This window comes from Semicossyphus pulcher, unplaced genomic scaffold (assembly GCF_022749685.1).
Source record: "Semicossyphus pulcher isolate SPU_LCO1_2020_fin unplaced genomic scaffold, fSemPul1.0.p SCAF_23, whole genome shotgun sequence".
In the NCBI taxonomy this organism is placed as follows: Eukaryota; Metazoa; Chordata; class Actinopteri; order Labriformes; family Labridae; genus Semicossyphus; species Semicossyphus pulcher.
In genome coordinates this window covers 5,470,722-5,542,810 of record NW_027211697.1, presented here as the reverse complement: position 1 = coordinate 5,542,810, position 72,089 = coordinate 5,470,722, and the positions used below count along the sequence as shown (strand labels likewise).

The following is a 72,089-nucleotide window of genomic DNA, read 5'->3' as shown; positions in this document are numbered from 1 at the left end:
TTACTTTTGTGACCACATGATGGTGCCAGCTACCCACACAGAGCATGGACAAGCAAGATGGAGAGAGAGGAGAAGACAGACGGTTGTTGGAAAAAAACACACACATACGCTGTTGTTAAATGTTTGATGAGTCCTGCCCTGAAGGTGTCAAAACAGAGGAAAGGAGAAACAAAGACATTAAAAAAACAGTAGGGGATATTTCAGGAGAAGAGAAGAGAAGAGAATAATAATGTTTTAAAGATCTTAGCTCATCAATATTACAAAATGGTTAACAGCTGTTTATAACAAGCAGTCTGCCGTATATCCACTTTTACAGCAACATTTTAAAAGATTTGTATAAACAAATCATAAAGGACATTTTTCCAATTCGCTTTTGTGATAATAAGAAGACCAGCAAAGACATGGGCGTCATTATGAGCACCACCACCATGAATTCTATAACCAACTACTGTAGCTGTTTTGCCTGAATGAATCTGGCATTGAGACAGGCTGGTGTTGTGGTTACAATTAGACTAGTCAGTGGCAATAGCCACAGTATGGGGGGTGTCCTGTGGCAAAACATCTTTTTAGAGGTTGTTCCCATATAGGAGCTTGTCTTTTTCAAAACTTTGTCAATGTGCAAAAACCCCTCACACCTGACTGTCATGATACCAAGCTGTCGAACTATATTAAATCTGAAGACTAGCAACATGGCTAAAGGGATTTTCCAATGACAGACAAAGAAGCAAAAAGATCTACATAAACTTAAGTATATAGGTCAAGAAAAGTTCATGTCAATCATCGACCATTGAAGGATATTTTTTCACGCATGGTACCAATAATTAAAAATTTTACTGTTTCTGTTTTAATGAAAGTTTTATTACAATTGTATTTTCTTTTGTTCTGTCTGTATACATCTATCCATCTATGCCTCTAAATCTTACTGTCTTGCCCTAAATTTTTTCATAATTATACTAACGGAATTTTTTATCATCACAGGCTCTACAGGGGTTCATTGTGTGTAGGTGTATGTGATTGTGACTGTACATGGATTTATGTTATCTGTGTATGAGTGTTTGCATGTGCGTAAGATCAAGTCTTGCTTCGGGACCAAATGTGCTTACTTATGTACAATGACGTGCTGGAGTAGGGGTAAGCGTAAAGTGTGTGTGTGTGTGTGTGTGTGTGTGTGTGTGTGTGTCTGTGTAAAGGTGTGTAAACGTGTAGAACATGACGATCCCTTGGCATCTGCATTGCGACTTGTCCCCCACCATCACCAACACATTGGTAAGCAAACACACACACAAACACTTTGTGAGAAATGACTGCACATTTTCCATGACGACAGTTCTGTGGTCATAATGATGATGAATTCTCCAGCCCACTGACGTTGTAAACTTTGTTTCTCCTGGATACAGACTTCCTCAGAGGAGGAAGCTGTTTACACTGGCAGCCAATTCACTCTAAACATGCATTACTCTCATCTCAATAATCTGATTTGTGCTCGTGTGTACTCCAGTCAGAGCGTTCCTTTAGTTGCTTTCTCAAAAGGCATGAAATGCACTATATTTGTTTACAACAGGCAGCAAGGGCAAACTAAAAAAAAGAAAGAAAAGAAAAGTCTATATGCTGTTGGTTTTACCTGTAGAAGGTGGTAGGCATTTCAAGGCCTACTCAATTTATCCCTGTTATTATAATTTTAGTGAATTCTATAATTGATAGTAGCAAGTTTTTGGGCCTCATGTACAGACATTTTTGTATAGTTATCCCAATTATTTGTAGCAGTAATACTACTTTTAAAATGAATATTTGAACTTGTTAAGAAAGTACACAACTTTTAATCTGAAGGAAATCAAACATCGTAAATAATATTTTGATAATAATCAGTCTCATTCTCTGGGTTGCAAGTTCTAAATAAATGTACTGTCTCCACTTAAAAATTAGACACAGAGACCAACTTTGGCGATAAATTAAGCCTTTTAATTTAATATATGATGATTACCGGTGAACAAACTAATGAGGTAGTGAATACGCAGACAATACCAAATGTGTGGTGATTAATGGTAAATCATAATTGGCCCGTTATAGTCCTGAAGGCATTAATTTAGGTTTAGGTACTATTTTTAAGTACAACATCATGTGTAATCACAGCAGCATCGGAGATTTAATACCGACTTGTTGCAACGTTGTCTCACAGAGGAACTTTCTCAGTTGGGGTCCTGACTGGTTCCAATCAACTCCAGCAGGTTGTGGCCAATGACCTAGTTTTTCTTTTCTGAACCTTATTGGTTTTTCTCTTGGAGATTTATGCTTGCCAGCGTTTCCTGGAAAAATTCAGTGTCTTCCTGTTTTGCATTTTTCTTTGTCAATTTAATTCGATACTCTGCTTTTGGGTCCTCTCCTTTTTTGGTAAACCAAACATGACAATTTGATGCAGCAAGAGTCCAAAAAGGTGTCGCCAGATTTACGATGCGACTCTGTTTTTTTAGGGTGAGAAAGAGGGAGGTGTGTGTGTGGGGGGGGGATAAGTACTCTGCTGCTGTAAGTAGTAATAATCCCCCTTTGTGTTGTTTAAAGGTCCATTTAATGGGAGTGGAATGTGGACACTTAGGGATCTTGGAGAAAGATTCTTCCACTGGCAGGGGTTATGGACATGTAGTGCTCAATGTTGCATTCAACATCCTCACCAATTCTCAGAACAGTAAAGATTTGTCTAAAACTCATTGTTTTGGAACTTCTAAATCCATCAGCTCAGAGGCAGGTGACATGATCATTAGCATAACTGATGTAAAATTGAACGTGTTCTGCTCACAGTTAGTATATCCTAAAGACATGATCATTAGCACAGTTGATGCAAGATTGAGTGTGATCTTTAAATGGTGAATGGACATGGACTGAACTTATATAGCGCTTTTCTAGCCTTCTGACCACTCAAAGCTGTTTACACTACATGTCACATTCACCCATTCACACACACACACACACACTGATGGCAAAGGCCTAAGTGCCAATCTCCAATTTTTGTAGATTCCCATTCCCATTCATACCTGATGGCTATGCCACCGGGAGCAATTTGGGGTTCAGTGTCTTACCCAAGGACACTTCGACATGTGACTGTAGCAGTCAGGGATAGAACTGCCAACCTTCCGATTGAGAGACGGCTGACTCTACCACAGCCTCTGTACATCTTTCAAGTCTCACTGTCAGAGGCCCTTAACACACCTGGTATTAACATGTGGTCTTCGTGATCTGATCACAAGGGGACAGCCTTAACTACAGGTCTGAACGCTCTCAGGACAGATTAGGACGCATTCAGACGCAATCACTCAGGCCACATATGGAGGTGGTTTGGGACGCATTAAGCACCGCCCACTCTCTCCGTATCCACAGCAACGATCAGGTGAATACAGGAGATCACTCATCTCTCATTCCTGTATGATTTAACATTTCTCTGCTGTGTCTCTTAAAAATCTTAATTATATTTTTTCCTCATTTCACTCCAGCACGTGTAAACGTAGATTTACACAGTGTGCACGGAAATACAGATAGATCGTGTCTGTGTTTATTCACTAAGGAGACTTCTTTTAAGTTTACAGGATGATCCTGAACCCACAGACGGTGCGGATCAGAGATATGACCAACAAGTATTTTATCACAGGTGAAAAGTCAAGTGATCCACTTCTAGTTATCAGAGTTTAATAATGCAGTGCAGTGAGGACATGGATCTGTGTGTTTCTCATGCTCCGTACCTGACTCAATAACGTCGCGATCTGTCTCGTATTTCTGTGCACAGTTACTATAAAGTATAAACTTCTCCACATGCTGTCATATGTCCATGTGCTGTGTAGATAATATATTTCACTGATAAACACAGAGCTGTTAGAGGAGCATCAGGCTTCATGATCAAAGTTAACGTCATCACTTTAGTCCTCCTGACCCTCTCCCCCTCTCTGTGCTGCGAGTCTGTATCACAGTTTTTTGTATTATATGACGTTTTTAAAGTCTTATGAAGGTGAATGAGGCTCCGTGTTCATTTGCATACAGAGCGTGAAAGTGAGATCCAATCACAAGTGGTCACTGAAGGCGCATTTGGAGATGCATTGAAATGCAAAGTGTGAATGCTAGTACTTAGATCTGACCACTTGTGATCGGATCACCCAGGTCACATGTTAATACCAGGTGTGTTAAGGGCCAAACATAAACTACCCATTTGCTCAGCTAGAAAAGATTGACAGGTGAAGTAACAGTAACTTAGGGGGATGGGGTTTAGCCAAATGCTAATCAATAATTACACGGTAGTCGGTCTCCAGTGGTGAATGTGGTTAGGATGTCTATACAAAATAAAATTATATTAAATAAGACCATACCGTGTAGGAACAGTGGCAGGGTACAATAACCTAGCAGCACACACTACAACACTGCTTGCAGCTGCACCCAACTTGAATAATGCACTAACGTCACAACAGCATCGGTGTATGCAGCGGTGAGCGATTCATCCTGCAGGCTTAATTTTGTGATGCCTTCCTCCCTCCCCAGGTATCACAAGACAGACAAGACAAGCAGGTCATCATTCTAACTCACATCAGTGTGCGTGTTGCTCAGCTACTAACTGTCAAAATCTGATTGATTACTTAAATAAACATCAGTTCAGCTTACATAACCTGCAGGGAAGACTTTGTGGTATGTTCACTGTTAAACAAGACTAATTTTGTACCCGGATCATCAGACAGACATTTATTATTAATCTTTTGACAGATTTAATTTCTCTTGAATGCTATTTTCACAGTGCTGCTCTGCTTAAATACTGCTTTAAATGCTGCAGTTTGTCAGAACACACAGCAAGAGTAATCATTTTAATTTCTATTTGGCCACCCATGCTAAAAGTGGACAGGCTTTTGTCAGCTATGGTGACTCTTTTTGGATCAAGATGCCCACTAAATGGCTCTAGAGCAGGGGTCTATAACCTTTTTTCATCTGAGAGCTAATTTGAAAAAATGAAAGTGGCCAAGAGCTACTTGCATGACGCTGTAATTGCTGGTGGCACCCCATGTTGATTCTTTCGCAGACTGAAACGTTAGTACCACAACCACAGATGTAATAAAAACATTCCCACTCCCCGTGGAAATAGTATGGTTTCTGTTTTTTTCTTGGCATGGCCACCTTCATTGTCCATCATAAATCTGGCAAAACAGGCTTGCTAATAGCACCAAACTCCTCACTTTAGCTAAACTAGCGTACAACGTAACTGACCCGACCTGTCGATGGAGGTTGCTGCAACATTGCTATGAATGGTTAGGTTCAGACATTGACAAACTTGCCAGGAACATCACAGGAGTGTCTGTGAACCTCCTGGTGAGCTACTAAAATCCAGACCAGCTACCGGTAGCTCGCAGGCTACCTGTTGGAGACCTCTGCTTTTTCTTACTTGGTAGTGATAATGTATCAAGAAATGTGGTAATGCAGAATTTGAAGAGAAACATTTAATAGCAATTAACTTTGCAAATGGACTTTTGGGTACAGTCGATGGGGCCTAGCTGGCTGTTGGTGGTCAGTCAGCTAGTTGTTGATTAAAAATAGATTAAAAACAAGTCCCATTTTCTCTTTCTATGTGTGTTAAATACAGATGTGTTGATATTGAGGCTTCAAAATGATAGGAAAACAGTTTTTACATCTGACATTTGCAAAAACACTGGTGGTTTCACATAGGTCATATGTACTGGGGCAAAGAAACACAAGCATTACACTGATTCCTAACTGAGAATAATGTAAAGTAGAGAGCCATTGGACAACTGAAGGTGTCCTTAAACCTGCTCTGTGTGTCAGGGAACAGGCAAAGGGATGAAAAGATTATTTGAAAAACTGCTTACCCATGTTCTATTTCTCAGAAATTTCACGCACTTGCATTCTCATCCTTTGCAGAGGGAGAATTCACAAGCGACAACAAAGACAATCTCATCACCTTCTTGGGCTGTGACATTGCTCCTGTTATATCTGGACAAGTTTTTAACGCGTCATCTGGGACACTCACTCCCTTTATGTTAGGAAGAGATGTCAGAAAAAAAGTGTCAACACTTAAATTGAAGTGAAAGACCCACAATATCTATTCAATTCCATCTAAGCCATGTTGTTACTAACCATTTCAAAATATATATATTTTTTTTATTATTATTATTATATTTAGATGTGGTTCCTTTGTTATCTTTCGGGTGTTGTTGCTCTTTTGTAGGGCTTTGTGAGTATTTCTCCCTCAATTCTCAAAGAGGCTAACAGACGTGTGCGGGATGTGGGAGATTGAGGGTTGAAATGAGCTTTATTGATCTATAGAAGGGCTTCTAAATGATTGTGGCCCTAAGGTTCCTCATCCACTTCTAAACACTTCCTGTCTCTTTTCATTGAGAAATTATTTTCATTTTCACCATTTTTTAAACCTTTTTGTCTTTCTCAATACCATACTCTCTGTCTGTATAGATATTTTTTTCAATATTTCACCCTTCAACTGACAACATCTAGCCTGTTAAGAATCTTGGGACTCCTTAATTTTGACCTGTCTTTTGCAAACACACAAACACCTGGTTTTCCAGCATTAGAGTCAGAGGAGTTACAGAAGGTTGCAGGACATAGGAGCCCTGGGTCTAAACTGATAACTCAGATGAGATGCCTGAATATATCTTTGCCTACTACTGATCTTGATTTCGATGTGAAGGAGCAGTGCTCCGACTCTGAAGTCTTCTGAATGCCTTAGCTGCTCCCCAGCCTGGTTTTGGGAAAAACTCATTTTGGCCTCTTGTTCCTGCTATCTTAATATTTCATTTCCTGCCTTATCGGCTCATATAAATAGATGGGGATTGGACTGTGTAATAATGTGTAAATCAAGAGATTATTTCATCGGTTTAACTCTCTAACCAGGGATTAAGAAGTTGGTGTGGACAAAAAGAATTGTGATCTGTCGAGAATTGTGCTCAGTCATGTGGCCATATGAAGCAGCCTCACCTGGATTACTAGTACTGTGGCCCCCTCCTTGAGCCTGGTTTCGGAAGTGAGCTCCCTAACTAGTGCCTGTTGGCTGAAGCAGTTTCTGATCCAGTTCCTGTCTGGCCAGTCCCTGGTTGAGTCCATGATCCAGTTCCCAATCCAGTTCCTGAAGCTGATAGGGTAGGATGAAAAGGGAATAAGGTGGGGTGAAGGGGGGTGAGGTAGAATAGGATGATAGGGGTTTGAATAGGGTGTGGTTTGCTGGAGCCCTCAGCAACCTGGGGGTCGAGATTCAGAGTAGAGGCATGTCACAGCCCACTTTCTGGTTTAGCATCCACTATTTGTTTCTGTATAGAGTGAAAAGTAAAGATGAGAAAAATGGGATTTGGGGGGAGGCCTTGACAATTGAGACAAACTGAACATAGGAGTTAGACAGACTTACATAGGTATGCCCAAGAAATGGCATTAGGGAGGCACAGATAGAAGAGCGAGTGAGGAACAGGTGATTTGGATGGAAGGGGGGCCAAGGTAGGATGGGATGATAGGGGGTCAAATGGGGTCGAGGTTTGCTGGAGCTGTCAGCAACCAGAGTTACAAGACCCAGTGTGGGGGCAGCATGCTTTCTCTTTCAACCTGCCTCAAGAAAACATCACTGGACTAGTGGTTGCGAATGTATCTGTGGTAAGCTTGTGCAAGTAAGCAAGCAAGCAAGTGTTTTTATTATCTGAAAGCTGTGCTGAGATTGAGGCTGTGTATAAGAGGAAACTGTTTCTGAGGAAAAACTTGTTTTGTTGGTTATTGGTCTAATGAGAACTAAGGCACGAGAACTAAGGCAAACAAGAGAAAGGTTTAGGCAGGCTCATACAGGTAGATACGGGTAATGACATGAGGGAGGCTCCCAAGGAGAGCTATTGAGGCACAGGCAATGAATGATGTAGAGAGAGGCATGCTCCCGTTCCTGTACCTTTGTTATTATAATAAACAGCTGTTCTAATACTATATGATGATCTTATGAGAGTACTTGAATTTGGTAGTTTCTTAAAAATGCTCATCCCAAACATTTGCTATAACAACATTGAGCAGTTGTTTTAAAGATAACAATTTTTTATTGGATGAAAAAATGTAAGAAAAAGAAACAACACAGGATGATACCATCCAGCAGTAAGGTTAAAAGATGTACACTTAGTTATTTGTGTAAGAAAAAAACATCAGGTACTTTGCAATCCAAACTTACTTTCAAGCTCATATTGTCTTGAATACGTATTAAAGTTGAATAAAGAAGTTCTTTTATTAACCCTTCTCTGGTGCCGTACTTATAATTCAGAGGAAGTGTTTCTTAATTTTGGATAGGCTGATATAAAAAAAAAGCTGAGAGACTATGATTGCATTACACTGTTAATTGATAGGAACAGATAATGTAGTTAGCAATGGGATAGAATTTCATTTAGAGCATGTTAGTGAAAAGGAAAACAAAATTTTAATAACATGGCTATGAAATTTGAGAGAATTTATCTCAGCCATTATATTATCTTTACCAACATCAAATTAATGGGTTAGGCGTTTTATTCTGATATATTATTGGTAGTTTGACTCACTGCAATAGGGACAGGGCCATGCAGAGAGGAGACTCAGTGTAAAACAGATGCACACATAAGGCAAATATATGCAAGGAAAAATATACAACAGGTGGAAATCTGACAGTACTCACACACACACACACACACACACATACACACACACACACACACACACACACACACAGCAGGGTCCATTAAAGTGATGTGTTGTTTTGTGGGGCTGATACAGCTGGTTATCAGTGAAGCTGGCTGTCATATTGTCTTGACAGAGCGGAGATACGGATAGAAGAATCACAGACTTAAATAAACACAGAGAGGCTCCTGAACAGCAGCAGGAGATGGGCTTTAAAAGCATGTCTGTTCTGTTTTAGTACCTGATGTGCTACATGTATGTGTGTAGGTGCGTGTGTATCTGTCTGGGGTGGGGTGGGGTGGGCAGGGGTGGTTGAAGCAAAGCTGAGTGATGTGCTTTGACAGCAGCAAAACAGTGTGCTTTATCAGTGCTGGTTAAATGTTTCCTGCCACTCTTCCTCCCCGCTTTCGGTGACTTTCACCTTTACAAGGCTGCCGTTGATACAATCAGACACACTCACTCAGTACACGTGTACACACGTTGATGCAAATGCACTGAAATGCTTTTCAGCTGTTTTTTTCTTATTAAAACATACATTATGATCACATTCACAGCTAGGATAACTTGCAGCTAGCCAACCTGCTGTTTTTCCTATGTCATGATTTGGTTAACCTAATTTTTTTGTGTGCTGCCAAAACATTTCAGGGAATCACTGTTACTGATAATCTTTTAGCAGATTGGCTTTAGGAATGGCAGTGTTGGTTGGCAGATCCATAACTTGGGTCTGGTCTGAAATATCTCAGCAATCTGAAATAACCTTTCATGTAATGTCCAATTTAGGTCAAAATTTAAATTCTGGTTTATAACCGAATCCCAGCAAAACAGGTGACATTGCCAAACGTCCTGAATGACCTTACATTCAGGACTCCAAACTTTTTTTTTAGGTACATTGGGAGTCAACAGCAGCTTGGCAGGTATGAAAAGGGAGGTGGAAGTATAAGCTCCCCCAAGAGGCTAACCAGGGGATTTGTGCCTGTTGTTGCAAATAACTGGAATTTTACACAGTTATCACAGTTGGCACAACAGGGTAGTATTTTGCAGAAATGAGACATGGAGTTGGCAGAAGCATGCTGTCCGAGATGTTATTTGGCCAGGTGGTATTTGTGCCTCTCTTGTTACCCTGGATGACAGTCCATGGTTCCAAAGGAGCGGGTCTGAAAGTTCAGAATCTTTGGCTTAGCACTGAGCCTGTACCAAACCTGGAAGTAGGAGGCTTCTGCGGCTACAGAGTCAATCCTCTTGGATTTCATACAGACTGGAGATTCAGCCCTTAAGATAATTTATTTTTTTTGGTTAGCATCCAATGCAATCTGGTGGGGAGGTGAGGGGAGGAATTGCATACACTTCACTTCCTGTCTCCTGGTCACATGACTGGGGATGCTACACAGGATGGCAACAACAACAAATACCTCACTGTACTTAAGCAAATTTAATTATTCAAACAACATAAACCAACTTATCACAGATAAAAGGCACTTACAGAACTAATAATAGAACTAATAGTGGTGCCACTACTGCTCTGGCAGGTTGTGGCAGGTCACAGTAGTACTGGCAGTTCCTCTGGCAGCTACCGGATGTGCCACGGCAAACTACCGCTTCCACAATTGAGCTTGCCCTCTCTCTTGATCACAGTGTTGGACCAGGAACATAATGAGGATTGTTGATCCCGAAAAATGTCCTACTTGGGTAAATCCCTCCAAGTGTCTGGTAAAGCTTCATAAAGACATGGCTGTAGACTCTTAGTTTGTCTAAATATTTTTTTCCCATTCACTTCCATTGTATATGGCTGGAGGAAGTTCTCCACAAAGAGAACCAAAATTAACATTTGTACCAGGTACCAAGTGCTTTTTCACACTAGTTGAAGCATCATAAGATACTGTGAAACTATTTTTGATTATTCAGTCATCAGTCAATAACTGTCAGTCTGTGATGTTCTTGAAATCAATTTATGTTGCTGTTTGTGTATGAGTGTGTATGCATATGCCTTGGGGGGCCTTGGGACCTGCAGCAGGTGCTGCCACAAAAGACAGAAAACAGCCCAGGGCAGTGAGAGAGAAAGAAAGAGAGAGCGGGAGAGAGAAAGATCCGTCACCTTAAATCTGCATCCAGACGCTCTAAGATCTGCACACTGCTTCATCCTTTGCTGTGAGAAATCACACCTGCACCTAGAATCCCTCTCTACCACTACTTACAACAGTTGAATTCTGGACTGAAATTGGCACAAACAGAGGACTACTTAAGTAAAAAACAGTGTGTTCAAAATCTTTGACTTTTACATTGGTATATGGTTTTATAAACATTGCTAATTTAATTTCAAGTTAGAGCCTAAGAAGTCACCAAGTCTTTAAAATTCCTGCACCACATATTTTGTAAGGACAGCGAAAGATATTTCACTTTGCCACATTAAAACCATTCGAAACTCCAGGTTCTCCAGGTGGTGACTGCTCCCAGTCAAGAAAAAATCCAGCATATAAACCCCTGTGAAACTTGGTTATATAGATTAAAACAAAAAAAATGATATTGGTGGGCTACTGAGGTGCTGGTTGACAGATTTGGATGTTTTGATTTGCTGTTACCCCCTTTCCAGTCTTTTGCTAAGCCATGTTTCCCATTTCTGGCTATAGCCTTATAACTAATGTAGAAATATGGTGTGGATGTTTTTTGTTTAATAACATAAACTTTTGAAGTTCATTTTTTAACTTAGGCTGGGCAGGACCAAGCCCCAACTCGACCTATTATGATCTGACAAGCCTATATATAGCCTTATACCCAATCAAGCCATTCCACTCCGTCTGTCTCCGATTTTTTAAGGACAGACGACCCGGGCCTAAAACTGAAACAGATGATCTAACTACAGAAATGTATGTATGTATGACAATCTTTTTAAAACTGGTTATCCTTCATCCATCTTACAGCACTCAGTCCAAAGATAAGTGCCGTAGCAGAGCTACTTGCACTCAGTGGTTAACATACGGCAGCCCTGTAGCATCTTAATTCAAGTTCTCCTAACAAGAACTCCCACTCCCTGTAGATATCAGACTTCATCTCCCTCTTCAGCAAGAGCCCAAAAATCGTGCCAGACAGAGACATAGCAACTGGCACCAACCTACTCTGGACCACAGTCCCCGGCTATCCAACAAAGTGCAATGGGCCTTCCTCTTCACATTGGCCATCTCCACAATCACAGACATCACAGACTGGGCCTTTGTTCACCTCCCACTGTGCTTGCACCCCATTTGTCTGACTTGTTTCAAACAATCTTAGTTTTCCTTTAGCCCTGTGTTCGCAACTTCTGCCTCAACCCCTTCTCTGAGTGTCACCATTGCAGATCCAGAGCCCTGCTCAGTTAATCTGTGGGCCCCACCACAGGGTGATCAAAATGCCAATCCTCCTCCTTCATTTACAAACTTCATTATATTCTTTTAACCCTCCTTCCCTTCTTCCCATTAAGTCACCTTGGCCTCATTCTTTGTCTATCTGTGACCTCCCTCAATGAAGAAGTCAAAGAAGGGTTTATGTTTTGTGGACATACCTTTTCCAGTTTTCCGAATCAGCGCAAAATAGGCTAATTATAGACGTGTTCCCCACACGGCTCACACATGCCATGCATCAACAGTGTCAATTATTGTTCAAGTTGCAATAAGCAACCATGACCATACCATGTTCCCCATCTATTTGGCCATGGAGCTTGATTTTCTAAAGCAGACATCACCACTGCATTGACAGTTGTACCCATTAATCCATTGTTGTGTAGTTATACTGAAAGCCTAAAACTACTCAGGGTATTAACTGCACATCCAGCAGACACAGAGCAGCATGTTGTTTCTGACCACCAGATGAATATAAATACAATATTTACCATATGTTGAGCTCCACTAACTATGTGGCTAAAACCTTTATTTAGCAGAAATGCTCCGGTTCCGGTGGCTGAAATCAATGTGATTAAAGTATGAGAGCAAACCAAAACAGTCGCGGGACCTAAAGATGTTGAAACACTCCATAGAGCTCAGTGGAAGAGACGAGCTAGTTATAATTCTCTATGGGTTCATCATAATGAATGACCTTTTAATACAAACAGTCATTTGAACCAATGTTAACATAAAACTAATGATTATAATAACTGTAATTATGACTGACAGGCAACCTGCTGACCTTAGCCCTTTACAGTATGATAATACAGCAGCGACAAACACTTGATACTACGTTGTCAAATCAATATCACATTAAGGAAAAGGTCCATTCAGTTTGATCAGCAGGTCCATGCAATGGCCTCTTATTGGCAATATCTTAAATGATGTTTGTATGTGCCTATGCATGCTTTCATCTCAATATAATTTTCCAGGTCATTGCTGTTTTATTCTGTTTAGTGCCATTCAGTTCTTTCCTTTTTACCACCACTGACATCAAATCTCTTTCCATCTTTTTCATTTGCCTCATTTTATAGCCTAAGCTGGATCTTGACAGTCACATGCACATACACACACACGCACGCACGCACGCACGCACGCACACACACACACACACACACACACACACACACACACACACAAACACACACACAGACCATGTGATTGCCCTTTTAGTGAATCGGTTTTTGGTGATAAAAGTATTTGTGGAAGGAACTATGGTATGCTGGCTTCTCAAAACACTTACATCTTTCCCAAGTACAAGCACACGCACACACACACACACACACACACACACACACATACACACACACACACAAACACACACACAGTAGGCAGTTGGCTTATCTCTGACTTGTTTGTACTGCTTTTATTACCCCTGAAATACAGGAGGACAGAGAGAAAATTCTGGATGAATGGTGATTGTTTGGAAAAGACAAGAAAAATATTTAGGATAATCTAACTTTTTCTCTGATTTTCCTACCACATGTTTGCAGTGAGGTCTATAGAGGAAAATATTACTGAGACAGAGAGGAAGAAAATGAGAGGATGAAGAGTATTACATTCAAAATATTTAAGGCTAAGTTACAGTTGGATGTCAAGCTAGTATCTTTCTCCTGTGTGTGTGTGTGTGTGTGTGTGTGTGTGTGTGTGTGTGTGTGTGTGTGTGTGTGTTTGTGTGTGTGTGTGTGTGTTTGTGTGTGTGTGTGTGTGTTTGTGTGTGTGTAGGTGTGTGCGTGTGTGTGTGTGTTTGTATTTTTCTCAGGGAAAAAGAAACAATGAAGGAGTGAGCAGAAGGAGACAAAAAGAATGCTAATTTGTTGAGCTGTGTAATGAAATCTACTCCAATAAGACTTTCACTCTGATTTGGCTCAGTAATATTTAGTTTCACAGTTCAAAACACATTTCTAGAAAGGACCATGCAGAGCTGCAGAGGTTTGGATGTTTAAGCCATCTAGCAACAAACTGCTTTTTCCATCTCCCCCCCTAAAATGAACATTTGCGATTAAATATCACCTTCCAAACACAGCATCCATCACAGTGAGCAAATAATCTGCTGCATTTATTAATCATCAAGCTGTTTCAGAATCCAGTGGCACAATTACATTTATATGATTAGTTTTGACACTTTGCATTGTAAACCGATATCTGATTAATGCTGGAACTGTGCTGAGTTACATATATCAAGTTTTACACATCTGTGCTTATTTGCTTTAATAGCCCAAGGCTTTATGTTATTCCTAAACAGTAATGAGCAAAAGAGAGATGATTGCATGTAACATAATAGATGTGTGGTTGGTTGTGATTAATATCCTTTCTACCTGTTATTTTGCAGATATGTGATGAATTCAAAAATAGCCTCCTGGTGTTCTGAAAATATATACTGTAGAATCTTTTTAAAGCAGGCACAATGAAATGTTTTTACCACTGTGGACCATTGGACAATTTTGTGCTAATCAATCCAATATCTCTGTGTGTCTTTATTTACGCACATGATCTTTTTAAGCATAGGGCATTTGATGTTTGGCACTAAATTTAAAGTACAGCTCAGGCTGGAAGGAATATATTTTGTGGATCAATTAAAATTGGATCCTCTAACTTTTCCTCCTTGGAAAAGGAATTTACAATGCTAATGTTTAATAAACTTTATTTTCGGCTTGTGTGTGAAATCAACCGTTGCCTATTGTTGTAAAATATCAGTGGTTAGAGTTTTTTGAATGTAGTTCACATGATTGGTATTGATTTGATTCACATGACATTAGAAAAGACTTCAATTTACTTTGATCTTCAACTGTGTTAATTTCCTGTTATGATGCTGTTGTTGACAACTAAAACCTGACAATAACTGCTGTTACTTAAACTTTGTTGTCTTGAGTCTTTAGGGCCTATTTTCACATTGTACTTCATCTCTTCGTGTTCTCCTTTGTTCTAAGCAATGTAACCAGTGGCATTAGTAAGGCTCTTTTAGCCATCTTGGTATTGTTCTATCCCACACTCCCACATGCATTGTCTCTATTTTGATTTGGATCAACCTAATTTGTATGAAAATGAGTCCCCTGTGCAGACAGGAGGGTCAGTATGTGTTATTGATCTGGAACACGTATTGTGGAGCTTGGAAATGTCTATTTATTTTTCCTTTTTCATTAGATAATTTAAAGTTTATGTTATATTTATATAAAGGCAGCTGATTAGGCTGTCTACAGATGCAATACTTGTAATATTGTGTTGTGGTATGATGTCATAAAGAAGATAATTGATGGGCTGTGCCAGTATGTACCCTTGCAACTGGTTTGAAAGGACTCTTTTTATCTCAAAAAGCTAAAGCACCGTTTTCTCTGTATCTATGTCGACCTTTTGCCAAGATCCTTTATTTGAAAACCCCCCTCACACTTAGGATAGGGATAAACCTTTAGCTCTGACCATAATTTGGTCAGAACTACAATACAAGACAGTATCTTAACGTTTCTAAAGTGACAACATCAGGTTTCAGAAAGTTTCATCCCTAACCCACTTTGTCACTAAAGCCTTCCCTGCCAACATTAAAAGAAATTGAATTATTTCCTTATGTACCATCAAAGGATCCGGCACACTTCCTAATTGGCATAAAAGTGGGCCAGGAGGCAATAAATTTGATATTTTAAAGTGAAAACGTTTAACTCCTATACCCTGTTAAGGGGGAATTGTTGCTTTCTGATCTAGTATTAACAGTAGTAACACAAATCTAAAGACGGTGGAGCATCATACTCCAAATGTAAGAAAAACTGAGATGGAGTTTGAGCTGCAGGAATATAACAATAAACAATGTTACATATTAAGTAGCATCTGTAGTGGATATAAAATAATACAACACAAAACAGCTACATTGGATGATATAACTCCTTCAAAGAATGTTGTTGTCAGAAAAACTGCCAGGCCCTGTGTCATTGGTTTCACCTTCTTATAAGCTAATAATTATTATTACTATTATTAGTATTAATCTACATTTAAATAATGCATTGACATATGTTATTTAGTATTTATATACATCTGCAGAATTTAAAAAAAGCAAATAAAAGTCTGATAGGTATGTCTCTTGGGTGTGCCTAGATGTTTTTAACAAGAAAAAAAAGGTGAATCATCTTCAGAAAAACTGAGCAAGAGGGTTTTAGGAAGAACTTTCTTGCAAAGAACATCAGGTGAAGGAGGCCCAAAGTCATTTGGAACCCTGTCAGGCCTTGAGCTCTTCAGGAGGGGATGGCGGTCAGAGGATTAACCTCAGCTTATGGTCAAAGCATCCTTATAGGGAACCAGTCTAAATGCACACGGTATAGACATTACATTATGCCATCAACATTTACTTCATAATGATACATTCAAGCAGAAAAGTCTAACATCCCTTTAACTTTACTTTATTTATGCATAATTACTTCTTGACCCCATGATTTTTACATCAAGCCAGTCTCCCAAGCACCTGGAGGTTGAGCCTGATGTTGTGAAGAGTGTATTCTAAAGAGACAGAATTTGTTGTTTAAAATGGATTATTTTAATGCGTGCATTATGTGTCGGCCAGGGGAATATTACAGATTTAGATCTGAAAGGTGACCCTCTAAGACGATGACAGATCTGGGTTCAAGCTGCAGATGCAGGCCAGACTTAAGCTACAACCAGAGAGGGAGCTCAGGGCTGCCACGAACTCCTGCTGAAAGGGGAGAAAAGGGGAGGTCGCTCAGGAGGTAGATGGATACCTGAGGGAGGCTTGATGGAGCAAGGTCATGCATGAATCTATACAGTACACGTGTATTTGCGTCAAGGCTGTGCAGAGCTGAGACACACGTCATCACACTTCCTCAGTGACAATGACACAACTAATCTCCAATTCAAAGCCTCGTCTGTCTGTCTGTTAGCCAGTCTCGATCTTCCCCATTTATAACCAGAGCTCCACCTAGTGGCCAGATTATGCCACCATTCATTATCTAAATAGTTAATTTCATGCAATTTGATATGTGGAGAGAGGCTAAGCCACTTTATTGTTCTAATCCAATTTAATTTTGCTCTTAAACAGACACATTGTGAGATTCATAATATAGACACATAATAATTCTAGTGATTTATTCCAAGTTTGCTGCGCACTGTATCATTGTTGCAGTTACTCCCAAAACACAGTCTCAGCGAGTAGGATGGGTCATTTCACACGTAAGAACAAATGGATGGATAAAGTGATATTTGATAGATTTTCTTTATTCACTTAAATCTAATATGCATTTAGAGGTGTTTGTAATTTTGAGTTCTGGGGAATAGGACAATTAAGCAAGTGTAGATTTAGTCTGTGACCAGTTTGGAGATTTTGTGGAGAAAGCAGATGGAAATCAGTAAACATCCTTTTTTTTTCTCCTACGATGCAGCTTCTGCTTGTCATGGAACAAAATGTCATCTGTCAACTTTATCAGAAACACAGGACTGACGGCGTGACCGTCTCGTTAGTAATGTCTCCATCATCATCACCATCTGACGCATTCGGCCTCTTCACCCATCCTTTCTCTTAGCACACACATACGCACCAAAACATGCACGCACTGTGGTGTAACCCCTCCCTCCTCCGGCAATGCTAAACTATAAAAATCACATCTGTCGGAGTTTGAAACCAGCCAAACTTAGCGACCCACCGAGTAAAAACTGATCCGAGAGGAGAGAAGAAAAAAAAAGAGAACTTGCTGCTGTGAGAAACCACCTGTGGTTCCGACTTCTATCATCCCTGTAACCTCCAAAATCTTCTCAAAGTAAGTCTTTGCACTTATCACTCTTACTATTGAAATATTAACGAACCATTTGAACATTCATGCGCATTTGATTCCAATGAATAATAAGGGTTTTGTCTCATGCAGGTACTGATAATAAGTCCTACAAAGAAGTTAAATGGCACTGTTTTTGCAAAGACACCTTTCAACGTTTTTATTCGGCAAAACTTTCAAACTTTCTTGTCAAGGATAAATGTTTTGATTAGCCACTGCATTTTTTCTTGAACTTTTGCACGTAAAAGAAATTGCAACCCGTCCTATTATGTCATTGACCCAAAACGATTACATGCTGTCTTTCTTAACTTAATGGTTAACTAATGGTTAAGATAATGACTTTTAAACTGTCTGTATGAATTGTTTGGTGCTCTTTAGAACAAACGCGATAGGATAGGGCACCATAACGGTAGCAAACTTAGTAAATCTACCAACTGAAATGTCGTTACGTGTTTGTACTGGCTTTATTGATTGATTCAAGTCCTAGCTCTGAGTTTGTGTTGATGCATTAAGTTTTAGCTAAAGTAAGATCACCTTCATGAGGGGGCTACTGGGAGTGCTTTCAGCACCACGGACAGCGCAGAGATTTTAACCAAATCTGACCCACAGGTTTTGTTATTGGCTTCTTCTTATTTATCACAATTTTGCAGAAATATACAGCAAAACTGACTTGCTTTTATGGTGCTTCCCGGGAAACGGTCAAATGAGCGTGGTTTTGTACTCAAAACACCACAGACAGTTATACATAGATTGCGATTTATCCCAAGAAGCTGTAAAAGCATTGACGCCTTTAGAAGGATGAGGATGATTTGAGAATGAGAATAAGGGAATTACAGCATGAAAGGGTAGTTAAAGAATAACCTGTTACAAGTCAATCTTAACACCCAACGCTGCATTATTACCTGCAGATTTTAGTGATTTTTAAAATAGGTTTTCTATTCAGTTCTTCATGACGCAACTCAAACAGAAAAAAATAAGTTCATAAAGATAGGCCTATATTTTGCGTACAGTAGAAGTAAAAATAATTTCAATAATTACTTCCGTCCACTACTAAAACTACTGGTTCCAACTTGCAAAAAAGCTATAGCCTATTTTGGCAAAATTGTAACACGCGTGTAAATGATAAAGGATCCGACTCACGAACGACTAGCCTAAAATTTCTTCCTCGCAAGCATACCGTTTTTTTGTAACAAGCTGTCATGTTCATTAAGTTTTTCAGTCTCAGAATCGATGTGTTGTATGTACATGCTAACAGAGGTTCTTTACGAATGTTTGCATTTGCAATGTATGCATTTAATAACTGTATAGATCCTTTATGTCAATTTATACACTTTCTGAAATGGTATGACCAACATCCTGTCTGACCTGGACGTCTTCGAGAGTTTTTTTTTTACAACGTGTAAATTTCCAACATCGACTTAGGGCTGACTTTTCAATCCATTTACCTCATCTTCCTTAACATCTAAACAACAGCGAACCATGAAAGCCTGACAATCAGTCAGTCTACAGCCTGAAGAGTTTTTTTTATTACATGATAGTAAGTTGTTTAGCTGCTTCCCACACCTCTATTTCCCCCTCAGCCAACTGAGCCTGAGCAAACATTTCCCAGAACAACAAATGACACATGCAGTTTTCTGAGTTGTTGCTGAATTAATTAAATCAAACATCTGTTACAGGAGATACAATTTTCTTTATTTTATTGATTTGTCAACAAAACATAATTTTATTTAGAGCTTTTTTCTTTTCATTAATCTATTTTTTGACTCATGATGCAATGAAAAAAATAGACCTTAATCCCATAGAATGATAATCAAAATAGTTGGAGATTAACTTGGTATCCTACTCGTTCCTTAACACAAATCCATTCTCCCCTGCCTGGTAAATACAATTAGCACAAGAAACCATTTTTCCCAGCTGGTCATCCGAATGATTGTATTTGGATTCCAATGCTCCCCACTTCTTGCTGCCCTATAACAGATGGCCATGATGCTTAAACCATGGACGGTGCTGGTGGTCGTGGTGCTATGTGTGTTAGTGTGTCTTGGAACACTGGCGGACGCCTACCCCCCGAAACCTGAGAACCCTGGAGAAGATGCTCCACCTGAAGAGCTGGCCAAGTACTACACAGCCCTGAGGCACTACATCAATCTGATCACCAGGCAGAGGTATGTGCACATGTTTCATACAAAACATCTACAGGGAATGACAAAGAGGATTGTGTTATAAAAATAAAAAGACTATACTTATGTATAACAGCCAAATTATCCTGTGAGGATGTTTTATCTCTGTGTAATGGACTACATATAGATTCCCAAAGATTTAAGAAACTATTCCCCAAACTAATTTCAGGTCTTAAGCTAATCAAACTGTAAATTAGTGAGCCTTTCATACATCTTTTTTAATCCCTTTTGTCCAGATTTCATTTTGCTTTATTCAAGTCATTATAGTGACCAAGATCTATGAGATTCCCACTCGTTCTTAAGCCTGGAGCTCTGTCGATGTGTGATGCGCTTCTTCCTCCTCCACCACCCCCTCCAACCCTTTGCCAGCACACGGTAGCTTAACCGATTAGATTACGAGCCACTCTCCAAAACCTCCAGGCCTTCACATCAACAGGATCAGAGCAATAAAGTGGGCACAGATGGACCCAAGGAAGAATCCCAAATCCAGTTAACAGGGCCTGAGCTGTAGCCTGCTGCTGTCAGGTATAGAAATCATCAGTGTCAAAACCAAATGTATTTATTTTTTATTTGAAGCTCATGAGCTATCTCTTCTTATTCATGAAAACCAAATAGGCCATTGATATTTACACACTTGGTTTAAAGAATATACTTATGTGATAAAAAGTCAATTTGTTTTAAGAAAAAACTGTCAACATTTCACAGGGGAGTGACAGATGAAGAAATATGTGATATGATTTATGACTTATTAAGGTTATTTAAAGGTTGTGCTTTATCAAATTAGATAGGGAAGTGGCGGCTGCCGGCTTTTCACTCCATGATTGATGGACTTACTAGTTTATAGCCCTGATCATTGTAAAAAATATTCTCATTATACAACACGTTGATTTTTCAGAGGGAATGTTTTGAAAGAGCTGCTCTACTTAACAAAAAAGGAAGTAAAGGAAATAGCATTAACTATGAAAATACTAATATTTAAAACATTATAGAGACTTTGTTTGACAGCGGTTTGTGCCTCTAATATAAAACATTTTTCAAACAATTTAATTTAGTCTGTTGTATTTGGATATATTGACCTTACCTTATATATACAGGAGATACAGAAAACACTTATCTACCTACCTGGAAAGGAAGTGCAACATTTTCTTAACATCCAAAGGGTAAGGAACATCTGTGTTTTAGAAAAATAATAAGAGCAGTATGTGTTGTTAAAGTACAGCCTTCAGGTTTTACAAAGATGGACGATTTTTGGGGGGAGAATCAGAAGGCTCAGAGGTGATGTTAATTCAGGAAAGGCACAAGGTAAAATTCTATTTTTGAAAGGTAAAGTAAAATACACTGGAGTGAACAAAAACAAGAATAGAGAGAGAAAAGGAAAGACAATCAAACAGGAAGGACAGAAAACATATATTACAAAAGAGATATAAGAGAAGAAAATAAGGAAAAAGCCAGTCAGACAGATATTAAGATAAACCAGAAAGACTCACGGAGATATGTGGGAGCAGACGGGCCATTATCAGAGCAGAAACATTTAACATCCTGATGTGTCACACTGAGTGCCAGCTGAGGCAGAGCATGTGCGTTGCTTGTCTGCTTTTCTACAGGGCAAACCCCCCCCCCCCCCCCCCCCCCCCCCCACACACACACACAGAAACACCTCTGTGTGTGTGTAACGAAGCATAAGATTGGCTGTTAGGGTCATAGGAGGAGGTGAACAGGTGGTTGATGGGAAAACAGAGATATGGCAGGTTGCGCCACAGGGTTTGTGCAAAATGATGCTGTTTCACACTGATACCCAGAAACAAACACACACTCATTACTAACAAAACGTTCTGTTAAACGGCTCTGTGATTTTACATGTGCAGCTCTCTTGGAACCCACGAATTCCTTATCAAAAGAATGATAGGACTCATCATGACTTGGAAAATACACTCTCTTACACACAAAAGCGTCAACACACACAAACATATTGTAGCATGCACAGTCTGAATCTGACTGTGAAATTAAAGCATTAGGAATAAAGGAAGGGGAAGTGAGCAAATATATAAGGCAGACAGGTAAGAGGACACAGACAGAGAGAGGAGACGGCCTTCAGTTTTTCAGAATATATTACATGATATTCATTTCAAAAGACTTGAGATATTAAAGGAAAAATAGTTTCTTTGTTCAAAGAGGAACTCAAGTGATTTTGTAAGTAAAGGTCATCTAATGAGTCGAGAGCTGCTCAGCCTGTGAAAACGGTTGCATAATGTTTAAGTGATGTCATCAGGATTGTCTAGGCTTAGCAACTATCAGTATATAACAAAAAACTTAATAGAAAATGGAGGTGTGGAGTTTGACATATGATGGCATTTTTCAAGCACGGAAGATTAAGATAAAAAAGATGACTCTAATTGCATTATGGGAAACACAAGATCCAATGTTTTAACCCATAGTATTATGTAAACCCAATATGGACCACCGGTTTTATTAGTCTCTGAAGAGTCCCAAATTGTTATTGAAGTGCAATACTCTAACACATTTGCAGCATATGAAATATGATCTTAAGTGAATCCTGTTAGCTGATGGGAATGTGATTAGTTTTGCAATAATTCAGTCAGACACAAAACCACAGGACAAACTATCATTTTTGCCTGATGATGGTGTTGGATGAGAATTGGAGGGCTCACCAGATTTATTAAAATGTACTGTCTGAACCAAATTTCGTTCCAATCTATCAAATAGTTGTCAAGATGCTGCTAGCATGTCTTGGAAGTGCTCTCCTTCTCTCTCTCCCAGGTATGGAAAGCGTTCAGCTCAGGAGGATGTGGTTGCAGAGCTGTTGTTCGGTGGCGACAGCAACAGAGGCCAGAGATCACGGTAAAGGCCCTCACACACATAAGCTAAGGGAGTCATGTGACCCTCAATGAATACATATACATGTTTATTATTAATACAAGCATCCTTTTATTTGTTCTTCCACAGATACGAGGACTCCTACATGTGGTGACTCTGCCATGTTTCTCACTCCTCATCAGGCATTCCCTCTAGGTGCATCCCACAATGCACCTTGAGGGGCCGAAATGTGCCTCTCACCTTTTACCCCTAAACACCCAACCCCAACCAGTGACCTTCACTGACCAGAAATCCAGCTGTCTCATTTGTCACTGTCTCCAATTTATCTCAGTAAAACCCAATTGCACATAATTTACTATTGAAATAAAATATATCTATATAAGATCATAGCTACTAATTAGAATGTGGAACTGTGTCTGTTTGTATGTGAACATTAATGTCCCTCCACTGTCCAACGCTGTTTAGAGGAGGAACTTTTTGTTTTATGTTGCTGCTGTAAAAAGCAACATCAGAATAACTTAATAAAACGTTTCTGTGTGATTAAAATTTGTTGATGAATTACCTTCTTTGGGGACTCGTTAAATGACACTCAAAGGGGCTGGATATCTCATTTTAAACAGTCTGTGTCCCTCTTTGTTCATAATCGAGCCACACTTTAATATAAAATAATTATAAGCACTTTTCAGACTATAATTTACAGTATAATTAAAAACAAAGGGAGAATTGCTAAGGAACTCATACTTTATAAATTATTAATTTTTTTTTTTTATGTATTGTTAACAAATACCTTGAAAATAACAAAATCAACGATGTGTTAGTCCATCTTTACATACTTTCAGACAGACTCTGTCTATCTCTAGCGAATCAAGCCTGTCAAACATCTTGTCACTAAAGTTTCAATTATACATTGCCTACACAAAGCAGTATGGTCAATTTTGGGGGAACTATTTTCAGTGGCAGATTAATTCTTATTTGGTGCTCTTTTGAGTATAAACTAAGTCAGATGGGGCAGGTATGAGGGACGAAGTGAAAATAAGTGTGGGTTTTCATAGTAACCCAGTGAACTCAGTATAATAATGTTGCTTATTGGTGTGGTGTTTTAATAGTGTTTGGACAACAATGAGCTGATGAGAGAAATATGGTATATCAGGCTTTGGATCACAGACTGCATACACAAGAAGAATACATTCAGTATTGATTTTCAGACATTCATAGGTTTTGTTGCAAAGATACATAATTTATTAATTCAGGACACAGAAGGAGTTGGTTGCAACTCCTCAAAAAAGGGGATTGTTATCGTCTTTGTTAAAAAGTGTACTGCCAGATAAAAACATATTGTAGGACTGGCAGCCCCAACAGGCCAACAGGCATCTAACTTGTATTTCACATCATGACCCCTTGGGTTGCATCTATGGAAACAACTAGTGGATCGTTTTACAGCATATTAAAGAAAGGGGCTCCCTTCACAACAGAGCAATTACATGAAAGGCTGTGAGGGGTTTGGGTCAGATCAGAAGGTAAACAGAACAGATGACTGAAAGATCAGTTCCCGAACGTTTAACATCGTCAGGGACCAAGGGCCATTTAAAATAATGAGGAATCAGAAACACTCGCACTAACATTACTTCAGAGACAGAAGCTGAACTTCATATGCCCTCATGGACTATAATACTATTGCCTAACTTTTTTTAATTGGTGACTCTGTTGGACTCCAGACATTGAGGATGTGACAAACTGATGATAATAGTATCATGTTCATTTCCAGACAGGCCTGAGATGTTTTTAACAATATTATCATCATATTTTGCCTCATTACTAGACTAATACAAAATAAACCCCAGGTTATAACCAATAACACAGATATTACCCTGTTTTCACAAACTATTAGTCCTATTACCAGGTTTTTACTAAGTTGTCATATAGATTCCACCATTCACCACGTCAAGGGAAGACAGCTGTGGCAATCCAGGTGTTAAACTCAAATCTCTCCACTGCATGCTGCAATTGCACTGTTTTCACACATATGCCATCTTTTCAACTACAGGGCAACAAGAGGGCTCCTTTTAACAAACTGAAAACATTTAGTTTTTCAGTTGCTATAAATGGAGGAAGTAACAGATATAAGAAACAAAAAGTCACTGGAAACTTCCAACATGACTTTTTTTACCCTCACATAGTATGATTGGTAATCGAACTCGCAGGCTACAGTCACAGGATATTCCCTAAAAACACACTACAGTGTTAGGTATTACCACAAACAGACCGTTGTGTCATCATTTTTTGGAAAATCTGGCCAAACTGTAACCCAAAAAGGTGTTTGGGCTTAAATAAATTACCAACATTTAATTTTGTTTCATATGGAAGGTGAAAAGGGTTTAGTCCTTCTCCAAGAACTGCTACTTCCACACCTGTCCAGACCACACCACACCTGTCTGCTGCTGCCAGTCTCTCCAGTCCAATCCGTCATTATGAGGTAAATTGCCAGAGGTTCATCTCACAGCAAACTGATTCCAGACCAGATCTGCCACAGAGTTGAGTCCACTTGCACAGTGAGTTAGTCCATAACAGGAACAGATCACAGAGTCACTATAAAACTGGCCCTGACACTGCCTGGATGCTCTCTAAACTGCTTATCTGCCCCGTATCCAATTTGGATCTGGTTAATGTTGTGGTTAATTCAGTCAAGAACCGCCCCTTGTCTCTTATTCAGATTTGGTCATCAGGGCCAAAGAGATCCAGGCTTCCGGAACTCGTCGTACCCCGAGTAAGGCAACGGAAAGAGCAGAAGAAAAAGCATGCTGTTTTAGATTTAGCCATTTTGGTGACTTATAGACGAGACACACATACACACATACATCCCCACTACCAGTACTGCCTCATGATCAGAGATGACTTATAACATACTCTAAGTGCATTTTCACATGTCTCCTGTATCATGAAATATCATAAATTAATCTCACAAGTGGTACAATCAGAATAGATTGAGTTGTAGTTTTTCAGCTTAGAACGATCCTCTGTTTCCCAAATAAAAAATAAATGATTTCATTATGAAGTCCCTCTTCAATCCTCAATGCATCTTGGATAAATTAAAAAAGATAAAGCATCATCTGTGTACCTGGGTAGGATGTGCCTCAGCTTGGGTCCCTGATTCGGCACAGTACCCCCCGAGTATATGTCCTTGCCTAGTGGCAGGGAGGACCTCACAGTGGACAGTGTTTAGGCCCATGATGGCCCAGTGTGGAGGGCCTCTACGAACAGGGCAAGAGACAGAACCAAGTTGGAAGGATGTCACATAATGTTTTGCTGACATGCAGTAAAAAAACATGTAGATATAAGATGTATAGATTTGATTGAAATTGTAATTTGAATATTTTTTTAAAATTTTACTTCAGTACCCTGACCAGTACCCTAGTGCTATCGGGATGTTATTGAGCAGGCCAACCAAATTGTATTTTATTTATCCAAAAAACTACAAAGGTCCTAAAAATCCTGCTGTCATTTCATCCAGAATCAACATTTTCAACAGTTTTCACTCCTCCGTTCACAGCATGGCGGATTTTACGGCTCTCCGGGGACCATGTGGTTACTTTTTGTTTATTTAATGCAAGGCAGAGAAAACACAACAATAACATCGCACTGGCCCTTTAATATTCCTTTTATACAGGTCGCGCATCGACAGACATCAAGAGCCAACATGTTAGAAAAATATAACCGGAAGTTTGTTGGATCTGCCTTCAGAATTATGTAACATGATAAATGTGTCATACTCCCACCGAGCCTACATCATAGTTTATGTCATATAGTTAAGGTTGTAAAGCTTCATTCCATTCTATGTCATGATGATATAAATAGTATCACTAAAGTTCTTTATTGAAACGTCATGTACAGGCGCCAAATGGCTTTTATTTTGAAATATTCCCGGAAATCACATACTTTTTCCTGCGTAATTAACAATATTGATGACAATTCAAAAAAACAGACAACAAGGAGCGCACGAGACATCACAGGAGCTTGGGAAGCTTGTTTCATTGTGCAGAAGGTAATGTAAGGTGCATTACTTTTTATTAACATCGCAGACCGTTACTGTTACGCATCTTGTGCGTCTTTTTCTCTTTCTTCTCGAACTGAGGCTGGTTTGCTTAAAAGGAGCAGCGAACGTGACACTGGACTGGCTTGACAAAGGTGCGTGTGCGCGTGTGAATGTTTATAACAGAACGCTCATAAAAAACAAAATGCGTTATCTGGACCATATTAAGCGAGCCAAAAACCTGTTTTGTACCTGCTTTTTGTTTATATGCCTCTGTGTGTGTGTGTCTGTGTGTGCGCGTGCGCCATTATGCTTTGTTATATATGACTCCAGAGGATAATTAGAAGACCCTTCTGCTTTTGTGTGCGTACCGTATTGTGCATATTTGTGTGTAAGGTGATGGTTACACATTAAGTCATGGTAATGATCTTACAATATCAATAAAGTTAACATTTTAAATAACGTTATTAATGATAAGAGCCTATGAAACGCGCGTGCTTATGGGGCTCAGGTGACGTCAAACAAAAAAAAACAAAAAAACGTGACAACGCACTTCACATCCCCCACCCGCTCAGACGTGTACACACACACACACACACACACACACACACACACGCACACACACCCTCTTACTCATGGGATTAGCGATTATGGTTAACATCAATGAAAATTTTTTAAAAACATTTTTACACTGATGCCTTTAAATGTCCCACAAAAGCAAACAGGACCATCAATGAGAAGATGTACTATTCCTGTGTTGTTACTTTTATTTCCTGTTCAGACAAAGCGATTTACAGCACTCAGACCGGAAGTGACATTATTTACATTTTCGTTCGTTCGTTTGAGAGTTTTAAAACCGCATGAGGCTTTTTTTGTTACAGAATACTGCTTAGTACAGGACAAGATCAGCAAACAAATAAGAGGACTGTATTGTCCACAGGGGTCGCCAAGATCAACACAAGCTGACAGATCCTGTCCAGAATAGCTTTAACCATGGAAAATATGGAAGAAAAAAAAGAATGCAGATTGTCATTGTTCAATCCAGACAACTTACTTTAAAAGTCATTTAAAATAAATAGGTTTGTTGCATAAGGTGCAACCAATATATGTAGTTAGAGGACATTAGAACACCTTTTATGTTTGTGTGTGTGAGAGAGAGAGAGAGAGAGAGAGAGGGAGAGTGCACCTGGCAAGTGGAAACATTTGTTTCTTTACATACTGGCGCAGCAGAGCAGATGGATGACGGTGGTAGACAGAAGGAGGAGGGGAGAATAAATAAGGGAGCTGGGGTTGTGTGTGTGTGTGGGGGGGGGGGGGGTCAGAAGAACAAGAGGAGAGGAGGGAACCTGACATGTAAGCAATAGGCAAGGCTCATGGTAGAGATGAGAGTTAGAGAATGGGGCAATGGGGTTAGTTGATGATGTTGAGGATGGCAAAAGTGGGAGAGGAAGTACACAAGTGGTAAAAAGTGAGTGAGCAATAAGTAGGAAGCAATTGATGGAGGGAGAAAGGTATGAGAAGAAAAGAAGCAAGCTGAGGAGGAAGAAAGAGATAGAGGGTAGCAGATGGAGTTCACAGCAGTGTTAGATCAGTAATCACTGTGAGAAGGTTTTGCTATTTTTGTAATCCATGTGAAAAGAGGCTGTGCAAGCTTTAATGAATTCCTCCCACTGTTTTGTATTTTGCTGCACTTGGCTTTCGATTATCTGTTACCAGTGCAACAGCTCCTCTTCCTGGTATCCATAGGTAAAAAATAACAAGATCATTTTATCAAATAAATTAAACTCAAAAGTCGTTTTTTGTACATACTACCATTTTTATGTGTAGCCCATGTACTGTGTGTACAGTACGTACAGTATTTACAGCCCATGTACTGTACACACAATGTACATGCAGTACATTGGCCACACATAAAAAGGGTAATTCAGTAATATAAAACAATGTACCAGGTTGAAGAGTCTCCAATAATGAAGGAAGCCTGAGGAAACCAAAGTGTAAATAAGTCAAACTTAAGAATATAGTTAATTAACGTGTTGTTAAGTTGTCTATTACAAATTTTGTGGCAGTTTTTTTAAGGTAAAAACATTGAATAAAGCAGTTTGACATTAAATATAAATGCTTCTCCGACAATTTCTCCAGCTAACTACCTTTGCTCAGTTTTTACCAGGAGCCAAATTATCTGTAGGGGTCTCCTCATCTCCATTGAAGTGACCTGGATTTAAACTGGTAAAAAACAGATCATTATTCAGATGACGGAAGGCGCACAATCTAAAGAGCATGGCGCTAAGTGATTTAGGGCCTGTCTGACGCACTTATGCTAGTTACAGGGCGCACAATCTGGGTGCAAACCGAGGCGCAGGGCACAAAGAGGTTGCCTTAAATCCCTGGATTATTCATAGGCGTGTTTTCGGCAATCAAACAAATCAGAGTTTCAGCTCTCATTCCCTTTAAGAGCCAGGTGTGCCTGCAGGCAGGCGTATTGCTATTTACACGGCGGATTTCAGTCATTCTTCTTTTATTAACCGGACTCAGACCGACATATTCAACTTATTTCTTTCCACTGTGTCCTTGAACACGCAGATAAAAACACAGGTTACTGTACGACATACAGTATGTTGAAGAACGGATTGATGTTAAAGCCACTGAAGCGATCCCACTGCCCAGCAGATACGAAAATGAAAAGAGGCACGCTGTGTACATTTATACACGAGGCACAGCAATAATTATTTAAATCCGCAGACAGACTGGATCTAATGTGTATTAAACTTCTGTGCTGACCAAAGAAAGGTAGGCTTAAAATGTTTATTTACTTATTGTTGCTGCTGGATCACATGGCTGTATTGTCTCCTGCGTGCGTAATTGGCACTGGACAGTGTTTTAATATCTGTGGGCATGATTGTTGGTGCCACAGGGAGTTATGTTTAAGTATGGTTATTAATTTACCTCCTAGTTGCGTGTGTGTGAGTATGTCTCTGAGTAGGTTTCTGCTGCACTGCAGGATATTAGTCAAGATGTCTTTGCAGATAAGTGTCACCCTTTAACAACAAATTTCCTTCCAACTAGAGCTGCATGATACATTGTTTTAACATCAACATTAATATCCGAGTATATGCAAATTGTCACATTGCAGGATGTGAAATTCAAGGCAAAATGTGATCTGCTGTGCCTACATAATTTAGAGAAATGGTATAAACAAAAAAATGAGCTACTTTTGATCCAGTTATATTAATAGATATGAGGGTTTATTTTCACTCAGATTTTTAGTAATGCTTTATGAGACTCCCAACTTTGATATCATCCATTGTTACTATTTGAAGCCAAACTGGGACAATTGTGAGTTTTATAGTGTGTTATTAAATCTTGGTGCTCAGCAAAACAACAAAAAGATTTGTTCCCTAATATATATATGTGGGACTTTGGGCAATAGCCAATTACTTTAGGCAATGACTATAGACTGGTTTCATAAGGATGTGATATAGGGTGGAAGGTTGTTTGTAGCGGCTTAATAAATAAAATGAAACCAAAGCCTGTCAAGTCTTACCATTAGAGATGTCCAACCAACTTCATGCAAAATGCAATGATTGAGTGTATGCAATGAATGAGTATAACATCTGTCACTGGTAATATATGTTAGGATGGAATGCTGAGCAGAATCTAGTGATTTATAGAGTGGAGGCTGAGGCATGTCTATAGATAACATCTTCGTAATCCAGGACAGACATCTTAAAGTATCTGCGTTAAAGTGTGTCAATGTGAAATATATATTTATGACTCAGCCTAATACCAAGCCATATGTATTCTGAGACCAAGTGACTGTGAATTCATATTGGTATTATATTAACTATAGTCACAATGTTTCAGGTGAAAAGCATGTATTTAATGTTGTTTGCATTCTGTGCTAATTTTAAAATTAAAGGTGCATTTTTAGTTTAAAAAAGGGTTTATGTAGAATTTTAGTGGCTGTCCGGTTTCACCAAAGCAATACAGAACTGTACCATAAAGATGAGCATTACAGTTTGTTAATAAGGTTGTAAAAGTATTAATATGAAGTGTGAACAAGACAGGAACCAGGACTGAACCTTCCTGACCCCTTTCCACAGTGGTACAAATACAATTCCCAAAATCACTGATCTGAATCCATTTGCAGTACTTGTCAAAAACATCACATAGCTTCTGTAGGAGTATAGCATAACTAACGGTGTGGAATGCTTTTGTTAAATCAACATAGAGGGCAGTATTTCCTATGGTTGAAAGACAGAGGACGTCTTACTGGGAATCAAACAAACTGGCACATGGGCCTCATGCCAGTTTCCTGTATGCATTAGGTTGCTGTGGTTTCTTTCTGGTCAAGCAGTGTTTTGTGGAAGAACGTAAAACAGTGGTTATAGTCTGTGGTTATCTTTTAGTATGTTAAGACATGGAGCTAAAAACACCTAGATCAAAAAGTGTATATTTGAAAAGTGAATAAAAATTGGATAAGAGGTCAGTTTCCAAAGAGCTTCTGATAGAGCTCCTGAACAGGAAACACAAAGCAGATGCAGGAGCAGTCGTTTGTTGTTTGAGGTTGACAATTTTACCATCATCATTTGTGCCTGGAGGCCAGATTATCTTTCCCCACGCAGATTGTGCATTATTCAATGTTTGAAACAGTAAAATGGCTCATTAAGAACTTCAACCTTGAGACTAGATCAACATATTTTGTCATCATGGGTTTTCCCTAAGTGTTTATTTTCAGTAGCCTGCTCTGTAAGATTCCTGTGACTCGCGAGCAGCAGTTTATATTTTATGTGCATGTCTTGAAATAGAAATGTCATACTCTTTTACTTTGAGACATTCATAGCCCTGACTTATAATTTGAATATACAAATTACTGAAAGGATCTGAGGCACTCAGAGGGGGAATTCTTTAGGGCTACAGACTCATTTTAAAAACGTGCCTATGCGTTTTAGCCATTGAGGCCTTCATCAGGGCAAGTACAGATTTTAGCTTTTCACAGATACATTGTTGTTATGTATGCTGCCAGCATGCAGCAATAAATTGCAGTGTACAGTAATTACAATTCTAGGGATATGTTTTAAGTAGTTTGTTGCAGCTATCTCCTCCTGTCCTGTGTCAGGCTGCATCACTTTAAAACTTTATGGTTTTCTTGGTCCAGAAAAATAAATTAAACTTTTTTCACATCTGTCTATTTGACTTGTTTGCCGAGTAATGCATACTGTCATCAAATAATGTATTGTGGGTATATACATGTTTTTCAGATAACACTTAAATCCAGTCAGCCCTCCACTGTTTTCTCCTCGTCACGTTAATACGCCTTTACAGCTATCACCTGCTCACGCTCAGTGTTTATGTGTGTGTGTGTGTGTGTTTGTCTTTCTTCTCCGCTGTCTCACCAAATTACCATTCTATTGTCTTGGCAATGTGTAGATTAGTTACGCCCACACACACCCCGCCCTCTCTCTCCTCACTCTTTATTCTTTAATTTCTCTCGTGCGCGCATTTGCGTTGTGGATGCTCAATTCCAGAACTATCGCTGGAGCTCTGCCCCCCTTGTTGCATCACTGCATGATGTGTATGTGTTTGTTGTGCTGTGTGTTGGTGGGACACATGTAGCTTAGAACTTACTGTAGAGACATAAATGGCATCGCTTTTCTTTTCTAACTCTCAGCATAGGTGTATTGTTGCAACTGCTTACTTTAGTCATTAACAGCTGCAGTGGAGCAGTGCTGAGGTTAAGTGCCGTGTTTTAGGGAACCTCTTCCTGTATCTTTTCTTTCTTTCTCCGCAGTATGTCAAACAAGTACTTTAATTTGAACAAAGAGACTCTAGATTTTCTCTTCCCTCAGTAAATATTACTCAAGAACTGCAAGTGTATCTAAGGAGGAGGAGACATATTGTACACTTAAAACATAACATAATGTCACCTTTTAGCTAATGAACTTAAAAACATTACCCACTGTAAGAATGGACTCTTTACTCAACTCAAATCTTGCTCTTTTTTTCCCTCTTCTGTTCTCTCTCTCCCAGATTAACTGAAGCTCTACCATGCCTGTGGCCTCCACCAAAACAGAGCCTGGTGAGACCAGATATCTTCCTCCACATTAAAGCTTTATTCATCCCCTCTTTCATATCCAATTTTTAAAAGGGCTCTTTACTGGGTTATAAAAGGAATACTAAAACAATAATACCTAGTTTCACTTGTTTCAGTAGTGTTTCAACTACAAAATACTAAAGTAGAATGGGGTTTGTGTCTCTTGTTTGTGTGTTAGGTGTTTGCAGATGACTGGAAAGAAGGTTTAAAGTAAAGTTAATACAATTTTCCAAAACAGTTGCTGAAAGTATCTAGATCTAACACACTTCAAAATGTGCATGGGCATGGAAAACCTGTAAACAACTTATGTAAGATTTACTTTCTTTCTTAACTTTGTCCAAAACAATGTTAAGTATTGTTTACAAAAAAAGTTAATTAGTTAAAGCCACATGCACAGGAACACATGTTCGAACATATCTGACTTATTATCCTGTTTCACATTTTAAGACATATAATGTTACAATGTTGGATGTCCATACTAAACATGGGTGAAGTTTCAAATCTATAGATACAAGTATGTTGGAGTAATCCCCAGGCTTCTCAGCTCAGTCTGCAGGCTGCTGTGAACACCAGGTTTCACACAGTTTCTTCTACATGCTGCACTTTGTATCCTCAGCAGACTTCAGAGAGCTGGCCAATCAGAAGAAAGTGGGCTTGTAGGGGCGGGGTTTCTTACAGGGACAGAGCTGACTAAGTCATTTCAGGCAGAGGCTGTATGAGGGCCTGCACAGAGCACCAGAGTGAGAAAAATAATGAGTTATGCTATAGCTAATAATATATATAATATAGCTATTCTATGCTAAGCTACTCCACAGGTATCACAGAGTGAAATGTGAAGCTTTAAATTATATACCCCATAATACCCCCCTTTAAGGATTTCCCTGTGGTGTCAGTAAAAGAGACAGTAGGGCAGACAGTCATGCACACTAATGCACATTATATCCTTCTCCTATAATTCAAACCACTGCAGGGAAAATGAAAATGACTTTCAAGTTTTAAGTCTTTTATTTGTCATATGCACACAAATTACAGAGAAGCAGTCACTGGCAATGCTTTTCTCAATTTTGAGGCTCCTCAAACAATGCTCAAATAGTAAATCAAATCAAACTAGTATAAGAGAATTGCAATAAATAATAAGCATTTACATAGTGCATTAGATTTGTGAGATATAGGAATAAAATATATACTTTATATTCAAAATTAATAAAGTAAGGTAAAATGTAATATTGGTGTAGGTGGGACATTATACTGTGGTAGTCTAAATAAACATTTTGGGGAGGGCTGAAACCAAAACATTGGCGGTTTGATTTTACACCCCTTGTGGAACTAGAGCCCACAGCTATATTAAAGAGCATAGAAAAATCCAAAAAGAAAGCATTGGACATTTTAAATACACAGTTAAAGCCTGATTACTTTTATTTTCATTGTTTCTACATCTTATTGGCAATCTGTGTGTGTGCCTGTGTCTGTGTTATAGTGCCCCAGGTCTTGGACGTTATGAGCGACAGCACTACCAGCTCCACCACGGCCAACGACCTGGACCTCATTTATCTGAAAGGCATAATGGAGAGCCCTCTGGTGTGGCACACATATTCACACACAATTTTGCATACTATTACATTGATCATCTGTTCATGTGGACATAGTTGTAAAGACACGTTTATCATGATGTCATGTCTGTGTATATGTGTTTAAGGAACAAGAGGAGAGCCTGAAAGAGCCACGACTGTCACCAGTGAGGGAGAACAACGTAGAGCTCCTGCAGGAGATCCTCAGAGACCTTGACCCTTTCACAAACCGCTCGGACACTGCAGCTGAGCTAGCCCGCATACTTACACAGCCTCACTTCCAGGTACAGAACACACAGAAATACACGTAAAAAAATATAGTCCACCATCAAAAGTCTTAAATATGGATTGTATTTAAAGCCATAAATTAATGATCCGTTTGTGCTCCATTAAGTTGTGTTCAACTTGTTTGATAAAGTTGATTTAGGTTTCTGTTTCATGTAAAATAAATGCATGTTTATTTCGATTGACATTACCTGCTATTATTGCATCTCTACAAAAAACATTGTCACGGGCAAGAAACATCCTACATGTAGGATTGTAATAAGCTTTTCTGTTTGGGTGATGTTTTAAATTATTTTATTTTATTATCATTATTATTTTTATTTAAGATTTTAAATATACACAAAGAAATGTGTTTATCCTGTTGTCAGCAAGTTGAACACACCTTGGCACAGAGGGTATATGGACCATTACTGCTGGTTGTTTTGTTAACCTGACAATAAAACGTGTTTTAATTCTTTTCACACATACATAGTTAAAAACAGAATTTGACAACAAAGCAAATATTGACGCTTCAGATTTTTTATGTCTAACGTGGATTTTTCCCCCTTTTTTTATCAGTCTCTACTTGAGACTCATGATTCAGTGGCATCCCAGGCATGTGATAGCCCACCCCCCAGCCCATGTGATTGTGTAGATCATGAGCTGGAGGACGGCCACAAACACAGCCTGCACCCACCCCCTGATGCAGTACGCATGGTGGGCATACGCAAAGTTGCGGGGGAGCATCTGGTGGGTGACATTAAAGCATATACACAATTGACACAAAATATATTCCTTATTTTTTAGTTTTGAGTGTGTGTAGTGTAGTGTGTGGTATAGTTTGGTTACTTACTATAGATTGCTGATTGTATTTTTTAATAATACTGTTGATAATGGAAACAATAAACTGCAAATTATTTTGTTTCAGGGTGTGACGTTTAAGGTGGAGGGTGGTGAGCTTATTATAGCCCGCATCCTCCATGGAGGGATGATAGACCAGCAAGGACTGCTGCATGTTGGAGATATTATCAAAGAGGTAAGGAAGACAGTACTGCTGTCAGTCTAAATTTAATCAAGCTATTAATCTAATTGAAGAGCTGCAGGTGAACCACCTATTGGGGAAGCTTCCTGTTAATGAGATAGCATTTCAGAAAATATGCATGCAATAACATCTGCACCACTTATAAAATAACAGGTTTCTGTATGTATTTCTATGTCAAAAGGACTCCTCAATCAATGCATTTATCAGAAGTATGTACCAGAAGACATCTCTCCCTTTCTCTCTTTGTATGTTTCTGCTCTCCAGAACATGTGTGTGCAGACCCTTCTCACGACAGGTACTTGGTGGGTAGAGAATGAGAAGAGATTTTCCACTAATTGATTGATCGTAGATGTTTTATTCTCCTACAAATAAAACATCAAAGATCAACATGAATCCTAAAACTCTGGCTGTGGCTATGGGGTTAGCCTGGTGCCCTTCATTAGCTTCCTCTAGAGAGCATAAACTGAGATGGAGCTATCAACAGATGCATCAGTGTCAGGTGTGTCACAAGGGGGTGATTTCTTCTGATTAGCTTGGCAAGCATAAGCAGCTTCTTGGTGTTTTGGCTGTTACACAGCTCTTTGGTTGATAAAACAGAAAAAGTAAGATATCCTTGTCTGATATTTTGCTGTGGAGGGGCCTACGCATACCAAGCAATTGTTATGTTTGTGAAGTCCTTGAAAACCAGTCATTATCCATTAAAGGATGATCATTCGTTAATGTGTTTGTGTGAGGAGTTTTTCGTTGGTTATGAAACAGACTGAAATTAATTCTGATTACTCTATATGACCTGCAAAAGTAAACCAGACCATCAGCGACAATAGTGATTATTTCTATATAGTTATTTTTAATGCCTGAAACTGCTGGCGGGGGGTAGGTGTCAGACGAAGTGATTAACTGCACGCTGCCTTTGTTTACATTTTACAGGGCAAAAATTTAAAGACAGTTTTTAAAGACAGCAGGATGTGATTTTTTGTTAAAAACAACTTAAGCATGTCAGGACAAAATCAGCAAAGAGATAAGAGGTACAGCTTTGTCCGCAGGGAAAAATCAACACAAACCCAACGTTTCTCACTGTAGCTTTAAATTTGTCAATTAAAAAACATTACTTGAATGTGTTGGCAGGTTAATGGACGAGAGGTGGGCCGGGACCCCAGGGTGTTGCAGGAGGAGCTGCAAGCAGCCAGTGGAAGTGTAGTATTGAAGATACTACCCAGCTACCATGAAGCCATACCGCCAAGACAGGTGAAAGATGCAAACACAATACGCAGAGAAGACATTCATGGCCATACAACCAGTCATACGTGTAGCAGGTTAAAGTCTATTATGAAATGGTCAGATATAATGTTATATAAATAGCACACTCGTCAAATAAATCATTGGGAACCAAAAATAGACAAGATGGTATTGAGATAAAGACTTGTGTATATTTCTGCATTTCTCCAGGTATTCTTCAAGTGTCACTATGACTATGACCCAGCCAATGACAACCTGATTCCCTGTAAGGAGGCGGGCTTAAGGTTTGAGACAGGAGACATCCTGCAGATAGTCAACCAGGATGATGTCAACTGGTGGCAGGTGGAGTACATAATGTGTTAATGTGTTCACTACTTTTTAATTCTTTACGCTCTCTGTGTTCTACAGAGCTGTTCAAATTTAGACTTTTAATGTGTTGGTGTGTGTGCATGTGCGTGTGTGTGTGTGTGTGTGTAATACAGGCTCGTCATGTAGAGGGTGGCAGCACAGGGCTGATTCCCAGTCAGATGCTAGAGGAGAAGAGGAAAGCCTTTGTCAAGACAAATGTTGAACTTGCGCCAGCAGGTAACCATAATAAAGACAAATAAGAGGAACAATAAAAATGTGTAAAGGAAGTGTCAAAGAATATTTATGAAAGCAGGGGTAGGCAACTTTGGACAAACCAGCAAGAGTTAGCTTTGATAAATTGTTCAGCATGGGCTTTGCGTGTGCAATCACATGTTCAAATTGCAGGACGTGCCACTTCAACAAGGACTTAAAACAAATGCTGCAACTTTTCTTCTGCTCTATACAAAATAAAAAAACCCAGATCTCATTTGCAATCACCAATTTACAAGAAATCTCTGTATAAAGTCACAGTACCTGTACACTCAATAACCATAGTTCATAGTAAACTGATTATTGTGCATGCAGGGATTGCATCTCCTGGCTGTAAACATGCACACAACGCAGCTACAGTCACAGTCGCCTGGATGCCAGAGGTGTTTAAGCAGGTGTGGCTGCTTTGAGTGCTTGTATTAATGATCAGCTGCAATTTGTCCCACTGCTACTAACGTTGTACACTGAACAAAAATACGAACGCAACACAAAATGGGGAAAGGGAGAAGTGCTCACTAACACAGATTTAGACAAATTTGTGAACAATATTTGAGAGAAATGGGCCTTTTGTGTACATAGAAAAAATCTTAGATCTTTCAGTTTAGCTCACGAAAAATGGGAGCAAAAACAAAAGTGTTGCGTTTTTATTTTTGTTCAGGGTAGCTATGTTGAACACTCTGGGGGCGTTCTGTTGATGCGCTGTGCTATGCATCTTTACAAAGGAAGAGTTGTGTGAGTCAGATGGTCCACTTTCATTTTAAGTTACTGTCACATGGCTGGTCTGGGCTAATATAAGAAAAGCTTAACACACAAAGCATTCTTACAAAATTTGTAGTGTCCAGATTTGTCTTATCTCTTGCCAGCATACAGATAAATGCTTTTGGCTCGAGTTGACAGATTAGACAGATTTACTATCCTCAGCCATGCCAGGAAGACTTTTTAATCTTCCTGAAACATGTGTGGTAGAAAGAGGATGGGGGGCTTGTTAAGTTGGACAAAAATATACACAAAATATCGATCCTGCAGTGGCTTAGCCTGTAATTGGGAAGCAGGACTGATGACTAATCCATCGAACGTCAGTGCCTAAACTAGTGCTATGTGTCAGGTTTTAGGATTTAAACCAAAAGGGGAGAGGACCCAGGCGCAGACTTTAAGAAGAGCATTTAATGAACACAAAAAGGAAAACCAAAAGGCAGTGCAAAAATCTATATTCCAACAAAAAGATAAAAAGGCAAAATCCAAAAGGCAAAACAAAGGCTTACTTTGAAATCCAGGTAGCAAATAGTCTAAGGAAAAGTAAAACAGCAGGTCTAAAAACACGGAGAGCCACAAGGAAACTTAGGGTTGACCAAAGTTACACAAAAGGTCTCGCAGGAATAGACAGAAGTTTCACTAAGACAGACAAAATGACAAACTGATACTGAGACTAAATAAACTTGGGAGGCGAGGCTAATTAGACACAGATGAGATAATCAAGAGGCAGGTGAAAACAATAAGGGCAGGGCACATAATCAAACACGCAGGAAACACAAAGGCAGGAAGTAGAAGATCACGGGAGACAAAGTGACCAAGTAAAACAGGAAATGATATAAACAATGAAACACAAATGAAATACTTAACTAAACAAGACTAAATCAAGACAAGAGCACAGAATAAATTAAATACAAAACTAAAAATGACAAGTCATGACACTATTCTGCATTTATGTCACAGGAAATCTTTGTACTGGAGTTGGAGGGAAGAAGAAGAAGAAAATGATGTATGTGACCACCAAAAATGCAGGTAAAAATGCCTTATGTTATCATTTGTTGGGCCTTGTGGATAAATTATGTCTATATATAGATATAGTTCTTATTATGTTACTATTGTTTTCTTTTGTGAAACAGTTACTGTTTCCTCTTCTTTTTTCTTTTTTTCTTTTGCATTTCTCTTTCCATCCTCCCCATAACCTTTCCTTTATTCGTTTCTCTCTGTCATCCTCTTTTAGAGTTTGACAGACATGAAATATTGCTCTACGAGGAGGTGGCCAAGGTCCCGCCTTTCAAGAGGAAAACTCTGATTTTGATCGGTGCCCAGGGTGTGGGGCGACGGAGACTGAAGAACAAGCTTCTACTGAGGGATCCTTTACTCTTTGGCACCACCATTCCATGTATGAAATCTGATACGTTTCAGTAGGTCATTGTTGGGTACATGGAAGTTGTATAAAGATTTCTGTGTAAATGGGAGTAGGGACAGGTTAATGGAAATAATACAGTATGATTCTGGTGAATCCTTGTTTATTGCCAAGTATGTTTACACATACAAGGAATTTGTTTTGGTGATTTTGGTGCAGAACAATTAACACAGAACTAGAATAAAAATAAGTAAAATACTTAATAGAATAAGATAAAAAACTGGCAATAAGAATAAAAATATAAAAAGCAATACGTATAATACAAAATATGTACATGTGTAATTAAAAACTGTACAGGTGTGCAGGATATTGGTGAGTGCAAAAAAGCTTACAGTATAAAGTTAAAGTTAAAAATAGTGCAGTGTACAATATAAGAGTCCAGTGTGCGTTAATGTAACGCATAGTCTGAGTCTTAAACATTCATGAAATGTTGAGTGACTGAGGGGCTGGATGGCAGTTCATGTAAAGTGAGGGGCTCGGGGCCTTGTTGACGAGGTCGGGGCCTTGTTGACGAGGCTGGCAGCAGAGGGGAAGAAACTGTTCTTGTGTCAAAATTAATACAATGATTCAATTTTTAATTAAAAAAATGTATCGATAAACTAAAAGCTTTAACCCGAATGGATGGAGCAAATGAATTTAGGGGTTTGACACGATCTAAGGTCTGAATGCATGACTCCAAAAAGCAAGTGGCCCCCTTCAACTTCGGAATTCATACGTACTCCAACAGACACCTCATCATATGCTGTTAAAATGTAAAACCAGTGTAAAACCAGTGTTTTAATACAGACATGATTTACATAGGAACAATACTGGATTTGATGGAGGTAGTTAGATTGAGCATGTATAAAGCAGAGGTATGAATCCCTGCATCTGCCTGCATAAATGATTTGAGGTTTTTTTTTGCTGACCGTCCAGACACCTCCAGAAAGCCCAAAAAGGGAGATCGTGAGAGTAGGATGTACGCCTTCACCAGCCGCAGCAAGATGGAGGCAGATATCAAGAATGGAGGCTATCTTGAACATGGAGAGTATGATGGCAACCTATATGGAATCAAGATCGACTCCATACATGAGGTGGTGGAGGCAGGACGCGTCTGCATACTAGATGCAAACCCTCAGGTACACACATACACATCAGTGCGAAAAGATCCAAAAGCAAATTAAAATGTATGAACACTGATTGGTCTACCCTATTGCATGTTCGTGAGGATGTACTTTGTGGTGTTGTTGAAGATTGCATTATGCTTTTTAGCCTTCATGTACAATGACAAAAAATATTCATCCACACTCCTGTCACTGGAACACTATCCACTAAAAGTTCGCCACCAAGAACTGTCTCAGAATGTGGTTTAGCTTGATTAAGCCTGATGAGTGTCATGTGCCCTGCTCAAGGGCATCTTTCATCAGCTGACGCAGTAGGAAAGTACAAAGTAAGAACTTTAATGTGAAAAGCCAGGAAGCCCCAGCCAGTTGTTGTTGTTGTTTTAATCATATTTTTTTTTACTTTCTTGAAACACTCTTTGTATTAAAAAGTATTTATGTGGTCATGCTATGTTCCAGTCTCTCAAAGTGCTGAGGACCTCTGAGTTTTTGCCCTACGTAGTGTTCCTTCAGTCTCCAGACTTCGAGGTGCTCAAGGCGATGAACCAGTCGGCTGCAGAGGCAGGCGTGGTTACTAAAACCCTGACAGTAAGAAATACTCATGATAAGTTCATGTACATGTAGAGAAAGTTAGTAATTTTCAGCTCAGGAATAAGTATAGAAGTTAGTATTGACTTGAAAAATTTTAAAGGAAAGGGATTAACAAAGAACATGTTTAATCAAATAAAAACACATCAAACAAAGTCACTTGTTTACTGTTACAGGATGGGGAGCTGCAAAGGACGTGTGATGAGAGCGCTAAACTCCAGGCAGCCTACGGTCACTACTTTGACCTCAGCATCATCAATGACAACCTGGATGAGACCTACCGCACAGTCAAGGCCGCATTGGAAACAGTTTCTAAAAACCCCCAGTGGGTCCCCGTCACCTGGGTTTTCTAGAGGGCACTTGTGGAGGACAGAGAAGGGAGGGGCCCGAAGAGGAAAGGCACTGAAAATATAATATAGTGTAAATAGTGGATGTGTTTCTGAGATTTTCAGTCTCCACCAACATTAAATCTGATCTGACCCTAGCAATAGCTTAGCATCAGAAGACTACTTTTGGTTAAAGTAGCATTTTTAGAGGAGATTATTGGATCTTATTTGTGTAAATAAGACATCCATTATTTAAACAGTAATACAATTTCAGGGAGGGAGGACAGGAAGGAGGGAATAGTGAGAAACAAGAATGGGAGAAAATAGGAAAAAGAAAGGTGGGTAAGATGAATGAAGGTCAGTGTGTGTGTGTGTGTGTGTGTGTGTGTGTGTGTGTGTGTGTGTGTGTGTGTGTGTGTGTTTGCGTGTGTGTGTGTGCATGAATTTTACAACAAACCCTTTTGTATGTTTTTAACTTATTTGTGCCATTACTGATGATCATCAGCAGATTTTGTCTCTGTTTACATTTCATGATCAGTGAAAGCAGCACTGACAGTTACACCTTATCTGCAAGATATAAGTGCTAGGTAAATTAAATAGCAAACCTGATTATTAAATTCACCAAAACTTTGAGTTAAGATGTTGAAAAATATTGACAAATGCCTTTTACAACCTCCAAATACAATTCTTAAAGCTCTTTGTTTATTAACATGGCAGTCTCAAAGGTCTTTAATTTACAATAACGTAAATGAAAAAAAAGAGTTACTGGCATTATTCCATCTTTTCATTAACTTTTATTTGACTTACACATGCAATGACTCAGTTGCTGTTTAAAGCACAACAAGCCAAATATTTCCTGATGTCAAATTTTATTTTTTCAAAAATGTAACTAACTTACAAATTTAATGTGTTCAAGTGCCAACAATGACAAGCAAACTTTATTGTCCATCTGTTCAGTGTTATAAGCATAGACTATGCTATTTTCCCTTCAATAGCCTTTTCAAATAATATTGTGTTCATTATGAACAGAATACCAGGAGGAGTAAATAGAATGGTAGAAAGAATATCAACAAAGAGAGCTCTTGTGACTGAGTTAGTGTGAGCTCGCCAGCTACAGCAGTTCACCAACTAGCCATGAAAGTCTACACCTAGCTTTTAGAAGTACATATTTTGCCAAGATAACATGAGTAATCTTCCTGTACCACTAAATGGTGTGACTAGGTCCTTATAGGTCAACGCTTAACCTCAACAACCACATAGTGGTTTAAAAACTCATGTAATACAGTTTGCACCTACAGTTTAGAGGGCCCTTGCCCCCCACCAGTGTCAGTGTTGTTGGGTTGGTGCTACAGCAAGGAGCAAATAATAGTACCAATTGGTTACCATAAAGCATTCAAACAACAATGTATTGGGACAAAACTGCCTAGCAGGTGCAGGTTGGTGCTGATGCAATGTAACAAGTATAGAATATCTTAATACAGAATCATTCAAATACATTAGCCAAGATCTAAACACCCCTAAGAGGGGGCAACACACACACATAAAAAAATTGTATTTCAAAAGAATGGATAATTCTGTTCAACACTCATACTGTCATTGCTAATTTGCACTTATTTTGTTGTATTTATTTTATTTAAAATAGATCCTTGTTGTTTGTTGTTTTTCCTGACTCAGCTGTACACAGTATGTAGATAGCATGTAGATATACTATGATATAATAGATATGGTTATGAGAGTCTTGCCTAGTATTAACATGTGACACTTTTGAGTGATCATAATATCATCAGTATAGACATGTATACAGTCACTTGGGAGTGAACAACACAACAACAAATAAGTGTAGACAAAATTGAAGCACTTTAAAACGAAAGTGTAAAATTCTGTAGAGAATCAACATTTTTAAAAATGGGTGTACTTCCTTTTTAGTTCAGATGTTGTGTTGAGCACATTTAGGCCACTGTACATGTGACACTGTCCATAGTGCCAACTGCAGCCTGATCCTTGAGCAGCTTGTTTGTACTCAGATATTTTATTGTGGCAGCTACTGAATACTTTTGATGCACAATGAATTGTTTAGGGGTAAGGAGAACAATAGTTGAATTAGCAGAGACCTTTTCAGTGGCTCATTCTTTGTAAAATTTCTATTTATGCTCTAGTTTTTAAAAGTGGCTTGAACATTGCAGATATTTGACAGATATATTAAGATGTCTGGAGTGTTGTAACACACCACATTTGTTGGTCTCTCGAGGACATTCCAAACCTCACTGTGTCTTTTTTTCTATGAAATGTCATGAATGCAATAAAAACATTTTTTCCCTGTATCTTTATTTAATGATGTACAATTATATACAGCCATAATTTTGAATTAATTTGGCTTCCGGCCAGTTCCTATGAAAAAAGGTTTTTCACTATTTTGTTTAAGTTAATGAAACAGGAAGTTGCTCTAATTTTAGGTTTACTGTACATGTGTACTCTGTATATGTGCTATATACTGTTTGTAGTGTTGAAGGGTTTTATTTAAAAATGCTGCAGTTCAAGAGGGTACAATTTGAGAATACATTTTTTTAATTTAATTAGTCAAGCTCAAACCCCCTGAAAGTTTCTGTTATCAAATTTTGTCCCCTGCCCCAAACCAAGATAATCTGATGACATCAGATGTTTTTACAGGCTGAGTTGGATAGTGCTCCTTTAAGTTCAGTCTGCATTTCAAATATAACCCTTCAACAAAAGCTGTACAGTCAAACATGGCTCAGAAAATAGAATCAAGCTTGAACCGTGTAATTTAGTTGTAGGACTTATGATTGTAGAATCATTGCTCATGTTTCTGTCTATACTGAATAAATAATTCTTTTGATTCAAATCACTTGTGATATCTTTATATTGCCAGCTTTCTTTTCTGTGGAGAGATTTCTTCTCTCAGTCAACAGTTACCCTTTTTGGTGATTTAGTTAAACTATTACAACACAAACAACAACAACAAGCGAGCATGGCTTTAGGTTTAACTATGGGTTTTCAGAACTATGAAGTAAGTTCACATATTACGGGGGCACATTCTGCTAGGTGTTATGCTGGACACCACCCTCTACTGAGCATTTTTTGTTTGGGATAATGTATAAAAGCACCTTCTTTCGACCTTATTCCTAGGCGCGCTGTTGTAGATAAAATTGTGGGTGCAACTTCCGGTGTGATAGGAGGTAGTATTAAGCTAGTTACTGCCGGTGTCCAGTTTAACTGGTGTTGAATTAACTGGTGGCGGTCACAGATGTGTGTGGGCGTGGCCGTTGTACACACACGAGGAAATAAACGACTCGATTGTACTTCGCTGCTTACTTCTCTCAATCAATCGGTGGCTTTTGAGACATTGTAAGACACACAGTTTGCTGGAACATTAATTTTTCTGTGGACAACATTACATAACAATAAGGAACCGTACACTCGCCACCGCCGATCGCTACAAACGTGTCGTCTCTGCTTCTGTTTTCTGAAAATAACGTAATGCCACGGAAACATCGAGTAAATAGAGAGGAAAGTCAAATCGGTAAAAGCTTCACAATAACTAAAACTCAATACATCTAAAGCATGGGTCATCTGTGGTGTAAAAGAACACATGAACTGGTCAACTGAAGTTTGAATTAACTTGTGATGTTCCGCTGTGGGAGGCTGTGGTTGCAAAGGCGATCTCAGAGCTCGTTTTTGTGATGCCAGAGCACTGACGTGCACAGATGACAAAACCTTATTCACAAGTAACTGTCAAAAACGGTTGAATTCAGTTTCTACGTTACCTTGCTGCACAGTTTAAGGGAACTCCAACCTGCAAATCAGTTTTAAACGATGTGTTATGCAAGTGACTGTGACGATACCTGTTTAATGCTACAATAAACATTGTTCATGTTTTTTTTTTTATAATACTTTCATACAGAATATACGTAGCACACTGAGTGTGAAGTATAAATGTATGCCCAGCTTAAAGCGTAGTGGAGATTGTTAAAGGTGCGTCAAACTGTGGTGATACGCCCCGGTTTTGTTGAAAAAATACTGTGGTAAAGTAAAAGTACTAATTCATTGTCTTTACTCAGTTACAAAAGTACAAGCTCTGAAATGAACTCAAAATATACAAGTAAAACGTTTTCACTCTCTTCTCCCTGTTATAGACATCACACTCAATAGATGCCCTTTGTCTTCGTCTTGTTACATCTGTTCTGTGTGACATGAATTGATAGATACAGCAAGGAATTGTCTTTTTTTATAGGCCCTTTCCCACTGGTCCAAAAACTCGCTAACACCGGCTGTTTTGCTTTGTTGGAAAGGTTACAATGTGCATTCAGACCCGGGTCATATGACTCTGCAGTAGATCCGGGTAATTATCGCCGAGAAGGGCGGAATTTGCGCCGGGTAAGGGGTAAAGATTAGCGTGTGAACTCGGGTTTTGTGTTCCCATCGTTGCTGATCGGAGCCGAAGCGATGATTACCCGGGTCTACTGCAGAGTCATTTGACCCGGGTTTGAATGCCAATTGTAACCTTTCCCACTAAACAAAACAGCCGGTGTTAGCGAGTTTTTGTCCAGTGGGAAAGCAGCTTTATTGTCTATTTAGATTTAAATCTGTTTTGCGATGTCGGGTAGGTGGCAGTGATGCACAATAAAAGTAATCACTAACTCCACTCAAATGCTTAAGTAACTAACTTGTTTTTAAAAATTTGAGGAAAGTATGAATATTTGTGTTGAAATGTAGGAGGTGAACATGAATAGTTGTCAGCAAAATACACTGAACAAAAATATAAACGCAACACTTTTGTTTTTGCTCCCATTTTTCATGAGCTGAACTCAAAGATCTAAGACTTTTTCTATGTACACAAAAGGCCTATTTCTCTCAAATATTGTTCACAAATTTGTTTAAATCTGTGTTAGTGAGCACTTCTCCTTTGCCGAGATAATCCATCCACCTCACAGGTGTGGCATATCAAGATGCTGATTAGACAGCATGATTATTGCACAGGTGTGCCTTAGGCTGGCCACAATAAAAGGCCACTCAAAAATGTGCAGTGTTACTGTATTGGGGGGGTCTGGGGGGGTCAGAAAACCAGTTAGTATCTGGTGTGACCACCATTTGCCTCACGCAGTGCAACACATCTCCTTTGCAGAGAATTGATCAGGTTGTTGATTGTGGCCTGTGGAATGTTGGTCCACTCCTCTTCAGCATCCCAAACATGCTCAATGGGTGACATGTCCGGTGAGTATGCTGGCCATGCAAGAACTTGGATGTATTCAGCTTCCAGGAATTGTGTACAGATCCTTGCAACATGGGGCCTTGCATTATCATGCTGCAACATGAGGTGATGGTCGTGGATGAATGGCGCAACAATGGGCCTCAGGATCTCGTCACGGTATCTCTGTGCATTCAAGATGCCATCAATAAAATGCACCTGTGTTCGTTGTCCATAACATACGCCTGCCCATACCATAACCCCTCCGCCACCATGGGCCACTTGATTCACAACGTTGACATCAGCAAACTGCTCACCCACACGACGCCATACACACTGTCTGCCAGCTGCCCTGTACAGTGAAAACCGGGATTCATCCGTGAAGAGAACACCTCTCCAAAGTGCCAGACGCCATCGCATTTGCCCACTCAAGTGGGTTACGACGACGAACTGCAGTCAGGTCGAGACCCCGATGAGGACGATGAGCATGCAGATGAGCTTCCCTGAGACGGTTTCTGACAGTTTGTGCAGAAATTCTTTGGTTATGCAAACCGATTGTTGCAGCAGCTGTCTGGGTGGCTGGTCTCAGACGATCTTGGAGGTGAAGATGCTGGATGTGGAGGTCCTGGGCTGGTGTGGTTACACGTGGTCTGCGATTGTGAGGCCGGTTGGATGTACTGCCAAATTCTCTGAAACGCCTTTGGAGACGGCTTATGGTAGAGAAATGAACATTCAATTCACGGGCAACAGCTCTGGTGGACATTCCTGCAGTCAGCATGCCAATTGCACGCTTCCTCAAAACTTGCGACATCTGTGGCATTGTGCTGTGTGATAAAACTGCACATTTTAGAGTGGCCTTTTATTATGGCCGGCCTAAGGCACACCTGAGCAATAATGATGCTGTCTAATCAGCATCTTGATATGCCACGACTGAGAGGTGGATGGATTATTTCGGCAAAGGAGAAGTGCTCACTAACGCAGATTTAGACAAATTTGTGAACAATATTTGAGAGAAATAGGCCTTTTGTGTACATAGAAAAAGTCTTAGATCTTTGAGTTCAGCTCATGAAAAATGGGAGCAAAAACAAAAGTGTTACCTTTATATTTTTGTTCAGTGTAGATACTTACGTAAATATAGCAAAAACTGTACTTATAAACTGCAAGAAAGTATTTGTTCTTACCATTGCTGTTTCTGTGAAAAACTATTTAAAATCAGTTATTGAACACTGGAACTAGTGCACTTGAAAACAAGACAAATGAAATGTGTTTAAGGTACAAGTTTAAAATGTTTTAGTGTAAAAATGTGTTAGATTTTGTATTGACACTAAAAACCAAAAAAAAACAAAAACGGTTTGTGGTACACTTGTTTCCTTTCATACAGCACTCTTGGTGATTGTTATGTGTAAGGTTACTACAGTTAAAGGGAATGTTCAGGTATTTGGATGTGGGGCTGTACGAGGTACTTATCCCTAGTAAATGTGTTACCTGCAGTAAATGATGGTCAGCTAGCCGCCTGTCTGGAGGAAAATATAGCATACATTTAGACTTTCAGGTGGCTAAAATACTGTGTCTTGCTGCTGGTACTATCTACAACAGCAGAATACTCTGCTCCCAACGCTGGTACTACATGCTTTTTCACCACACAGGAGGCTAGCTGACCTATTCATACACATCATCTACAGCAGGTAATCCACTGACTAGGGACGAGTTCCTCATATAACCCCAGATCAAAAGACCTGAACTAGCCCTTTAACATCTGTTATCTGCTAACTACTGTATTTTCAAAATATTTAGGTATTTGGGGCAGAGCTTAATCTTCTTTGCAACAAAATAATCCACTAGTCTTCAGAGCATGTGTGAAAAATAAAAATCCTGTAGGTGTTTTATCTGTGCATCTGCATAGTCTTTGTCAAATGGCCTGTCCAACTCCAGGTGCTCAGTCGGTGTCCAGATGACAAGCTTGCAGCTCTGCAGCCCCAGGCACATCATTGTCAGCTGGGTCTGGAAAAATAAATGTTAAATTAAATGGGTTACAATTTATTTTATTGAATGCTCACACGTATGAGTATTAGTCCACACATAAGTAAAAATATTTTTCACCAACCTGGAGGTAGTATCCACGTTGCCCATTAGGAAGAATGAGATAATTCCCATCACTTAAGCATCTGATGTCACCATTTGGCTGACCAAGGAACTCTACAAGCGACATGGCACCCTTTAAGGGACACTTGATTTCAAGGAGCTATGTTGAGTCCAAAATTCCATCTGGACTGGCTCCAAACCAGGGATGATCAGGACACAGAACCAGGCCTTTCCTCTCCACAGTGTGCCCTTGTGCCTCCATCAGCTGAATGGCTTTCTCCTCATTCTTTTTGCCACACTTTGTGGCTGTGTTGCCAGTGAACGTGGGATGCAAGTGCTCATTCAGGAATTTTTGTGGGTTAGTAGTGCTCCGTTTTGGGACTCTCTTTGCTGTGCTGGCAGTAATGCGCAGCTTCCTTGCATCATGCCACAGTTGGGATGCACTCTGTACCTTGGTCTCTTCAGTCAACTTCTCCACCTGGGCTGGGCTCAGTTGAACATAGGTCTCATAAAAAGTGAGACACTTTTTACAGACCAGCGCTATGCCATGCTCTGTATGGGGTATCTGAAGATCACACTGGCTCTGAGGGGACGCATTACTCTCTACATCTAACCTGTAACATAAATGGAGGAGACCGTCTGTCTGCAGCTGAAAAAGTGGGCCCATCACAGAGGAACTGGCATGGATTTTAAATTCTGTGTGATTCTTGAAAAGTTTGGGAGGGGCCTCTGCAGATGAAACAACTATGGGATCTGGTGCTGATGCTGATGACCCTGGATGAATGTGATGAATGACGTTTGAAATGAATGTGCCTCACCTTTTTCAGATCTACATTCTTCCTTGTGCCTGTATTCCACTTTTTCTGCACATCAGTACAGGATATCCCTGTCTTTCCCTGTCTGACTGCATTCTCAACCAACACGGGTAAAATGTCCATTATAAAATACACTCAGCAATTAAATCAAAGAAAAAGGCATTTTAAAATTGTCATTACAAAAGGCATTACAATAATACATCAGGAGACATACCTTCCACAGTATTGCAGCTGCGTGGCTACAAGATCGGCCTGGTCCTGCAACACACGAGCACCCAGCTGTTTGAATTTCACCTGATGTTGAAACTAGAACCCAGGCCCGGTGATGTGGGACTTTAAGGCCCTGGCTGGGCTCTATGTCTGCCTTTAAAAACATGAGGTCGTGTCCCACCTCCTTTAATAAAACGCGACCGACCTTGTTGCTGTGGAGCTACTGGTACGCCTCAGAGCTTTTTAGATTTTTCATAGCGTCACCGTCCGTAGCAACGGAGATAATAAAGTAGCTAAATATTGAAGTGTACGTTAACTGAGGCCACTTCTTAAGGTCGCCCTCCCTCGATAGTAGAGGGCAGCGGTATGATGACATTTTCCCGTTTTAGGTGTGTTAGATAGTGTTCCCACGTGTTTTATTTCTCGATCGCTCAGAAAAAGAGGATTAGCTTTAGCCGTTACCACGGAAACCGCCGGTTCCGGTTCAGTGACTGACACGGCGGCGGAAGTCGCACCCATAATTTACGCAAAGGATCATGGGGGGTAGGAATAAGGTGGCTACTGACCCATCAATTCTCTAGTGTCTGAGTTCAGGGAGCAGATCGTAAGAGGGAAAGGAGCAGTTTTCAGTGAGTAGAAAAACACTAGTTTATTCATGAAACATATTAAATTTGCTTTACTGTGTACATGTTGTGGGCATGGAGTGAGCTCAGTGGATAGAGCCCCGCCCCAGAGAGCACATTCGCACACGACGCTGAAGTTAGCTTCCGATTCGGCAATTGAGGGGAAAGTTGAGGGGAAATGAACTTAATGTGTAGTGCGACTGTTTGTCCACTGATTGTCTGTCTTTTTGTGACACTTCTTGATGTGAAAACATTTTGGACACTTTAGGTAAGACATTAACTTTGCCTGACACCCACTATTGTATTTGTGAAACTTTTATTTTATTTGTGAAAATGCTATAGGGGAGATTTCAGCGTTTTTGTTTTATACCTAGACCTCATTAGACCAGGTCCAGATCAAAAACCACTGTACCTAGACTTCTCAAATCTGGACTGGATTAATCTACAGACCCTGGAGATTCATAAAAACACATGATTTGTGAAACCTTTATTCTATTTGTGAAAATGCAATAAAGGCACCTTTCACCGTTTTTTCAGCATGTAGGCCACTAAAAGTCAGTAATCAGTAATGTAAGCAAGTGTGTGAGTGTGTGTCAAACAAACAAAGCAAACAGAACAAAAGCAGTGGCTGCAGCGGCAGGAGCAAGAGAGAGATCTGCAGTATGGAGAGCCTTATCTAGACACCACACCAGTCCAGGTGCCTCATCAAGAGGATGACCCTCCCACGACCTGGAACCTGCAAAGGAAAGCAAAGCAGCAGAAAACACAGAGGCACCTAGTGGAGTGGTGGGGTCACACATTGTTGAGACATATTATGACTATTTTGTTGGTGATTAGTCATATGTAATGATCAATAGAAAGACACAACCTTACAAAAACAGAGTTGAGACCATAAAAACTTAAAAGAACGAAAACTGCAGAATTTTTGACAGACTCTGTGCCTTTTGAACAACTTCTCAGTGTAAAAATATTTGAGAAGTCTAGGTACAGTGGTTTTTGATCTGGACCTGGTCTAATGTGGTCTATATGCTGAAAAAACGGTAAAATGTGCCTTTATTGCATTTTCACAAATAGAATAAAGGTTTCACAAATCATAGACTGTGTTTTTATGAATGTTTAGCCTCTGTAGGATAATCCAGTCCAGATTTGAGAAGTCTAGGTACAGTGGTTTTGGATCTGGACCTGGTCTAATGTGGTCTACATGCTGAAAAAACGGTGAAATGTGCCTTTATTGCATTTTCACAAATAGAATAAAGGTTTCACAAATCAGAGACAGTGTCTTTATGAATCTTCGGGGTCTGTAGATTAATCCAGTCCAGATTTGAGAAGTCTAGGTACAGTGGTTTTTGATCTGGACCTGGTCTAATGAGGTCAAGGTATAAAACAAAAACGGTGAAATCTCCCCTATAGCATTTTCACAAATACAATAGTGGGTGTCAGGCAAAGTTAATGTCTTACCTAAAGTGTCTAAAATGTTTTCACATCAAGAAGTGTCACAAAAAGACAGACAATCGGTGGACAAACAGTCGCACTGCACATTAAGTTAATTTCCCCTTAACTTTCCCCTTAAGTGCCGAATCGAAAGCTGGCGAATCGGATACTAACTTCAGCGTTGTCATTCGCACGCTGTTTCAATTTCCACCTCTGCCAGACCATCATTCATTACCTCGCCTCTTAGCCAGTGACAGCTGGGTGTACATAAAGTATACTGTATGCTAGATGATCAAACTAAAAGACACAAACAGCGGAGGACATTCTTAAAACTTTGGTTCATTCTTAAAACCATGCTCCACCCTCAGCCTCATCCTTTTTCAGACCAAGAAAGAACTCATCGTCGAGGTAACTCAAAAGCAAAGAAAAAACAGTTAAATCACGTGATCAAAGCAAATGGCAATATTTAAAAAATGAAATGTGAAAAAATTTGTTCTTAATTTAGAAAACTGTGTAGTGTCAAAGGTGCCAATAAAGACATTCTAATTCTATTTTTATGTAGTTTTTACTGGGAGAAAATCACTGAAGCTGAACTTTTGATTATGTATGGCAGAGATTCCCAAAGTGTGCGCCGCTGCACCCTGGTGGACTGTGAAGGTACTGCAGGTGGGCAGAGACAAGTGTTCTATGTTTAGCAATTTGCTATTTGTGCCTATTTTCTTGCTTTACAAATTACGTGAGTATAGATGGATTATTTGCACTGCATTACAGAAGGCCAACCTTTTTCTGATTATGAAATAAAACTGTTTCTCACACATCCACTATACCTGTCTGCCAGGTATATTTACGGCTACCTGAGAATATTTAACAACAGATTTTACAATTTTTTTCTTTTTCCAGCTTTTTGAAGTTCAAGCCAGCGCCCCCTGGAACACTGCGCCCTAGGAAAAGCCTATTGCCTTTGCCTTAAGCCAGCCCTATAACTTCTCCCCTCAGCATGATGCTGTCATGCCACAAAGCATTTCACTGTAGTTGAGATATAAAGAGTTTTAAGAGAATGTTAATGTTAATCTTCCCAGTTAAAAAGCCTGAAATTTAAATGACAAATGGATGCAGCTCAGCTCATCGACCATAATTATCCCAAGTGCCCCAAAACTAACCCAGTAAGAGCATCTCGGCTCTGAAAGCATCTTTGTGCACAACTACGCAGACGAACTATGATGATGTCAGTACCATTTCTATAAAAAATAATCATCCTGAGGCAGTAAAGTAACAAGCAGCAAATCTGTGCTTTATGTGAACACCAGTCTGAATGGAGCCTGGTGAAGTGATGAACAGCCAGCTCTCTCTTCTCTGCCAGTCTCATGTCCTTAGCGTGGAAAATGTGTTATCTGCGCTTTGTGAAGTCGGAATTACCAAAATGTCATGTGTTAAATTTCCTTTTCTTTTTTTTTTTCACTTTAATAACCATCTTTCCTCCTTCTCCTTCTCTCCACCCCTTACTTTTATCATCTCCCCCTTTGCAGTTTAGTGCTCTTTTTAAAAGGAAAGTCCTGTCAGGAGATATCTTTTTATCTTTCCTCTCAGTCCATTTTCCATATCATCTTTCAGTTCTACCTTCTCCCCCTCTTCTCTCTTTTTGGATCACTCTCTCAATCTACCTCCAAGGTTACAGGTTTCCCCTGTATTTGCTTTTTTTCTTTCTTGTCTTATATTATTTTCTCTTCCCTTCATCCTGCTGTCAGTGCTGTATATTGGGTAGACGATGTGGTGGTGGTTGCTAGGTGTACTGAGCTGCGCGCTGCTGGCAGGGGTCATCGCCTTCTTCCTGATAACCGGGCAACGCTACAAGGTGTTCAATGAAAAGTGCGTGAGGCCACCAGGGCCCTTGGTCACCGACAGCAGAGAGAGGGATGAAAGGCTGAAGAGAGGTAAGAAAAGTTTCTGATGCACAAGTGTAACATTGAAAATATTGTTGGTGGCTGGTGAGAAAGAAATCTTTTTGAAGTGTTGGGAAACAAGGAACAGAAAGTGAGTCTCACATTAGTCAAAAACTAAAATATTTCTATTCCTCTTTCCTATGAAACAAATTCATAATTCATAGAGGATGAAACTTACTGACTTTTGGTGATCCGCCTGACCTGAGGGTGACATCACTGGTTAAAGATGAAATATTCTGACAACTATTCAATAGATTGTCTTCAGGTTTACTACATTTTCACAATCCTTGAAGGATGAATTGTAATGATCTTGATTATCTTCTGACTTATTTAAGCTTTAGTCTAAGATTTAGAATTAGTCGGATTCATGCTCTGGGAACCATAAATGTCTATACAACATTTCAAGGCTATCGATCTGATAGCCCGTTCTCATTTACAACATCATATCAATTCTTTTTCACCTCGGCATCCTTGGAATTCTCATACAGACAAACAAGGAACCTTTTATTGTCTGCATGACACAAACTGAGCTTTATCTTATTCCAATCTGAACAATCTGCAGCAAAACTAAAAGTCAAAGCAACTGCTCATCCATTTATATCCATGAGGAGCGGCCATCAGGGGCAATGAATGGGGCAAACGATGCAGGACTTTTACCCAGGGAACCGGGGTTTGAACACCCATCAAATATTCACCTGAAAAAATCTGAAGGGCCTAGGACAAGGGCACAAGTGGTGGTTGTGGAGTGAACAATATCCATTCTCAAGTAAAGGTACAAGTTATTGTTAAAAAAGCTATGCTTTAATTCTCAGAATCATTTAAATATATTAAACTAATGTATGTGATCTTAAATTTCTTTGAAATGTTTCTACGTCCATATTAAGTATTTTACTTAGATAAATGTTGCTGAGTAAAAAGTACAATATTTACTTGACAGCTTTAGTTACATCCAGATTACAATTTCTCATTCTCCTCCTGTCCAGGGAAAACCATGTATCTTGTGTTTAAGCTGAATTTGAGTTGAGACAATTTTTCTCTGAACTTAAACTAAGAAAAAACAAAAAAAACAAAAGCTCTTGGATTAGCTGAATAATGCATTGTTCAACACATTTGGTTGTTAGAAGTGGACATTTTAGACATGAATTGTTCTTTCAGGAAAGTGATGCTGCAAACATAATGATCTTTTAGGACAAGATACATTGCTGTAGGATTACCAAACTTGCACTAGTTAAAATTGTTTACCATCTGCAGCAGTTAATGCAACATTCACAGACATTCAGCAGTTATATACAATATATAAATGCAGTAACCATTTTAGTGCATAGTGACTGTATTTATTAATTCAGTAACATCAGTAAAGATTTAAACAACAGACTTTGACTAGTAATGGGGTAACTAGTAAGTTCTTTAACTTGAGTAAAGCAACTGAGTACTTCCTCCACCACTGTACATACTTCCTGGTTACTCCCTGGCACAGCTGCCTGCTCCTTCTTGCCTGGCCATGCCAGCCACCTCTCCTTTCTACACCTGTTGCTGCATCATGGTGGGTACTGCTGTCAAAGACAATATTGAAGCTACAGCTCCCCCTGCTGCCCAAACAAATCAGTAATATAAGAATACTTTGCAGTATCCATATTTAGATATATAAATCTTTTAGCCTGTTACTTCTCCCAACCCTCTTGTTTATTTTTTTCGACTATCCATCTCATCTCTTGACGTTAATGCCCTCCTTAATTGGTATTTTGCCATGCTTTGGGCAGGAGAGTGGACACAGGGGGATGGACAGCCGAGGGTTGTTATCGGGCCAGGCGACAGTTAGCATAGAAAATAAACTAATTGGCTGCTGTCTCTGCTTTATGGGTCACTTGTTAGCAGTATAGGACTTTCTTCAATTTAAAAATAAAACAAAATTGTCCCCAAGGTGCATCCGTACACAAAGAAAATGTTTGGAATGCCCAAATATTAGTCCAGCCCTGCAGATATTTCAGTCCGGAAAAAAGCTGTGAGCTGACTACACAACCGACACGCTGCTATCTAAATATAAAGTGAAGTGTAAATTTAATAAGCCTGCATTTACATAAGTAATTAGTCTAGCCTATAGTACCCTTTAGTGTTGTGTAGAACATGCTGATCTACATCAGCTAAAAGACTCTGTAGGTTCTTCTTCTCCTGCGTTAATACCCAGGTTCAGTATTTTTCATTTGAGCAGTAACAGCTCTTTAGTATTCTGGTTTTGCATAGGTTTCTGAAAATACCTGCGAAAATGATGAAATATCAACTGTCTTGTCATTCCTCCTTCACTTATTGTACATCCATAACTATATTGTACATTTACATGTTGTTAACAGGTTCATATGGCCTGGACTCACGGCATTTGTACTTTCAGCCAGTACTCTGTTGGATCTTTTTGATTGCAATTACAGTTTGTCTATTATCAGCGTGTAAAGAAAGTATTCCAGAGATAAGCCTCCCAACCTTCCACTGAATACATGTAACAGTGCATTGTGTGTTCTTCTGCAGGGTTCCGCATAGACAGTGTTCCCCATGGTTTGGATGCAGTGGTGATCGGAAGTGGTGTGGGAGGTTTGACAGCAGCAGCACTTTTGGCCAAAGCTGGGAAAAGGGTCGTTGTTCTGGAGCAACATGATCAGGCTGGAGGCTGCACACACACCTTCGAGAATAAGGGATTTGAGTTTGATGTGGGTAAGAAGACAGCACACATAAACAAATTCTTTCCTTGCAGCTGCAGTGTACCTTTCCATTCGCTTCAAGCATCCGATTTTCTTCGTGGATGATAATGATATTGGGCCTCATTCACTAATATCTGTGCAGAAATGTTCTTACTCTCCGCAAAAAATAAGTACTTGCGCAAAATCACCGTTGGATTTATGACACGGGCTTACCGGCCAATTTTGTTCTCACCACCGTGCGTATGTTAGTAAATCAGAACCATTCTAAATTGACAGGCGCGTGTCCGCGATCTGCAATCAGCATACTGCCACGCCTCTATTTCTCTATATAAGGACATCTGTTTGGGGCCACATGAAGAGAGCGGTGTTACGGAGAAGCTGAAAGAACGTGAAAGATGGCCACAAAAGGTAAAAAGAAAAATTTTACATCAGCAGAAATAGAAACAATTGTAAAAAAAGTTACATTTCAATATGAACATTTTCATATGGTCTACTCTATTGTAAGCTTAATAAACTAACTCAACTGCTATAATTTAAGATTTTAATTATATGACAATAAATTATGAGGATGACAGCATTTACGTTTGGTCCATACATTAGTAAATTCAATTATTGTTCAATAAATGAAGTTTTAATATAGTATGCATTTAGTTAAAAGGGTGTGTGTTAACATTTCCTAGGACATTTCTTTCACCATTTGTGCGTACGCATGGTCTGAGGGAGTTCTAAATTTGTTCGCAGAGTACGAAGAAATTTAGGTAAGAACAAATTGATGAATCCCAGATTTGTGCGTCAAACGTGCGTACGCACAGTTCAAGGACAGATTCGTGCGTACGCACTGTTCGTAAATGAAGCCCATTGTGCTCAAATAGAGTTTCATAATTGGAATATTTAACCTTCGCTCTGTTTTGAACAGGGACATGATGCAGTTGAATTAAATCAGTTCATTCTGGGCATTTAGTCTACGACCTTAAAGCACGATTACTCAGAAACTGAACATGAATGGAGTTATAAGCGAGAATAATGAAGCATCAATGTAATGACTGTTTTTGAAGACACTGGAACAGTTTTTAATACAAAGATCATACCACAGATTTGTGCGCCTAACATCATCAGGTTTTCAAACAAAGCAGCCCTGTCTCTTTCTGAACACTGTAACAGTGTCACAGAGTTATGTTTCAGTCAGGAGTTGTGTGGTTGTAGATATGAGTACAATTACATGATGTACAGTAATTCTGCTCACGCATTTTTTGTTCACAAAATATAACAACATAATGGTAAAGGATATTTTTCATTTGATACACATTTAATTTAGTTAAGTACGCAATTAAATATTAACATTAAACATTATCATGTGTACCTTGGCATTTGTATTTTGCATTGGATTGATAATAGGTTTCACAGTTGTATACCAGTATGTGCTATCAGCCATAACATTATAACCACCTGCCAAACAGCAGCTCTCTGAAAGTGAAGCCAAAACATTTTGAGCGCCCTCTGCTGACTGACTGCAGTATAGGTCATAAAGCCCGCTTCCTCCATGTTAACAGATGGGACATGAGTCAAACTATAATTTCAAAATACAAATACATTTTTCGCACACATGGTTTCTGTCATTATAGCTAGTTATTATCATGCTGATTTAAGGCCAAATGTTCATTTTTCTGACAAGTTCAGCTTCAATTAGTTCTTTGATGCTGTAAAAATGATGATTGACAGCTCTGTTGACAAATACGGCTCCTGCAGCTGATCTGTTCTGGATTAGCGGAGTAGAGGAGGACAAGACTAGGTCAAAACCTAGTATGTGGCTGACCGCATCAGGTCAATTTGCGCTTTTGTGGGCAACACTGGAAGCGTGACATGTGTGTGACGGCTGCTGGACGTGTTTCATTTTAAATGCATGAAAACAGATGAGTCTTCACAATGCTGGCGTGACACGTGCCCAAAATGTTATGAGTAGGAGGTTTGCCTATTTTTACCACGAGCCTCGCAGTTTCTCAGTCAAAATACACAGTGAAAATGAATTGTGATGAGTCCTACTGATCTCAGACAGCAATATTAACATCTCTTCCTGTAGTAAAAGTCAGGTATGGAGAGTAAAGTAGGTCTACACTTCCCGGTGTGCTTTTTCAAAGTAAAAGCCCAATCTGGAATTCTGACTCCCCTGGTACTATGTGTCTGCAGAGCCGGAGGCTGCAGATTCAGGACTGCAATTCTGGGACCCTTGTGTTTTTGCGACAGTGCCACCTATTGGATGACTGTAAAAAGCAACTAATGCCGTTTTCCGCCCAAATACCTCTTTTTTTTTGTCAAACAACTTATAGTTTCAAAGGTTTATTACACCCAAATACTAATTATAACAATAGTTTAAAGTTTTGACACCCAAATATATATTTTTTGTATAAATGTAAATATAACATTCACAGATTCTTGAGATATTTATTAAAATACAAAAACAGAACAAACAATGAAAACCATTTTTTTTATTTTTCTGAACAGAAAAATAAAACATGAAATACACACTGGCATGACAGGTGGTCAGTGAAGACATCAGGCGTTCTTCTGTCACCCCAACAAACAGGCAGAGAGACAAAGACGCAGAGACTGAAAGGAAGGAATGGAAAGAACATGTTATTGATGTCTGACTTTTCCAGAACCATTAATATTCAAAGTTCAAATTGTGAAGTAGGTAACAGCACTGCCTACCTAATGGTTTCCCTTCCTTCCTTAATTGTCTGTCAATCCCTCTACAAAATTCCTCCATTTAACTAGAAAAGGTAAACAGACAACATAATCAATGCTGGGATAACAGAAATATCAGTAACACTTGAAATGATATTGATAGATAGCTTATGAAGATTGTATTGTTAATTTGTGTCCACAAAATCACTTCATAAAGGCTAAACTATACAGTAAATTACATAATCTAACAAGGTGTAGACCTGCAGAAAATGCCGACATAAATCCCATCAACCAACATTAGACTATTGCTTTTATCATCACAAATAATTTGATTAACATTCAATACTCACAGCGTAGTGTGAGTATTGAATGTTAATGTTGTCAGCCATGTTGTTGATAAAATGTGGTCTTTAGCTATCCAATGCACTAGGTGGTGCTGTCACAAACAACAAGGGTCCTAGAAATGCAGTCCCAGAATTGCGGCCCTGAATCTGCAGCCTCCGGCTCTGCAGACACATGCTACTCCTGGTTTGTGCACAATGCTTTTATTTTGAAGTCTTGTTATTTTTACTTTATTTGTAACTTTTCCAGGAAGTGATTTGATCGATAAAGTCACTCATAGGCTCACTACTGCGGTTCCTGCTTAATTTTCTTTGAAATAAAAACGTAGTCATAAGTCTCCTGCAGGCCATAAGTATATAGTAAAAATAAATAAATAACATCATGTTACAGACGTAATTTGGGAACAGTCTCTCCTTCTCCCCCTCGCTTGTCTCCGACCAACCCACTGAAACCTTTAAAACAAAGACCCAAACTACTCCTGGATATGCATACTACGGACATGGTGAGTCAGTGGAGGTCCAATATGCTCCATGATCCGCCATTGCGATGTCACAACTCTCTCTCTCTATGGCTCTGAAAGTACCGTCACTCACTCACTCACTCACTTAGTCACATACCAATCTTGGATCCCATCAGCTATAGTCTGAGACGATATAGCCTCTGGGGACACCGTGAACGTGGTGTGCGGAAAGAAATAATCGACTTCCCCTCAAGACATCCTTTTCCCCATGCTGCATTGTTACAGAAAGAGAAACTGTTTTCTTTTGATTTACATGTTATAAATGGGTCTTAACTTGAACATCATGAAGCAGATTTGTAAGAAGGAAAAATTCAAGCTTGGTCAAGAAAACTTTTAAAATGCTCGTTTGTTGAACGGAGGTCAGATCCATCTGATGCATCCGAAGAAATCGGGAAATCTGAATGCGTGGGCGCTTTATCCTACGCTGCAGCCTGCCTTTCCAGAAATCCACGTTCCTGAGAGATTAGTCACATACAGACCCATGTGTAGGGTCAGCCAACAATCACTACAGTCATTTAAGTTCCCATACCTGTGAACGTTAACCTCAGACCAACACAAAAAAGTTGTTCTGCTGTTAAATACGCCGACGTGCATGATCTTTGCTGTTTTTTCCAGTAATTTAAGTGTGTGTTTTGGTTAGCGGAAGCTACGGCTGCTCCACAGGGCAATCTCTACTGCGCTGTCTCTGGCTCCAAATGACGTCACCATCAGAAAATGGCAGCGCCTCTTGCGGCGGCTATTTTGGCATCAATTTCGTACAATGAGAGCAGATGGAGACGCGTCATCCATTTATATATGCAGTCATTGCTTTAAACATACGCTGGCCCAAAGAATGACTAATAGCATTTTTTCTGATACAGAAAAATTACAATTTAGCATTACAAAACTTAAGTTAATTGAACTGCTCTCCTGCCTTTACCAGGTATCCATTACCTAGGCCAGCTTCATGAGAATAGTCTGCTGAGGGTGGCCCTGGATCAGATCACAGAGGGACAGCTGCAGTTCACACGGCTGGAGCAACACTTTGACACACTGATTCTGGGCCAGCAAGACCAACGTAGGTAAGGCCTGTCGTACAGTCAATTATTGCTCTATTCAATCACTTCTTTCTTTTACCATTTTTTTTCTCTTTCTATTTGCTGTGCATAATGGCACATGGCCCATTACTTCTCAACTAATATATTATAATATATATGACAAAATATAATAATATAATATAATATTGATGACAAAAGTAAAAAAAACTACTGCAAACAAAACCTGACAATGAACTACATTGTTTATATTACACAAGGCTCCTAAAGGCTTCTAGGAGACAGGCTTATGGATCTGACAAATCCAAACATTTTTATAATTCTCCACCCTGACTTACTTCTCTCATTCGCAGAGAGTTTCACATCCATGCAGGGAAGACTGAGATGGCAGCTAGCCTGAAGAAGCAGTTCCCAGGAGAAGAGGACGCCATTGATGAGTTCATGAGATTGATGAAGGTAGAGGGGGGGAGGGAGGTAATGATAATCATGACAGAATGTGAGACGAGAAGGGGAACAAGGGAACCCAGTTAGTAGATAGAGTTGAATAAACAAATAAGGTAGTAAGTAGTGAGTAAGTTAAAAGATCTCTTCCACTAAAAAACATTTATTCTATTTATGTCCCCTGCTGTATTTACATATCTATACAAAGTTTGTTACTTGAGAGGCTTTTACAGATAACTCTAGTCTACGAAAAGGTGTCTTCGCATGCTTTTAAAATCTCAAATTTAAGAGCCAATGGCTGTCTAATTGTGGCAAGAAAATCTGAAACCAACAATGCAGACAGAGTGGATCTATTAATTTAAAGAGCATGGTGGAAGATTTGACAGAAAACAAGGTAGTACAGGATTGATAAACCTGATCCTGGAGTTTACTTTCATTATCTAACAAAAATACAACCAAACACTGTCAAACTGTAGCAGACATGTTCTAAAGCTAGCCATCTTGAATCCCGCTGCTCTTTCACTGGTCATCCTCGCACAAACTGTGGAGTGGGCAAGGCAGTGGCCTAATCCTGAAAAATTCCTCAAAAAAGAAAGATAAGTTGTTCTTCCAACTCCAGATGTTTTTTTATATGGGAACCAAGTTAAACAATATGAATCATTGAAGAGGTTTTTTTTAATACTATAAAAGTTGTCTGATGTGAACTCAAAATCTCTTGTAAACTTTCCTCAGAGAAAATGATCATTCAGCATTCCACAGAGCTCGAGCCTGAGTCCCCTACTTTTATGTTCTTTCATGCTACCAAATTATTTGGAAACAAAGTATTGGTTATTACTGTTACACAGCTGCAATTCTATGTGGCAGTTGATCTTAAAATGTACTGACTTGAATAAAGTGCTTCTCCGTCAAGGGAAAAAGAAACTTCTTTTTTACTTACTCATAAATGTATTATGTATTTCTCTTTTGGTTTATTTTGATTTTGCTTAAGGCACTTTCAGACAGCAGTCTGTTGCAGTCTAGCAGTAGTGACTCAGCAGCTTTGATGTTGTCAAGCCTGTGTATCCATGTATCATTCAGGGATCTCAGACACAGTTAAAAGCAGTTCCTGAAGGGTTTTACTAGCAGGGTTCTGTGGTTGCCTGTGTGGCTAGTCATAAGAGTACACAACCCCAGTTTAAGTATTACCTAATTAATTATTGGATGTGCTGTATGTCCTTTTCTTGCAGCTAGCCGCACGGCGGACACCCCTTATCGCCGTCTTGAAAATGATACCATTTTGGCTGGTTAACTTCCTGGTCCGGACAGGCCTATTGCATCGTATATCATCAGTGTTCCGCCTAGCAGCAACCAACCATTCAGAAATAATGGCCCGTCTCACACAGAACAAGGACCTTCAGGCCCTGTCTGCCTATCTGTTCTACGGTGATTACAATACACACTCACATACATCCTTTGCCACAAACACACGCTCAGTATTTCTTTTTCAATTCTCTGTATTATTTCATATTTAGGTGTTCCACCTAAAGAGTCCAGCTTTCTCATCAATGCTCTCCTTCTTCACCACTACAAGCGTGGTGCGTACTACCCACGGGGGGGCGCCAGTGAATTTGCGTTCCACATCATCCCTGTCATTCAGCAGACAGGCGGAACTGTGCTGGTCAGGGCCCCTGTACAACGCATCCTGCTCAACCAGCAAGGGAAGGTCTATGGTGAGAAACGGAAAGACAGATATTGTGATTTTGTGGAATTTTTAACAAGACCCTATATCAAGCCCAAATAAGGAATCACTCTACCATTCCCTAAAAAACAGTACATACAAGGAACATTTGAAGATATCCTCTTTTGTGCGCTTTAATATCAAAATGTGATTTTCTTGGAATTTTCATGTTTTTAAGGTGTGACAGTGCGCAAGGGACAAGAAGAGATTGAGATCCGTGCCCCCGTTGTCATTTCCAATGCTGGAATCTTCAACACCTTCCAGAAATTTCTGCCTCAGCACATACAGGACAAACCAGGTAACATAGTATGTTCTAAGTGGTATATAATGTCATTATCTATAACTGTATTAGTATCTTATCAATAGGGATGGGCAGATCGATATGTCAGGATTGCTACTTAGATACTTACAAGAAACTCATTTCATATCTATCCCTTTATATATCTATTGATGGATGACTATCATCTTCAAACCTTTTCCGTACTTTTGTATTATGATTAAGCTGAGACAGCCCTGATATAAATAGTCTCTTTTCAACTCCACGCCCATCTCACCCACAACAACCTCTACGAGCCTTTTCAATCTGGTTTCCGTCCCCGTCACAGCACCGAAACCGCCCTCATCAAAATCACCAACGATCTTCTCACTGCAGCTGACACCGGTTCACTCTCCATCCTCATCCTCCTTGACCTGAGTGTGGCCTTCAACACTATCTCTCACCCCATCCTCCTCAGCAGACTCTCCTCCATTGGCATCACTCACACCCCCCTTCACTGGTTCCGCTCCTACCTCACAGGCCGCACTCAGTTCATTCAGCTCAAGTCCTTCACATCCGTCCCCTCTGCAGTCACTACAGGTGTGCCCCAGGGCTCTGTCCTGGGGCCCCTCCTCTTCATCACTTACCTCCTCCCCCTCGGCCATATCCTCCGCAAATTTAGCATCCATTTCCACTGCTTCGCGGATGACACCCAGCTCTACCTCTCCTGCAAACCAAATTCCACACTCCCACCCCCTTCCCTCTCCTCCTGCCTTTCTGAAATAAAATCCTGGTTCACCTCAAACTTTCTAAAATTAAACAGCAATAAAACTGAAATCCTTCTCATCGGCACCAAATCCACCCTATCTAAAGTTGACAGTTTCTCACTCTCCATAGACAGCACCTCAGTTTCTCCCTCCCCTCAGGTTAAGAGTCTGGGTGTCATCCTCGACAGTACTCTATCTTTCCAATCCCACATCAATAACGTCACCCGGTCCGCTTACTTCCACTTACGTAATATCAACCTTCTCCGCTCTTTGTTTTACTCTTGTTGGTGTTTATACTCTTGTTTGTGTTTTTGTTTGTACAGCGACCTTGAGTGTCCTGAAAGGCGCTTCTAAATAAAATGTATTATTATTATTATTATTATTATTATTATTATATAGCTTGCTTGTGTCACGTTTTTGTTAAGATCTATTACAGCGGATGGTGGATTGGTCATTGTAGTGAAAGGAAAGGCTGCCCTAATATCACACAAATGTATTTATATTATATTTTCCACTTTACATTAATCAGCGATGCAGTTGTTGTGCTTTTAAAGAATTGAATAGAGTTTTCAATTGCATAGAGAAATTATAAAATACATTTCCACATCCAAATTATTTGGATTTTGGGTACATCTCTAGCATGTGGACTTTGACTGCAGCCATCAAATAGAACATTGTTCTATTTTCTCATTTGCTGTTTTTTTGTCCCTGCATATTCCTGTTGTGTGTGTGTGTGTGTATAGAGATCCAATCACTTCTGGGTATGGTGCGTCATGGCATGGGTTCTTTCCTGGTCTTTATTGGTCTGGATGGAACCAAAGAGGAGCTGGGGATTGTCTCCACTAACTTCTGGATGTATAAAGACAATGACTTGGATCCACTGTAGGTTTTTATACTTTTTATATTTCTGTAGGTTTCTTATTATATTTTCTTTTATTCCCTCCTCTCCTTGTATTATTGTACTTTTACTTAGTTTCATCAATCCACAGAGGGGGTTTAATTATTCTGTAAGCTAAATGTACAGTTCAATTCAACATGTTTCTCTCTTGATTTTATTGTATTTTGTTTTATATTGGTTTAGCACCTGTTCCACCTGCTAAACTTGTTTTGTGTATGTTTGTTAACACACATTTGTGTGTGAAGTATGGAGCGATACTCATCACTGAGCAGAGAGGAGGTATTGGGCAACATTCCCATGATGTTCATCACATTCCCATCAGCTAAAGATCCAACATCCAACATCAGACATCCAGGTAACTCAAATTATTTTTTGCAACTGTGTTACTGTTAGTTGGCCTTGAAATCTGGTACCATCTGTGGCCTATTTGCTTACATGATATAACACCAAAAGTTTAAGGAAACTTTTGATGTCCTCGAGAAAAAGTCAGCATAGTCAACAGCTGATGATCAGTGCAGACTGCAACATAAAAAGCGGCCTTGATTTTGCAAAGTGGCTCTACTGCTAGTCGCCAAAGGCCATTTTAAGTGTCTCACATGCCTGGGTATTATACACCTGAAGGAGGTCCTGTCTGAAAATCAATGCAAGAATTTCACTGTTATGCCACCGGAGCTGAAGCCAGCCCAGCTGGCTGAGTTGAATGGACCCTACGCAAAGTGGGCGTTGATGCCCCACCGCAGGGTGCCCTACAGTGAGAAGGCTTAGAAAGTTAGTTGTTTGGTGGCTTAAGGGGAGGAAGAATTTACTGGGAAGGGGAAATTTGTATTTAAAGCTTAAAGCTACTTTTCCCTGAAATGCAAGCTCAACAACTATACAACAAAAGTTTAAGTTCACATAAGATGATCAAAAGTTTAATAAACTGACACATTTGTGTCATCCTCTCTTCCTTCCCATTTTTGTCTCTTTGTAGGTAAGTCCTGTATGACATTGCTAACCATGGCTCGGTACGAGTGGTTTGAGGAATGGGAGGGGACAAAGCTTGGCAAGCGGGGACAAGACTACACGGATCTAAAAAACAGCATGGCCCAGGAGCTGCTGGACTGGGCACTTACAATCTTCCCTCAATTGAGAGACAAGGTATTTGTCAATGTCTGTACATGGATAAATGTGTGCTTGTTGTTTATACAGTTAGATTGTAGCAAATGTGTGATTCCTCTATAAACGCTTACTTACATATTTACCTAGACTAGGGTAGCAGCAGACCCCAAAAGTTCCCCTTATGTAATATCTCACAGGTGCTTTATTTTACCTGTCTGATCCTAATTTTGTAAATTCCATTTGTTCCTTATAATTTCTGTATGAATTAGCGATTTTTGTAAATTACCAACAGTAATTTATATTGTCACACACTATCAGAGGGGTGGGGGCACTTTTTCAGTCATTTTGAATCAATCAATCAATCAATCAATCATGACCTTACCTGGCAAATAGAACTGGCTATGGTGTCAGTGTTCAACTGTAGAAGGCCAAAGGTTATATTAAATTGGTTGAGAAAAAAAACAATTATTTTTATATTAACATATTACTATATATTGTATGTAATTATTTTATTTATTTTTTCTTCCGTCTGACTCCAACATTATATGGGGGGAGTGATTTTCTGTATTCGCTCTGTATAAATATTGCTTCTTGACCTCAATTTATTAACCAACATTTTTACATATGCAGCAATAGTTGAAGTCACTACAATTCTATGTAAATCCTCTTCTTTTGGTGATGTACCTTTGTCTCCAAAAACAATGTATGTGTATATGTGTCTGTTCAGGTGGTGATGGTGGATGCAGCCACTCCTCTAACTAATGTCCACTATTTGGGTGCTCCAAGAGGTGAGATGTACGGCGCTGAACACAACTTGGAGCGCTTCAACCCAGAAACAGTTGCCAGGACACGCCCACAGACACCAGTCGATGGACTTTACCTAACAGGTGACCTGACTGACGCTCACAAGTCGTCTGGATTCTACAGATACTGACAATGACACACCTGGTTAATGTTTCTGTGTGTGTGTGTGTTTGTTTGTGTGCAGGTCAGGACGTATTCTGTAATGGCATGGCTGGGGCTCTGCATGGCGGAATGCTCTGCGCCTCTGCCGTCCTAAATCAGATCCTCTACATTGACCTCCTGGCCCTGAAGATGCGCCTCAAACACAAACAGAACAATTCCAAGCTCATCTGATCTGAACAATTGGAATTTTCTTTGCAACAATTTGTGGTGGAAATGTTTTTATTTATGTGACAAAGAAAAAAATGAATTCACCAACAAAAATAATAAACAACTGGTATAAAGTTTTAAACTGCCATTATTTATACGTTCACTCCTGGAGTAGTTTAATGTGACTTTAAAACAAAATGCAAACATTAAATGACAGTTTTCTGTTACTGCCCAACAAATAACTACAATCAAGTAGGTGCTGTTTCATGACTGATTGCAGTCGGACTGATTTCAATAAATGCTCTCCATTTGTGGACCTAACCCACACACACACCCACCTTGTCTGATAATGTTTTCTAATCAGAAATTCAACCACAATAGGGGGATTCGTTTTGTGTTTTATGTTTGCAAGAAAGCCATTGTACTTGAAAATTATTGAGTTGATTTATAGATATGTATACCTTTTTAAATACACTCCCATGGCCTGGAAATCACTTTTCTTTTTTAAATGTCAAGATGTTTACATTTCCATGTAAATTCTTACTTGGTAAATAAACTGTTTGAACTACCTGTTTGTCTGCCTCTCCTTCTCACTGACTGGAATTTGTAATGATTTTACCTTGTCATTTTTGTCAATTATCAAAATGTGTTAATTTATACAATGATCAGCAAGTGATGCGTCTTGCGGAAGGTCTGAGCTTTCCTATGCTTGAATTTTTATCTCATAATTGTTTTACTGGGGGTGTCAAGGATTTAACGGTGTGGCAAATAGACCAATCAGAAGTTAGGAACCATACTGGTCTGTCCTATTATTTTCCATTGGCTTATTTTATCAGAACTGATTGGGTGGGCTGAGCCAACCCCTGACAATAGCTGTCGAGGTTACAGTTTCAGATGCCACAAGTTGTGGTCGAGTCACCATTTAATCAACACCTTGACCCTGTGTTTAAACTACAAGAGTGAACCCCAAATGGTTAGTGGTAAATGGACTGCACTTATATCCTATCTTGTGTTGCAACCATTCAAGGCACTTACATTTACACTACACGTCAGCACTCAGCCTTTCAACCACTTATTCATACACTATTTAAGTGGCACTAATCAGCACATTTACACATCATAGGTGATGTCCTCAGGAACAAATTGTGGTTCAATGTCTTGCCCAAGGATACTTGTAGTCGGGGGAGAAGGGTGACCCTCCACATCTTTGAGGCAACTTTGGTGGAGAGAAACAGAGGACAATCTGCTCCAGTCTCCTCATCTTCATCTTTGTTGTTCTCTTTTTTTTATATACAACAACCTACACATATATGCCTGCACTACTGATTTATAATGACTCATAATGTGAGTCTCTCTATTTGAATTTAAGTAAAATAAATGTATAGTTCGTTTGCTGAAACTCCTTGTGTTTCCTCCTGTTATTGTCTTTGGTTTTGAGCATACCATGACATGCAAAGGGTAATAATGAAACTAAATACAAAGAAAAAACATAATGAACAAAATGATTGACAGATCTTTTAATGCAGGTACTAACACTAAACAACCATATTTAACTGCACTGCAGTCCTGGTCAGCAGTGTCATTTCTACCTCAAAGAAAGAAGAAAAAAAATGTATTACTGACAAATATAACAATACCACCACTGTCTATTGTAAGCATTGTAACTGCTAAACATCAATAAATCAATTCATATTTATATAGCGCCAAATCATTACAAAAGTTAACATCTTCATGTTACTATCGACAGGCTAGCATGTTAGCAAAATGTTTGTTTTTTTAATTAAACAATATTTTATTGACAAGAGCCAAAACATTCACCCTAGCAATCTTTGATCCTGCAATACATTATGTACACACATGATATCTCGTAAGGTCTCTCGTGTCATCTCTGACCTCTCGCATCAAGCAACATTCAAGATGAGATGGCTGTTTTGATGTGTGTACAAATTATAATTAGGTGAGATTCAGCTAACAGTCTGCTGACATTATACAAAATGAAAGCTGTCTGTCTGTTGGTTTTATGCTGTACATGCCCCATATTCTGTCAGCTTTCATGGTGCAAATATTTATTGAATAAATAGTTGGGGGTATTTTCAGCCAAAAGGGCCTCTCTTTTTAAAGGCCCTCGGGCTACAGTAGACAAGTTCTTTTTATAGTATTGTAAAATTATCTTTACTGTTTGACAAATAAATAACACAGTCTGTAAAATCTGTCGTGATCGAAGTCCATCACAAAACTTGTAGGGATGTCCTGGTGTTCTAAACTTAATTAAAACAAATTATAAAATAAAAAAAACCCCAAAAAGTACAGTCCATTCCTAGAAAAACAGACTCATAGGTAAGTAAAATGCTTTAACGTCCCAAAGATCTAATCAAAGGAAATTAAAAGGAGCTGGGTTACATGGCAATATAAAAGTCTGTGATTTCAGGGAAATTATTGGAGACTCTTTAATCTGCCATTTTCTGGTTACTGTATTTTTAATACCTGATAACAGTCATTTTACTAAATATCTATCCTGTTTTTTAGCCCACTTGGCACATTACATTACCTTAAAATCAAGCTGAACTTGATTTAAATTCCTAATTCTCAGATCACTGTCACCACATCTACCCAAAACATTTGGACAGCAAGTACAGTATATAACCACACATTTGTCAGCACTGATGAACATTCTTCATCCTACTTGACTTCTTAATTTTTAAAGCTATAAAGAATGTTTTTAAATGTGTTTCCTGGTAAATCTTCATAAAATTAAGTTTACTGGCTCTGCAGCTCTCATTGATCAAATTCATTTTCTGACCTTAATTCAAACACTGCACTCAATTTACAACACATTTTCAATTTAACCTACAAGCAGACATTCACCCTCCCCTCTCAATAAGGTTAAATCAGGTTAGCACTACAATACTTTACCTTTGACCTTTGCCCTCAGCTGCCTGTGGGTTCAGCCTGGAGAGACTCTGGTGACAGGTATGTCGTGTGTCCTGACCTGTGACCTCCTGGAATCAAACGACTGCCACCTGAAAAGACATTGAAACACATCAATATCTAGTCATTGACACACACATAAACAGAGTGACACACATACCAACTACTAGGGCGTTTATCCTTTTGACATGGCATATGATCTCAGCTGATACTATAGCAAATCTTCCATTAGCTTCAGCATCTTGCTTATAGTTAGTACAGTGACACAGGCACTTTTCAAACAACATGACAGCCCCTTGGAAAGTACGGTATATTGTCTATATGTGTGTATTAGGAAAAGGGCAAGCGCAACTCTGAACCTACGAAGACCTGATCTCCTGGGGCCCAACCATAATGATAGGTCTGTATGGACATATAGACAGTAGAAATTGTTTACAGCAAAAAAAATGAGAAAAAGAAATAGAAGAAAAGGGCAAGCAATTTAAATAACTACCCAAATTAATATTTAAGCCTTCATAGAAAAGGAAACACAGGCATCTGGCAGGTCTGAAGCAGTAAATAGTAAAGATTGAGAAGATAAAGAGGGAGATAAAAGGACAAAAAAAATACATTAAAGCAAAACAAATATGAGCACTTAAATACTGCACTACTGCTTGTTTTGATTCCATAGTCCAGAGGCATGCTCTTTAGGTTAATTAATGACTCTAAATTGCCCACAGGTGGTTGTCTATCTGTATGTTGCAGCCCTGTGATTGACAGCCGACCAGACCAGGGTGTACCCTGCCACTCGCTTAATGACAGCTGGGACTGGCTCCAGCCACAGGATAAGTGGTAAAGATAAAGAATTGATCAGATGAGTGTTGGTCATTGATGAACAGAGACATGTTCATCAATGACCAACGATCATGTCTGGAAGTTAAGCAAAAACCCTTAGGAGTGAATATTTAGTAAAACATCTTTGAGGACGCTGTACATCTATTGAGAATAGATGACATTTCCTGATTTATTTTGTTTCAGCTGCTCAGTGAAAGAGAAATCAAAGAATGTAATTGTCACAGTGCAACTGCTCCTATTCAAACACAAGTGAGCTCACTGCAGCGAAGAGAAGCATCTACACCTGGAAGAGGCATTGTTCACTCCCATGGGTGGTGGCTGGGCTAACTGCCAAGGGATTAGCCATGATATCATATATGGTCTAAGGAGAGACAAGGCCAGCCTCTTTAGTACCTTCATCACATGAGATGTAAGGGCAAATGGCTGATTGAAGAGGGACAATTGATGCGAGAAGGGTCTACAAAACTGAGACAAATAGGTCAGGAAAGGTAGGTTTTACAGGTGTTGGAGAGTGGTTATGACATGGGCCCTATACTGTAATCAAGGAATACTTGTCTTGGAGGGACAGAAAATAACCCCAG

At 39.4% G+C, this 72,089-nt stretch overlaps 3 protein-coding genes across 4 annotated transcripts; all 3 read left to right on the top strand.

Moving 5' to 3' along the window:
• Positions 1-17,720: 17,720 nt before the first annotated feature.
• pyya (peptide YYa) lies at positions 17,721-23,315 on the top strand. The gene is made up of 4 exons (XM_069674153.1): positions 17,721-17,824; positions 19,814-20,001; positions 22,795-22,875; positions 22,981-23,315. The coding sequence occupies exons 2-4, from the start codon at positions 19,814-19,816 to the stop codon at positions 23,003-23,005; spliced, it is 294 nt and encodes a 97-aa protein (XP_069530254.1). The 5' UTR covers positions 17,721-17,824; the 3' UTR covers positions 23,006-23,315.
• A 3,517-nt stretch (positions 23,316-26,832) lies between these two features.
• Positions 26,833-44,744, top strand: LOC138602842 (MAGUK p55 subfamily member 2-like). Of its 2 annotated transcripts, none has more exons than XM_069674426.1 (14): positions 26,833-26,890; positions 32,906-32,954; positions 34,447-34,547; positions 34,666-34,821; positions 35,381-35,551; positions 35,730-35,837; positions 36,969-37,088; positions 37,290-37,421; positions 37,562-37,664; positions 39,411-39,479; positions 39,685-39,846; positions 40,786-40,988; positions 41,430-41,558; positions 41,735-44,744. In XM_069674426.1, exons 2-14 carry the CDS (start codon positions 32,924-32,926, stop codon positions 41,909-41,911), a joined length of 1,662 nt encoding a protein of 553 aa, XP_069530527.1. In that variant the 5' UTR covers positions 26,833-26,890; positions 32,906-32,923; the 3' UTR covers positions 41,912-44,744. The 2 variants fall into 2 exon arrangements, with proteins under 2 accessions (XP_069530527.1, XP_069530526.1); XM_069674425.1 differs by having other exon boundaries at positions 26,851-27,033.
• Positions 44,745-54,013: 9,269 nt separating this feature from the next.
• LOC138603207 (all-trans-retinol 13,14-reductase-like) lies at positions 54,014-67,770 on the top strand. The gene is made up of 12 exons (XM_069674909.1): positions 54,014-54,179; positions 56,709-56,891; positions 61,345-61,483; positions 61,810-61,912; positions 63,124-63,319; positions 63,409-63,606; positions 63,793-63,912; positions 65,381-65,519; positions 65,781-65,890; positions 66,506-66,672; positions 67,361-67,520; positions 67,622-67,770. The coding sequence occupies exons 1-12, from the start codon at positions 54,014-54,016 to the stop codon at positions 67,768-67,770; spliced, it is 1,830 nt and encodes a 609-aa protein (XP_069531010.1).
• The last annotated feature ends 4,319 nt before the right edge of the window (positions 67,771-72,089 follow it).

Bases quoted from the DNA above. Each gene is read 5' to 3' on its own strand.
- pyya (XM_069674153.1), top strand. From the start codon at position 19,814: ATGGCCATGATGCTTAAACCATGGACGGTGCTGGTGGTCGTGGTGCTA. The intron at 20,002-22,794 runs GTATGTGCACAT...TCTCTCTCCCAG, and splicing joins AATCTGATCACCAGGCAGAG to GTATGGAAAGCGTTCAGCTC. The intron at 22,876-22,980 runs GTAAAGGCCCTC...GTTCTTCCACAG, and splicing joins AACAGAGGCCAGAGATCACG to ATACGAGGACTCCTACATGT.
- LOC138602842 (XM_069674426.1), top strand. From the start codon at position 32,924: ATGCCTGTGGCCTCCACCAAAACAGAGCCTG. The intron at 35,838-36,968 runs GTAAGGAAGACA...ATGTGTTGGCAG, and splicing joins TTGGAGATATTATCAAAGAG to GTTAATGGACGAGAGGTGGG. The intron at 37,665-39,410 runs GTAACCATAATA...TTTATGTCACAG, and splicing joins TGTTGAACTTGCGCCAGCAG to GAAATCTTTGTACTGGAGTT.
- LOC138603207 (XM_069674909.1), top strand. From the start codon at position 54,014: ATGTGGTGGTGGTTGCTAGGTGTACTGAGCTGCGCGCTGCTGGCAGGG. The intron at 61,484-61,809 runs GTAAGGCCTGTC...TCTCATTCGCAG, and splicing joins GGCCAGCAAGACCAACGTAG to AGAGTTTCACATCCATGCAG. The intron at 63,607-63,792 runs GTGAGAAACGGA...CATGTTTTTAAG, and splicing joins CCAGCAAGGGAAGGTCTATG to GTGTGACAGTGCGCAAGGGA.